At 43.1% G+C, this 72,089-nt stretch overlaps 1 protein-coding gene and 4 long non-coding RNA genes across 8 annotated transcripts; 2 read left to right on the top strand and 3 right to left on the bottom strand.

The window, feature by feature from the left end:
- Nucleotides 1-14,381: 14,381 nt before the first annotated feature.
- On the bottom strand, nucleotides 14,382-15,023 carry LOC309711101. The gene is made up of 2 exons (XR_014277884.1): nucleotides 14,841-15,023; nucleotides 14,382-14,789 (listed from the first exon to the last, which is right to left on the bottom strand). It is a non-coding gene; the product is annotated as an uncharacterized lncRNA (long non-coding RNA).
- A 5,930-nt stretch (nucleotides 15,024-20,953) lies between these two features.
- Nucleotides 20,954-21,595, bottom strand: LOC309711102. The gene is made up of 2 exons (XR_014277885.1): nucleotides 21,413-21,595; nucleotides 20,954-21,361 (listed from the first exon to the last, which is right to left on the bottom strand). It is a non-coding gene; the product is annotated as an uncharacterized lncRNA (long non-coding RNA).
- A 3,578-nt stretch (nucleotides 21,596-25,173) lies between these two features.
- On the bottom strand, nucleotides 25,174-27,946 carry LOC309710578. Its single transcript, XR_014277744.1, has 7 exons — nucleotides 27,860-27,946; nucleotides 27,344-27,383; nucleotides 27,151-27,197; nucleotides 26,794-26,838; nucleotides 25,925-25,954; nucleotides 25,391-25,459; nucleotides 25,174-25,210 (listed from the first exon to the last, which is right to left on the bottom strand). It is a non-coding gene; the product is annotated as an uncharacterized lncRNA (long non-coding RNA).
- A 669-nt stretch (nucleotides 27,947-28,615) lies between these two features.
- Nucleotides 28,616-29,575, top strand: LOC309710579. Its single transcript, XR_014277745.1, has 2 exons — nucleotides 28,616-28,723; nucleotides 29,351-29,575. It is a non-coding gene; the product is annotated as an uncharacterized lncRNA (long non-coding RNA).
- Nucleotides 29,576-38,921: 9,346 nt separating this feature from the next.
- LOC309710654 (uncharacterized protein) lies at nucleotides 38,922-41,506 on the top strand. Of its 4 annotated transcripts, XM_082540318.1 has the most exons (3): nucleotides 38,922-41,116; nucleotides 41,383-41,408; nucleotides 41,471-41,506. In XM_082540318.1, the coding sequence occupies exon 1, from the start codon at nucleotides 39,045-39,047 to the stop codon at nucleotides 40,218-40,220; it is 1,176 nt and encodes a 391-aa protein (XP_082396444.1). In that variant the 5' UTR covers nucleotides 38,922-39,044; the 3' UTR covers nucleotides 40,221-41,116; nucleotides 41,383-41,408; nucleotides 41,471-41,506. The 4 variants fall into 4 exon arrangements, with proteins under 4 accessions (XP_082396444.1, XP_082396443.1, XP_082396442.1 ...); XM_082540317.1 differs by having other exon boundaries at nucleotides 38,922-41,408; XM_082540316.1 differs by having other exon boundaries at nucleotides 41,383-41,506.
- The last annotated feature ends 30,583 nt before the right edge of the window (nucleotides 41,507-72,089 follow it).

Below are 72,089 nucleotides of genomic sequence, written 5' to 3' on the forward strand. Positions count from 1 at the left end.
TGAAATGACCTTTACTAAAAAGCTCCACCTCAGGCTGCAGCCACACACTTTCTGAGGATAAAGTGTTGCTGGGGAGCTCAGGAGTCATTTATGAAACTTTCAGTAACTAAAACTTGTATCTCAGGGCAGAAGGATTTACAGAAGGCAACGAAATGTTCTCAGTTTATCAGAAGCTGGAGGACTGAGGCGTCTGTACACAAATGAAGTCTGTACTGCTGCATAAACGGGTACAGCCAAGGGCCGGAAGACATTCTCTAATTTCACTAAACACATTTTCTTTTTCCCTCTTTAAAAAACTCATAACGACATATTTACTCATTTATTTCGACTCATTTTGAGTCACACACAGAGAACCATGTGGATTCTTAACAGCATGCAGGGAACAGATGAACGATTGCTCCCGTCCTCCTGCGTTTGCAGCAGAAGCCGTCATCGTGCACAAACGAGCGAAAGTGAGCTGAATGGATGTAAGTCGTTTGTTCCTGTGAGGGAAATGAAATTCAGGCAGCTGCAGAGAAAACATCTGTATTTATTCCTGCATTTCTTACCTTTCTACAGCCAGACAAATTGCTCTACTTGATTTATTCTGAAGGCTTTTGTAACCTGTGGCGGTGCAATCAGGGAACAGTTCCCACAAATCCTACAACACTCGCTGAAAGGTCGTGTCCTGTAAGTAAGGTTTCTTCATACGGCACGTTTCAAAGAGGAAATGCACAAACTGCTTTATAATCCTGAGACACCACTATTAAAACAGCTGTGAGCTGGTCCCACTGGGAGGGGGCTAAAGCTGAACTGGGACTGCTCCTTGCTATCTAAATATGACAGGACGCTGGTGTAACTCTCAACCATCTCACACTCCTGTTTAATCCGTTTTCTGTTTGACGTTTATTCAGCTGTGTGAAAACTGTAACTTTAATCTGATTTAGGCCGCGGGGGTTTGAAAACGATGTCGGGGAGTTCGCTGCTCTCATCGGCTCAGATATTTGAAGTTTACACAGCTACTATATTCTGAAAATATGTTAAAGGTTTATGTTACGACAGAGTAATATTAAAACTAAGTCGCTGCCGCCATTGTTGGAAACTGGAATTGGCTGGGCCGCGCTATGAATTCTGGGATATAGTTTTTCAATTTTGTTGTCCGGGTGGAAAATCGGGAGAAATTCAGGAGAATGGTGGCCCTGGAAGATTTTCAGGAGGGGCACTGAAATTCAGGATTCTCCGGGAAAAATCGTTGGCATGATTCTGTCACAAATCGATAGCGCACTGGCTCGTGGTCTGCAGTCTGGTGACTGTTTGACTTGTTTATTATCTCACACGTGTGGACTCGATGGTTCCTCGTGGTTCGGTCCGCTCCCTAAGTTCTTTACTATTTCCTGATTTCCCTGTGCTATGTCTAGTTGTCCTGGTTTCTGTGAGTGATCTCGTTTCACCTCAGTGTCGATGCACCAGAGCTGCTAAAGGAAAACCACCGGCCACAACTGGCTGCAGTTGGTCCCCGCCTTCAAAGCTACATCACCAGTTCATATCAATGAGGAGAAATCACTCAAAGACGCGAACATGATTTATTGAAAAGTTATTAAATACAAACTGAACGCTTCATTTGCTTCGTTTGTCGTAAATAACGATTATGAAATAATACAGTGAAATAAAATAAGGTCTTTCTTAAACAGCTCATGTAAACCTTTGTTAGTCCCTTAAAGCTGCACTTCAGTCGCATATGAACCGAGTCACTGTGGCGGTGAACACCAGCAAGGATACAGGAGCTGCACTGCAGCATCACTCTGAGACAGGATGCTTCTCATTTTAAAGATTTTACTCAAATGTAAAGCAGCCGTGCATGTTTATGTGCATGTGGAAGGACGTATGATGATAGAAATAAAAACTCTGCGGCTCCACATAACTTCCTCATGTTCACATTTTTAGAAGCGAGGCTCTCTTCCAGCGTTAGGATGCAGACTGTAGCAGCACAGTGCGATTTCTTCACTGCATTGATGTCTTTTAAAGCTGATATGCAGAAGCCTCTTGATGCAGCATATATCAGCTCTTCTGCTCTGTCACTTCCACTCATACAGAACAACATAATTCACAAAGCCGTTCTTAATAACCTCCCGTGTTATTTATTGTCACTTCTGAGTCCCAGAAATATGGATTACTGTAGAGCGCAAGATCACAATAAAGCATTACCTTTGATATCCAGTACATGAATACAGAACCGCCAGCACTGCTGCCTTTCTTAAAGCGCTGCTTAGTCAGCATTGTTTTGTTTTTTTTTTTGGGGGGGGGGGGGGGGGGGGGGGGTTTGTTTGTTTTTTACCTTTTATTGCTTATTTTATTTATTTGTTTATTTTCACTTGCTGGATACGGGACAGACTTGAATGAGGAAAAGAAAAGGGAGAAAGGAAGAGGGGGAAAAAACAGCGGAGAAGAGGGACGGGGATAAAGGGCAAAAAAACAAAAACCAACTAAATAAGCAGACAAAATAAATAAATAAATAAATAAATAAAATAAAAAATCCATCTATCAATCACCTGGATCACCTGTTGAGAACATAATAAACAACATCACAATGATATATGGGAATATGACAGTAAATACTAAATATTAAACATTATTGTGCAGCACATAAGATCAACAGAACACAGTGTGCTTTGAGGTAGGAGCCAAAAAGGGTGTAGTTTGTGGGTGTGATCACCCGTGTGTACACCTGTGAGCATGGACGCGCTTGTTTTTTTAAAAGGTTCCTTCATGTAATGATCTGCTAGAGGGTGTGGGGGGGCCACAGCCCCGTCCTCCAGGGCATGAAGCAGGTGTGGAGGAGATCAAAACTCCAGACATCCAGAGGCCCCCAGAACACAAGAGACCAAGGAAGACCAACAGAGGGGCAGCTGCGCCACTGTCCCAGAAAGAGCTGAGGAGAGTCCCAGATGAGGGCTCACTCAGCAGCCGCGGAGCAGAAGCCAGGGGGAGTTGCAGTGACGCGCCCGTGAGCTCCGCCGGCAGCCAGCTGTGCCTGAGTGACCGAGCCCCAGGCCGAGAGGCCGGGGGCACCCCACCTCCGAAGTGGCCCGAGCGAGCCCCAGGCTCCAGGCCCCGACAAGCAGCCACCAAGGAGTGAGCCGGTGTGTACCTGGACGCCCATCCCCGGACACAAAGAACCACCAACGCACCGATGTCTGAGGGAGTCCGCCACTGGCAGGGGAAGTGGTGGTAGGGGGAGATAGGCCTCCAAACCTTGGAGGGCCTGAGATGTCCCCAGAGAGGTGGCGCCTGACACCCAGCCTGACATATAGACACAGACATACAGGCACACACAGACACAAACATCCATTCCCACCCTCATGCTCTCATATGCACTTACTCCACACTCAACCAACGTGGAGACAGACATAAAGAGACGCTGTACACACGATCACACTCCCCAAGCGTACTCTAAGAACTGGGTCTAGGTTCCCCTCCAGGGGGAAACTGCACCCAGACCCAGGTGGTGTTACCCTTTTCCCTGCGGTGGGGAGAGGCAGACCGCCCCGACTCCGCAGCAGCAGGGAGGCCCCACACTCCAGACCGCAGTCGGACGGCCAACTCCTCCTAGCCCTCCCGCTCCAGCAGGTCGCAGAGAACGGGGGTGAGAGAAGACTCCAAACCTCCCTCCACCCGCTCATTGTAGTGTTGATGCATGTGTGTTCTAAGGTGCAATTAAAACCCAGGAGGGCATGGAGCTACCTGCCAGAGAGCAGGGCCCCCATACACCCACCCGCCCACAACCCCGGCAACACACCAACCAGGACCCAAGCCCCCGAGGCCCGGCCAGGGCCCCAGCCCAGAGCCGGAGCGCCCCCAGAACCTCACGCCCGTCCCGGACCCACCCAGGGGCAGCCAGGCTACCAGGTCAGTAACCCACGTCCGTCAGCACAGATCCTCCCCTAGCCCTGCTGCACACAGCCACGAGGAAACCGTCACCTAAGAGCCAACAGAGCCCTTAATAGGCCATGACCACTACCCCGGGTTGAGCCCCCCAAGGAAGATGCTCCTGGGGAACCCCCCGACGCCCTAAGCCTGTCCCTACTCCCACACCAATCACAACAGCGAAGGTGGGACCAAACTATGACCCCCACCCCCACTAGGTGATGGAGCTGATCAAAGGAGCCCAGAGCAATTGATCTGATGTGGTGGCAGAGGCTGTATCAAGACTAATGTAATCTAATAGATAGTCAGCATTGTTTTGTAATGGCTCCATCTGTAGAAGAACCTGTAACTTGCTGTAAGAATAGTTTAAATTCGACCCTTCATTGCACACAGACTTATGCTGTGCGCATCAGTATGAGAGTGGAAATCAAAGAAGTGTGACCTTTTCAGTAAAGGACTTAATGTGGTCAGTGACAGCAGCTGACCTGGAAACAGCAGAATCTGAAACGTGTCATCGTCATTGCACATGTCAAACTGTTCCCAGGTTTACATGCAAACATCACTTTGATGGGAACTTTCTGCTCCTACTTTAATATCCAGCATAACACTAATTTTTCTCTGCATTTTGAGAGGTCTCTGCAGCTGACAGGTGGATGGTGACACAGGCGGCTGTAGCTGCTAGCTGTCTGCTAGCTTCACCTGAACTGGACCTTTGGACTGGGTTTGTGCTGTTGGAGCCATTTTGAATGACATCATCGGATAAGTGATAGGTGGCGGATAATTTAATCAGTCTAAGCTCCAGTTTTAGTGATTTTAAATGCATAAGCAGATCTCTGTGTTTGTGTCATTCACTGTCACAGTCTGTGGATGCTAACCAGGCTAGCTGGTGTTGGCTAACAGCCCATGACTTTACCTTCTTGTCTGAATGTTTTCGCTTCTGGCAGCAAAACCCATTAAGGGGCAGCCAGAATGTTAAATCTATAGGTGATATCGATCTTATATATGTTTACTGTAAAGCTTATGGAACAAATACAATGAAATGTATAAAAATACTTTGCTCGAGCATGCTAACACTGAGCACAGATTAAACACAGGTTAGGAATTAGGATCCTGTTTTAATACCATGAATCCACCGCTGAAGGAAAAAGTGTAAAGCATGAAAAATGATCCTTTTAACCAACAAGTGTCACCGTCTGGTGACTGATTCCAAATATATTTCAGAAAAGCAGGACTGGAAATATGGGACACTGGGAAGTTTTTAGCTTTATGTTTATGTCATACATCTAAAACAGCAGCGAGTAAGAACTGTACTTTGAAGACTGTCCCAGTCAGTCGGGACGTGTTTGTCAAGAAGTGTCTTATTTTTCCAGTTATTGAGTTTGTGACGTTGTTCCAGTCAATGTCAGGAAGGCAGCAGAGATTTAGACTTTGTCTAAAGTTTAAAAAGGGAGAAATAAATTGTGTCTGTTCAGTTTAACTTCACAAATATGAAGATTAGCTGCTCCAAACCCCGGGATCAAAACACCAGACCTCCCAACAGCCAGGAAAACATCCACATCTGCCAGACCTCCCCTGGAGTTTATCCTCATGATAAATGCTGCTTTCAGGCTGCGGGAAGTTCAAAGCTGTGTTTGAAAAAGCTCTCTGTACAAGGGAGCGGCACCAGCACAGCCCTCCGTTTGTACGGGACATATTTCCACCAAACGCTGCTTACGGTCTCCCTTCATCGGGCGAAAGGTCAAACCTCACGCCATTTCCTTTCCAATATGACGTCTAACAGAATTATTACATGCGAGGAGCACAAGCTGCGAGAGCAATGTCAAAAAGATCAAACGGGGGCTGCAAAACCTGAGATGTCCTTTTACTGAAACACTATCTCATGATCCACCTGGGGCCACATTCTCAAACTTTCTGCAAATACTCTTAAAGCTAACCTAAAAAACTCAGGGAAGTAGTCCCAGTTTGAGTCTGGGAGCTCAAAGTAATGACTGAGATAAAAGTTTAATGCCGCTGAGAGAGAGCGGCCGGTGGAAAGTGTCGGGAAAGCTCTCACGGACAGCGAGGGCGACAGACTCTGATAAACAGAGTACAATCATTCTGTGCTGCTGACTTCAATTATCCACTTAGAGAAAATATCGGTTGAATTGACGACTAAGAAGCTGTTTGGGTTCAAGCATCAGCGGCGCCGCGGCCCTGATGCTTCTTACAGATTTGCACTGAGGAGGACTAATGAGGAGCTAAAGGAGGCGATAGAGGATGGTCTTCTCGGGGAGCTGAGCTGCAGCTTTTTTCACTGCAAAATGAAAAAGTCCATTGGCTTGATTTTTTTTCCAATTTTAGGAGAAACTTTGACTAGCTTTAAAACTTTTAAGAAAGCAACTTCAAAGAGAGGTAAAATCTGTCCTGGCTGAGCAGAGCAAATAAAAGACCAACAAATAAAAAAAGGCATCGATTCAGTCGGTGAAATTAAGTTTACCTGCTGAATTTTAACAGCGAGCTCAGCCTGTATCTGCAATGTAATTACACTCAGTCAGCAGCAAAGTCGAACACAGAGGCCGCCGGGCACGTCATCGCCGGGGTCTCTGTGGAACAAACGTCTGTTCTTCTTACAGAGATGGATCTGGTCCAGAGGCAGCCGGACTTATCGTTGGGCTGAAATAGGAGCACGAAGGTGAGGGATCAGTGCTGGCACACGTGCACGCCCCGTCTGCTGCTCAACGTGGCTTTATCGTTCTGTACCATCAAGGTTCTTGCAGCCAGGCTGCAGGATCTGCAGATCTGTGAGTCCACACTGTGCAGTGATGGTTTCTGTGTGACTTCAGTCAGTCACTGGGGAGGAGTTTTGGTCCTGTCTTCTTTGCAGTTTATTCATGTTTGTGTCACGCGGTGGAAAGGGACAAGTTATCCAGGGTTTTTTACTATGCATGTTTTGCTGTGTTTTAACCAGCCCAGTGCGAGCTCTCAGCCGCCGCTGATGAAGCGCATAATCAGAGAACTTTTACTCCTTTATGGCATTTTTGGACTTGTGTCCTCTTCTGCCTGCACTAATGTTCTTTCCATCGACACACTCGGCTTCACGTTTCAGGTTTTTTCAGCTTTGTCAGTCTTTCACTGAGTAACATATAAAACATTTCCAATGCAAATAAAAGCACATTTTTGCACAGTCACATTTACATTTGGTGCTTCTCCTGTCTGAAGTCCTCCTTTCCTCTTTCTCCTCCTCGTGGCATTTTCCATGAAGGGAACAAAATGTGAGTCTGTGTCTGCAGCAGGTGCCTCTCAGTGCCGCCTGCAGCTTAATTTTCCTTCAGTGTGGTTTTCCTGTTTGACTGAGAGTGCAAACGGCTGCCTGAGACACTTTCCTGATGGTAATTATGTCTTTTTCAGGTCTCGGCTTTGCAGTTTGATTTATGAGGTTCCGCTTAAATGAATCACAGCTAATTAAAACGCCAGGATTCGCTGAATATACTCAGGTAGCTCACACAAACATGATTTCACACGTCAAAAGGAATCAAATAAATATTTATCTCTTAAACAGCAAATAAATAAAAAACACATTGTTCTGATCCAGTAACTAATGCCTCATAAATCACTCAGTTTTTATTCTCAACACCGTCCAACGTCGTTAGTGACTAAGTGCTTAAAAGCTGAGGGCAGCTTGCATGGTTGATAGCTGCACACACACTATGAAGCTGTGCATGTGACTCTGAGTCAGAACAGCATCAGCCCTGCACACACACAGCGCTAACCTGTCTGAGCATGTTTACTGTCTGTTATCTGCACTCTCTGTGGGATAATCACAAGTTTCTCTGCTAGTCTGTGATAATTCACACGGATTAAAATGTTGACCTGATCAAGGTGTTAGACAGTGTCAGAGTTTTGCTGCATGAATGTTATTTCTCTCTCTTTGTGCTTTCATGTTTAATAAAACAGCAGCAGCATATCTCCATATTTATTCCCCTGTTGCCATCTTCTGCGCCTCTGCGTGTTCTTATCGGTGTGCTCTACACTGCAGAGGAGGAATGATCGCACAGCGCTGCAGCAGAGCAAACACACAAGAACAGAGCAGAACAAAGAGCACACACGTTTCAGCTGACGACTGAAAAAGCTCAACGTGCAAACGGCTCGTTTAAAATAAGCGGAAACATCGACGATGTCATCAGAACACTCTGTGTTAGTCACCACACTCGGTCTGGGACCAGCTGTTACTTTATATTCCTTGATTATTGTTATTCGTGATTTTGATTCTCGTTATTGTTTTCTGCCTATTGTAATCCAATTACTTTTTTCAAGTAACGAGTAATGTAAGGGATTACTTTCCCGTAAGCATGCTGGGTGACTGCGTTACTAAACCGTGATTTTGTTTGTGAGAGTGTCTCAACGTCATATGAGCGTGCGATGTCCGTGGTAACAGACGTGTCAGTAATGGTCGATCCGCACCGCCCACACGAACATCTGACATCTCTCAACCCCCGCCCACCCTTTCAGGCACCGCTGATCCCAACATGCAGACAGCGAGCCAGTTCCAGTGTCCGGTCTGCTCGGACTAGTTTTTTGTGTGTTTTTTCTGTTATTGTAACCAACGTTGTAGGATAGAGAGAAATGACATCATGGAGACATAGGCAAGAGACATGTCCACTTCCTGTTCGTGCAGAAGAAGCAGGAGAGGAATGATGGACACCAGCGATTCTTTGCCACCCTGCAGATCTGGGAGCGCCAGCCACTTTCCATCCCCGGGATCGATCCAGATCGATGGTCAGGAGTCGCCTAACTGCCACCGCCCACAGGGACATCTGAGCACCCTCCCTCTCAGCCCATAACCATCCTTTCAGGCACCACAGATCCCAACATGGAGATAGTGAGCCAGTTCCAGTGTCCTGTCTGCTTGGACTATGCCCTCCTCCCAGTCCTCCAGTGCCAGTCTGGACACCTGAGTAACCTTTTAATAAACACTTGTCATGAACACATTTGTGCTCTCGATGCCGTCCGAGGCTCACTTTTTGCCCAACGTGCTGAGGTAACCTGGGTTCCAACAGGAACCATGAAGAAGGCTGATTCTGTCCTCTTCCCCTGCATGTACGCTGCAGTGTCACCTTGCCTCAAACACACAAGACCAGGCACTAAGAGCTGTGTGAGTTTCAGCCATGTTGAACCCAGAACCTCTTGCGGGTGGCAGGGATCATTGAAAGGAGTCGTGCCTCACCTGATGCAGCAACACAAGTCCATCACCACACTGCAGGTTAGAAGTTACTCACAGAGCGTGCTCCTAAATGTGACAACAGGTGAGCTTTTGTTCTCACAGCTAACCTGCAGGGAATGAAAACTAACTCCTCCCCGCTCTGTCAAAGGAAGGAGGACGTGCACGGTGCATCCCCCAGGTGACCCGCTGCTGTCGGTGCGCCCTAGGCGGCTCCCATATCACACCTCCATCCATCCTGGTCTCCAAAGTAACCCATCCAGGGTTGTCCGTTTTTACTTATTTATTCATTAAATATGTTGTTTTTTAGTGTCACCTTAATTACCTATTTATTATAAATCAAAGAAATTAAATGTTTTTAAATATTTATGTATAAAACAAAATAAATGCAATCCAATTAAATTGAAGTCAATTAAATTTGTGCCGCATGACATTTTGGCTCTTAAAGAGTCTTCTTCAGGCTGTGGCACAAAAACATGTGAAAAAGGTGAAAAAAGGTGTAATAATAATGGAAATTAAATAAGGTATGTATTTTAGAAGTGCATTTGTTAACAGTTTTTCTTTTTTACTGTGGAAACAAATGATTTAATTGTCATGGTCCCCGCACCTCGCCAGCTGACAGCAGTCAGGCGCTTTGTTTTGTTTATTCTCCTCTCTCATCTGCTCTCTCTTTCTCTCTCGTCCTCTCCCACTCTCTCTTTCTCCTGCCGGGGCGGAGCTCAGTATGGGCTCCCGCTCCTGGCCCACGCACCTGGAGATGATCAGCACACCTGCCGCTGATTACGAGAATTGGAGTCCTACTTAAGATGGCGAGTCTGCTCTACTCGTCGCTGGATCGTTGAGCCATCAGCGTCAGTCGTCCTGCACTCTGCAAAGTTTGTTCGTGAGTACGTCTGAACCAGGAGACTAACTGTTTCTCTGTCTGTGTATAGATTTCCCATGGACCCGTTTCCCTGTGCACGGTGACTGAGCGTGAGCAAGAGTGATAGAGGAAAGAAGAGGAGCTGTGTGTGTTTGTGAGGGCTGTATGGAAATCTCCCCTCCATGGACTCCTGCCCCTTTCACTTCCGGACCCTGGAACCCCGGCCCCTTTTCCCCAGACACCGTTGTGTGTGTATATATATTTCACTGTGGAGAACACTGTAAATAAATTCACTTTTGATTTGAAGGAACTTGTGGTCTGCGCCTGAGTCTCTGAGCCTCTGAGTGTTAAATACAACACTGTTGAGTGTTAAATTAACACTTTTGACAGTGTTATATGTTTAAAAGTAACCTAGTCAGTTTTGAAGATTAACAAAGACTAACACTGAGCAGTGCTGATTTTCTAACACTGGAAAATAACTCAAAATGTTATATAAATATTCCAGAGCGGTTCATATGGCAGGGGAAAAAACCACGGATTAAGTACCAAACTATTCAGTTGGCTAAAGACAAAGGGGGGTTGGGGTTCCCATGTTTGAAAGATTATTATATTTCAGCTCAATTGAGGATATTAGTGTGTTGGTGTAATGTAGACTACCAAGCGAGATGGAAAGAAATAGAAATAGAAACAGTGGCCTTAAGAGATTTTCCAATTCAGGCAAGCTTAGGGGATGTGACACTCATTAAAAAACAAATTAATCAAGGAAACCAATGGATTAACCTGCCTTTAAAACTTTGGTTACAATTTCTTAATAAGAATGATTGGAATGAAGAGGTTAGGATTTTAAGATGGTGCGCTTTTGATTTTGATTTTTTACCCAATAAGTTAGCTGTAAGATATAAAAAATGGGCAGGACAAGGCTTAATGGCATATTGTATGTTTTACGATAAGGGAATTCTTAGGGACTTCCAATCAGTAAAAGATCAATACCAGTTAAGCAAAACAGATTTTTTTAGGTTTCTTCAAATTAGGCATCACCTACATAACTTTATACCTAAGAGAACAGATCTTTTCTCTTTACCTGTTTTGAGTATATTTTTCAAGGCTTACCAGGCAGATCCCGGCCTCAAAATAAGAACATTTTTAACCATTAACAATCAAAATGTACATAGCAAGCCGCATCAGACAGCTTCAGTCGAAATTGGATGTATAAGATGGAGTTAAGGCTCTGCAAGGACAGCCGATTTCTAAGTTTGCAATGATTGTAATAAGGTAAGGTAACTTTATTTATACCCATAGGGAAGGTAAATTTGCTTTACAGTAAAATCATAGCATTGTGCTTCCCTTCAAATATAAATCTCACTGTAGCACATATATAGTAATTTAACAATTGAATGATGCATTTCAGTGCACTGATGTATTTTAGACAAAGAAAAATTGTCATGTTTCGGCTGTGTACAGGCAGGAGAAGGACCCAAACGCAAAACTCACGACAAGAAAATTAAACTCAAAAAGCTGCTTTATTGCAGAATGGCATGGAAAACTAAACTAAACTGGGACATGGATAAACTGACACGCAAGGAAACACAGCCATGAGGGAGACTACGACCCTGACAAAGAGAAACACAGGGCTTAAATACACAGAGAGCACAGCTGGGAGTAATCAGGCTGGACGAGACAAGGGAAGCAAAACTAGAATCACTCACATGAGACATGGACCTTCAAAGTAAAACAGGAAACACACTGACTGAACTCTAGACATGCAAACTTAACAGCAACTGAGAAGACAGAACATAGGGACCTGAAACATGGGACAGAAAGCCACAGTAGACACAACGTGGACATAACAACGCCACAGGGACAGAGTAAAACAAAACACAGAACCTCTTAGAAAATAAAATAGGAAACATAATGAAACGCAGACATGCCTACATGAACTTGACAGCATAAAGGACATGAAACACATGAAGGGCAAGGGAGACTTAACAGGGGTTGGAAGACACAAGGGGAATCTAATAACAAAGAACTAGAAAAACTCATGAGCTTAATCATATAAACATCCAATAAGACATAAGTCTCCAATAACACCAGAAAAAGTCCCCAGGTTTGTCGTTAGTCGCTTTTTAGGAAAGAAATTCGCTAAGGGTCTCGCTAAATATAGCGACAAAGTTGCTAAGTTGGCAACTCCGACTCTCACTGTGACCCTTTTATCGCCTCAGTTTCTGCCAATTCCTCTTAGGTTTTTAACATTACTCCACACAAGTATTAGTTATAGTTATCCTATTGTGTAAATTGTTCTTTTGTGGTTTTAAGTGAAAAAATGTTTTTAAGCTAATGTGTTTTAATTATTTATATTTTAACCTGCATTTGTATTTAAATTTTTACATTAAAACAGTCGGGGGTTTAAAGCAAATGTTTTAATATTGTGCAATTAGGGTTTGAATTAGAAAATGGATTTGAAACTGTTTTTGACTTTACCGGTGTCCTGACTTTTTGTTTGTGATTCATTTTTAATAGTGTCCAATTAAGGTTAAAATTAGGGAAAGGTTTTTAAAATGTGTTTTTAAGAGTACCAATTTTTGCATGTGATTAATTGTTTGTCCAAATAACGTCTAATTAGGATTAGGACCTAAACTAGGCTGGGTTTAAGGTGAAATAATACAGAAAAAGTAAGGGTTTTTTTTCTTCCTTTCTTCATCCGTCCAGCTTGAGTTGCTCTGAATTCCAGCCACCCAAAGGGACCTGCAACCCGTGAAATATGGGCAATGAGCAAAGCACTCACTGATGAAAAGGTGGTAAAGCGCATCCAATCTGACTTCTTTGACCCTATGCGACCCATATCCGATCATGGTATGACAGTGTGAACGGCGCAAATCCGATATTTTAAAATTCCAACCTGTGTCACGTCCGTATGTGGTACTGAATCTGTTGTGTGTGACGTCTTCTTCTGCGCATGCGGCCGCTTTGAGCGTTCACACTAGAGAATCAGATCAGAATACTTTATTGATCCCTGGGGGAAATTATTTTTTGTTACAGTGCTCCATTTTAAACCAACATTAAGACAAGACAGACAATACGCTAACTAAGAATAGTACAATATATACATATATATACATACATACATACATAAGTCACTTATAATAAATAGTTGGAAAAGAAACATGTGTAGTTGTAGCTGTAAACAGTGTGTTAAGTGGATGCGTTGTACAGGGAGATGGCCACAGGCAGGAATGATTTCCTGTGTCGTTCAGTGGTGCTTTTCGGTAATCTCAGTCTCTCACTGAACGAGCTCCTGTGACTGACCAACATGTCATGGAGTGGGTGGGAGGTGTTATCCAACATTGTCTTTATCTTGGACAGCATCCGCCTCTCCGACACCACCTTGAGGGAGTCCAGCTCCATCCCCACAACATTGCTGGCCTTACGGATCAGTTTATTAAGTCTGTTGGCATCTGCGACCCTCAGCCTGCTCCCCCAGCATGCAACAGCATAGAGCGTGTTTGCATATAGCCCCAGATCTCCCTCGATCTGGGGCTCCACGCAAGATCTCATCCCGTGGGGTCAAAATGATCATGAGAACGGTGAGCAAAGATCCCAGAACCACACGGGGGGACCTGGTGAATGACCTGCAGAGAGCTGGGACCAAAGTAACAAAGGTCACCATCAGTAACACACTACAACGGCAGGGAATCAAATCCCGCAGTGCCAGACGTGTTCCGCTGCTGAAGCCAGTGCATGTCCAGGCCCGTCTGAAGTTTGCCAGAGAGCACATGGATGATACAGCAGAGGATTGGGAGAATGTCATGTGGTCAGATGAAACCAAAGTAGAACTTTTTGGTATAAACTCAACTCGTCGTGTTTGGAGGAAGAAGAATACTGAGTTGCATCCCAAGAACACCATACCTACTGTGAAGCATGGGGGTGGAAACATCATGCTATGGGGCTGTTTTTCTGCCAAGGGGACAGGACGACTGATCCGTGTTAAGGACAGAATGAATGGGGCCATGTATCGTGAGATTTTGAGCCAAAACCTCCTTCCATCAGTGAGAACTTTGAAGATGAAACGAGGCTGGGTCTTCCAACATGACAATGATCCAAAACACACCGCCCGGGCAACAAAGGAGTGGCTCCGTAAGAAGCATTTGAAAGTCCTGGAGTGGCCTAGCCAGTCTCCAGACCTCAACCCCATAGAAAATCTGTGGCGGGAGTTGAAAGTCCGTGTTGCTCGGCGACAGCCCCAAAACATCACTGCTCTCGAGAAGATCTGCATGGAGGAATGGGCCAAAATACCAGCTACTGTGTGTGCAAACCTGGTAAAGACCTATAGTAAACGTTTGACCTCTGTTATTGCTGTTAAGATTCAATATTGAGGAAGGGTACAAGAGGTGATCGAAGAATAACCACACCGATCCGGCCGGGTGAAGTCAAACGATGATTTTAATGAATACACGCGTGGGAAGACAACTCTGTACGCAGACAGGAAGTAGTCTTCGACTTAATCAAAGCATGAACAGATATTTTATAGCATCAGGGTTTGTTTACTGACGCCCCTTCATGCGTCACAGACACATTTTATACATAGATCAGATCAGCATCATCATGACTTTTCACCTAGAAAATCATCTTCTATTTTCATGGCTTGGTACTTTCCGTTCTTATCTTAAAATGAATTGTTCCTCTTTCTTGCCGAGACAACAAGAAACGGTTCCTCTTTTACCAAGACAATTTTGCAGTTACAGCCAAACATAACTAACCTCTTCCTCTAAATAAATCTAATTTAAAGTGTGTGTGTGTGTGTGTGTTGACCTCACATGCTCTTTGTGTCACCTCTTCACCTACTGTCTGTGTCTCGTCCTCAAATGCTCTTTCTCAATTCACCTGTTGCACTTCTGACCTTTTACCAGACCAGAAGCTCACTGAGACTATGTGTATGTCTTCTACTAAATAAATGTTTTAATCAAGAACCTCTACTAAAACCTTAATATAAAATGACCTGATATAAGTGTTTTGTAAGCATGTATTGCGATTCCTTCTATGGCTCCAAGTCACTTGCACAATAAATTGTCCGAACATCGCGCCGAACAAAGCTTCCGACCCCCAATTAATTGACCGAACTCCAACTCTTTAATAAGCACAGATATGCATTGTGTATAAAATAGTCATAGCTGCTTAAGGCCTTCTTAAAGCTATCTGTTACATTGTTAAAGCCTCGTCTTAGCCTGCTGCTCAAAATAACTTCCTGCTTTCACTTCTGCATACAACTTCCTGTCAGCCTGCAACTCAGTCTTTCTGAAAGAGACACTGTTTAAACCTTGGAATGCAATATCCATGCTGCAGATTATATTATTAATGCAATGACAATTATTTAACAATAGCAGTAAAATAATTTCCCTCCTCGACACTCCCCCTTTTGACCTCTGGAACACCAGAGGTCACAATACATTGTGTCCTCACGCAGACCCTTCTCTGGTGGTCTCGAACCTCGAGATCTCCAGGATCCTCGCCCCTCCTGTGGTCGCCGAGATCTTCTGCAAAGGAAACAAAACACCTTTTCTTGCATCTCCCTAACTTATCCTATCTGGGACTCTTTAATCAAAAGCATGATCCTAATTATGCTCTTAACTTATTGACTTGTATTTATGTATGTTCCTCATCACTTTAAACTCTTTAAGCCCTGCTTTCACGTCCAGTTGCTCGCTCTATTTTCCCTTATCTGATCATCAACATCCTGTGCACAAGTTGTCGCTGCTGCAAGTTAATCTACTCCAAAAGAAAACAACCACTTTAATCAATTAAGTTTAAGCATATAAGCAATTACTCCTGTATACATTTCATCATAGCTAAATGCTGCCTTGAAACAACTCCTATGTGTTAACACTAACTTCATTTTAAAACCTCACATTTCCTATGTTATCACCTGTTTTGGTATAGCCTTTTTATTTCATTTTGCTCCTTTTAATGTAACCATACCTCCTAATTCTAGTTTATCAGACCTAACCAAAATATATGCTTTCCTTCCTCTTTGGTCCTTCTTTAAGTTCAGTTAAAAGCTAAATGAATTTAAGGCCTTTTGCCTGGAATCAATACTGTCATGTGTGTTTCTTAACTCTGTGTCTGTAAGCGTGTGCAATCCTTCATGAACTCATATTATCCTCACAGTAGATTGGCTAATCATAGCGCTAGCCAAAGGCTCGTGACCCTCCAGAGACAAATTTGAGCCACAACTCCTTTAAAAGCACAAAATGCAATATGTATAAAAATCATTTCTATTTATAAGCTCCCCCTTTATCCTAAAAATACCTCCTATGTAATATCTGTATGTGTAAGCCTACATTATAACCACTTCTTCTAAAGATCAAAAATCAAAGCTGTTCTACCCCTTCAACCCTCACTAATTTTCCCTCTAAGATTTATTCACAGCTTTGAAAAACCGGCATTGTATCTTCTAAACAGGATTCATGGTCCTGGGCCATGTTGGCCCAGCATTCTTGGTTCCTTGTATTTTCGCTCCTTATTTAGGCCAGGTTTTCTGAGGTGTCCTGTTGTGGTGTTCCCTAAGTGTTTTTTCCCTTTGTGACTCTTACCCCCTTGTGCCCCTCTGTGTATTTATGAGCTCTCGTCTCTCTTTGTGTTTATTCCATGTTTCCCCTCGGTCTCCCTGCGTCTCGTTTCTGGTTTGTGTTATTAGCTTACCCAGTTTAGGTTGTTTTTTCCACCAGTGCTGTTTTGTGCCCACCGTTGTAAATAAATATTCACCTGCGCCAGAGCTGCCGCCTTTTGGGTCCTTTTCTACAACTCCACACGGCTTGCCTCGCAAACCGTGACAAGTTCACTTTTAATCTTTTAACCTTAACTTAAAAATAACAGTTTCAGTTTTACCATATCCAAATGATCAAAAACCCAAAAGGTCCTAAAATGATCCTAAATTATTAAACAATTAAATTATTAAACCCTAAACCCCCCTTTATCTTGATACATTTCATGTGTCAAGATACTATACCAAACCTAAAAATGCTCAGTTTTCCCCACTCATGATCCAATCTATGTCATAAAAATAAACTTAAAACAGAACAGTTATCAGTCATGTGTTTCTTCAAACAATGATAACTGAGTTACATCAAAAAATATTTCCCCTTTAGCATTTGGCATTCTCCCAACAATATACTATAATCCCATAATCTAACCCCACCTAATAAAACAAAACAGAAATTTTCTCTGGTAAAAACAAATTGTTTGTCCACATTAATTCATCCTCACTCACATACAGTCTCACATTCACTCACATGCAGTCACACCATGTATTTGCTAATGGTGGAGCTTCCCGCGTCAGATTCTCCACCCTCAGCAAAATGAGCTCCGTCATTTTTATTTTCCATAGGAAAATATTTCTTCATGCTTTTGGACTGGATTGACTCGCATAAAATCCTTTTTACAGGGACTTACGACCTTGATCAGTCCCCACAGGTAGCTCTCCTCAGCCAATTATAATCTGGGAAGCCCACCTTATATTTGCTCTTCCCGAGAATTTTCAGCGCCGTTATTCACTGTTGCAGGCCTGCTTAAAACAGAAATGAAAAATAGAGCTGATTGTTAGCTCATAAAAACAAAACAAAATCACCTGACAGGTTTTCTTTAAGTGCACTGTTACAAAATAATGGGCCCAATTTTTTAGACATGTCCATGTTTCCTAAAACTCCCCCTATTAAAAACAAAAACAACAACAACAACCTACCTGACAGAATCAACCCATCACCACAACAACCTTAAACACACAAATCTTGCCACCACATAATTTCACCTCCTCAATACACCAAAAGTCTCATTAAAACCACACAATTTGCAAACAAAAATCACCCCCTTATACTCTTAAATTCAACATAAGACCCCTTACGACATCATATAATCACTAAACTATAAATTCCCTACCCCAATCTGCACTTCTCGTCTCTGCTATGCTTCCTCTTCCTGAAAGTCACAGTCACACACACACTCCAGCTAATTTGCATACTGAATCATCTCTCAAGAAGCTGTAACAACAGAAACATATGTTTAAACATTCCCAACTCATTAAATCATTTTATTTCTTCCAACAGTGATCACTAGTGTTGATCACTCAGTACGAGAGCACTCCTAAGTCACTCTTTTTTAAAACTACTTTAATCCCTTTTTCGTTTTCATAACTCCCTTTGTCATATGGCTTATTCTATTCCTCAATTACAAACTCAAATGTATTTTATTAAACATTCACACCATTGTATCATTCATACAAAATAGCAAGCTGTTCTTCATTGCCTATGTTTGTGTTCTTAGCCAGGTTTAATCAGTGTCTATGCATTAAACTCCATGAGCTTGTCTTGTCTTTATAAGTTTAATGCATTTCCTGTTTGTGTGTGTGAATTTGCATATGGTGCTTTTACAGTGTGTCAGACTCCTTCATAATTTTGCCTTTAAACAGTCAATTTTCTCCTCCCCAAATTTACTAACCCAAATTCTGATATCCTACCTTAAATAGCAGCATTCCTTGTCCTCAGCCAGAAGGTAGGGCTCCACTTGCCACTTTCCACCTCCACCCTAGCCCAGCGGTCTTACCCGTCAGGTCCGAGAGTAATCGTGACTGTGCCTGCCTTAGGTTGTCCCAGGGTTTCGAGGTGGGATCTTACCCGTCATGGGCTATCCAGCCTTCCATACTCGCCTGATACGGGGCCCAAGTGGGCAGGGGAGGGAACACACTGGCTCTGGGAATTAAAGGAATGTAAGCTGCTTCCTTCATTGCATCTTATGTTAAACTATCTCTATAATAAGCTATCTCAATTCTGACTCCTTCCTAGAATAATTTCACATATGGCACTTTGTGTATGTGTGTTTTCTATTCATTAATGTAATTGTCAGTTATTTTCTCTCCCGGTCAGGGAACCACATTATTTTCTCTCTTCATTTTACCTTCTTTTGTTTGTTTGTGACGTTCTACTTTAGCTCTACTAAACCTTGATGTAAAAACAATACTCCCTTATTTCACGCACACACTCTGCCTTTTGCCTACACACACACTTCTCTCTCAGACTTCCTCTGTTCACACATCACCTTATATGGGCATGCAAACTTCCTGTCACCCACACCATTTCCTGTTACACACACACCGCACGCAGCTGCTCAGAGCAGCTCAAACTGCTTTGCTGTTTCTCCAGGCTAATCAAACTTATTTTGTATTTACAATCTACAAACCCTCTGTAATTCTACTAACTTTTGACCTAAAATGTAGCATCATTCACACAATGATTTCATAATCCTCTCACACACACCTTTTAAATAAACTAAACTCTTATAACATCACTCATGCCTCTCTCAAATTAAAAACACTTTCAAAGTTTAAAACGTCCTACTTTACATCACCCAAGAAATACCTCTCACACCTTTATTCATCATGTCAAAGCTTCTAGTCACCACATTCACACTTAAACTGTGACTAGAGTTAAGGAATATAACTCAACACACTTTCCTAAGAGTATTTTAGACATGCTTGTCATAATCAAAAAAGCAAGTAAAAAACAAACAAACAAAAATTGAAACCTCTATTAATTCTCACCGCACACACAAGAGATTGAAAAAATAAAACACACCAGCAACTAATGCTGGAGAAAAGTTACTACTGAAAGTGATGTGTTAGTCTTAAGTATATACAGTGCACTCAATATATTTATATATCTACATCCAAACTCAGTCAATTACTATACATCCACTACGGCAACTCAAAACTTTATTTATAGTCCTCTAATAAACATAAATGGCATTTGAAACACACACTCAACAATGTTTGCAGCAGTATTTGTAAAACCAACTGTGGCTTAAACAGTTCACTGCTTACTCATTTGCATTTTCACTCACACACACCGTCTAAAAATAGCAGCAGCATTGCCTCAGACTCCTTTCACACAGAGATCTCTTATTTTACAAAGACGTCTTATATTTACAACTACTGTCAGATCTGTCAGCTTTAGCGCCTACACAATTTAGACAAATTTAACATAACCACCCAGCGGATAAATTCCCTGAGTTTTTTGCGACCAATTAACCAGTATCAAGACTTTAACTGTTTCTGGCCTCATTTCTAAAATCCCTAACTCAATTTAAAAGCGTCAACCAACCCAAACTTTGAAGTGTTAAGTTAAAGTTACACGCCCGAAGACCAACTTCTCCTGTCCAAAAAAGCGCAGATACCGTTGCAAACGGTAAGGAGACTCTAACTCCTAGTTATTCTGGAGTGCCCCAAGCTCCACAGTGACCAACTGACTATCCCTCTTCGAGGACAATGCATAAGCGTCCTTTGCATTGGCAAGCGTTACCTCTGAGCACTGCGCTTCCTAGCAGACTCGAACTGCCGTTCTAGAATAATTTATAATACTTTGAAACAACAATCAACACCCGAAACAAGTGTATAACTGAAGCAGGTGCAACCTAGTGGTCAAATGGAGACTCCAACTCACAAAATGACCGCTCAGGTCCACTCTTATGACCAAATTTGGACTCTAACCAACACAATAACCAATTCCCTACCAAACTACTTGAGACTCTAACTCAATTTCTTTGGGACTTCAACCCAGTATTTAAACTTTTCTTATCAGACTCTTAACTACTTTCATTTCTTCTTAGCAGAACTCTAACTGCTTCAACTCATGAGATTTTCATCAAAATCAAAACAGACATCCACCAGTAACTTCAGTGAGTAGACTTAAATTTTATCATGTCCAATTTGGCACACTTTGGAAATAATTCAACAGGTAGTGCCTTACCTTTTGGATAAGCCGGCTTATGCCCACTCACTTAGACCACTGGAATTCATGTCTGCCCGTCAGACCACCCAAGACCCCGGATTTCTCCGTCCAAACCTCCAACTCTCCCTCCTCAATAACCGGACGAGCCCCCAAATGTTAAGATTCAATATTGAGGAAGGGTACAAGAGGTGATCGAAGAATAACCACACCGATCCGGCCGGGTGAAGTCAAACGATGATTTTAATGAATACACGCGTGGGAAGACAACTCTGTACGCAGACAGGAAGTAGTCTTCGACTTAATCAAAGCATGAACAGATATTTTATAGCATCAGGGTTTGTTTACTGACGCCCCTTCATGCGTCACAGACACATTTTATACATAGATCAGATCAGCATCATCATGACTTTTCACCTAGAAAATCATCTTCTATTTTCATGGCTTGGTACTTTCCGTTCTTATCTTAAAATGAATTGTTCCTCTTTCTTGCCGAGACAACAAGAAACGGTTCCTCTTTTACCAAGACAATTTTGCAGTTACAGCCAAACATAACTAACCTCTTCCTCTAAATAAATCTAATTTAAAGTGTGTGTGTGTGTGTGTGTTGACCTCACATGCTCTTTGTGTCACCTCTTCACCTACTGTCTGTGTCTCGTCCTCAAATGCTCTTTCTCAATTCACCTGTTGCACTTCTGACCTTTTACCAGACCAGAAGCTCACTGAGACTATGTGTATGTCTTCTACTAAATAAATGTTTTAATCAAGAACCTCTACTAAAACCTTAATATAAAATGACCTGATATAAGTGTTTTGTAAGCATGTATTGCGATTCCTTCTATGGCTCCAAGTCACTTGCACAATAAATTGTCCGAACATCGCGCCGAACAAAGCTTCCGACCCCCAATTAATTGACCGAACTCCAACTCTTTAATAAGCACAGATATGCATTGTGTATAAAATAGTCATAGCTGCTTAAGGCCTTCTTAAAGCTATCTGTTACATTGTTAAAGCCTCGTCTTAGCCTGCTGCTCAAAATAACTTCCTGCTTTCACTTCTGCATACAACTTCCTGTCAGCCTGCAACTCAGTCTTTCTGAAAGAGACACTGTTTAAACCTTGGAATGCAATATCCATGCTGCAGATTATATTATTAATGCAATGACAATTATTTAACAATAGCAGTAAAATAATTTCCCTCCTCGACATTGCCAACAAAGGTTATGTTACAAAGTATTGAGTTGTATTTTTGTTATTGACCAAATACTTATTTTCCACCCTGATTTACCAATAAATTCTTTACAAATCCTACCATGTGGATTCATGGATTTTTTTTTCACATTCTGTCTCTCACAGTTGAAGTGTACCTCTGGTGCAAATTACTGACCTCTGTCATCATTTTAAGTGGGGGAACTTGCACAATCGGTGGCTGACTAAATACTTTTTTGCCCCACTGTAACTGATGACAATAATCGTGGTCTGGGGGTAGCTCCTCCAGGGCAGACACCTCAGCAGATAGCTGTTCCCACCAGTGTGCACCACTGACTGCCTCCAAACCAGTCTCCCCCTCATCTTGGGCATCATCCTCGGGCTCCTCATCTGGGGCCACAGTGTCACCAGCACCGATGCAGATGTTATGCAGAACGGCACATGCTGTTATGACCTGCAGCAGATGTTTTGTCTTGTAAGTACAGTGTACATGCCAGATTATACACTACAGTTGCCATTATGATTCAACAAACAACAATGATGATTGTATTAGAGTGACGTACATGTGGCACGAACGTGTGGTGCACCTCCAGTGCTTGCAGGAAGATGACACGGAACCTCATCGTCATCATTCCAAAAGCACACTCTATGACAGAGCGAGCCCTGGGATGATGTGCGTTGAAGCGCTGGGCTCCCACACCGTGGACTGGCCTCTTGTAGGGGGTGATGAGGGGGAGTGGATGTTGGAGACATGGGTACCCTCCATCTGCAAGGATAAAATGCCCTGGGGGAGGGTAACGGGCCTGTCGGTACAGTGGGCTGTGGCGGAGGACCCTGGAGTCATGCACTGACCCCGGCCAGCCCACATGTGTATCGACAAAGCGGCCCTGATGGTCACATACCGCCTGCAGGATTATAGACGGGAACAACTTCCTGTTCCTGTTGCACTGACCATCAGGGCCGCTGGGGGGCTTGATGCAGACATGGCAGCAGTCAATTGCACCAGGATCTTTCACAAAGGCCCTGTGTCCTGCCAGCTGTGCATACTCATTGGACATGGCATCTAGATCTTCTGGGGTCCAAGAGAGGTGGATGACCTGATGGCGAGTGGCCACCACCTCCTCTGTGACCCTGTGCACATGTGGTGAACAGTGGAATGGGGTATTGCAAACACCCTGGACACTACCCTGTAGGCTGCTCCACTTGCCAGCCAGAAAAGGAACACAAGGGCCTCGATCGGGGCACCCCAACCATGTCTCCGATACTGGTTAAGTAGATTCATCAGCGGTGTCACGGACTCCCTGCTGAGGCGAAAATCAGTGTGTAATGAACTTCCAATGTTGTCTTTGAAATTTTGAAGACGGGGGCCGGGTCTGCAACCCATAGCTCCCATCATTGGTACGTCGAGATGGCGATAAATGTCACGATATTCTGTGCGACAGATTTGGGACCCGATATGCAGGCGATAATCTCAAAGAAACAACAAGTTTCATTGCTCAAACAGAGAAAACACGAAACAAAGCTGGACTGGGAGCAGACATGCAAAACTTGGAGAATAAAGGATGTGAGGAAAATTGAGGGCTTAAATGCACACCTGAGGTAAATGGGGAGAAACAAAGGTGAACAGAATCCGACTAATGAGAAGACAGAACATGGGAACAGAAACACAGACCTGACGCAAAGGCAGAAAAGGTCTGACCTCACACAGGAGATGCTCGGGACGAAACACAGAGACGAGAATAATAAAATAATGTTGAGTGAATTATGACGGTAAAACCGAATCAGTCAGGCTGGACTTTTTTATGAGAAAATGTCAAAGGTAAGTAGCACTCAGAGGTGTGGTTAGCTCTCCAAGTCTTTTCCAAACACATACAGAGTCGGTTTCTTTTAATATCAAGTGAATAAAGAGAAACCCATACGGTAAAAAAATATATTTTGAAATATATTTTGAAATATATTTCAAAATATACAAAAATTGGCCAAAAAATATATGCGCTAAAATACATTTCAAAATATATAAATATATTTTGAAATGTATTTTAGCGCATATATTTTTTGGCCAATTTTTGTATATTTTGAAATGTATTTCAAAATATATTTTTTGAAATACATTTCAAAATATATAAATATATTTTGAAATGTATTTTAGCGCATATATTTTTTGGCCAATTTTTGTATATTTTGAAATATATTTCAAAATATAATTGAAAATTAATTAAAAATCTTTCAAAAATATATTTTACCCTTCATATATTTCAGTCGAAGAAAACACATTCACATGTAACAACTGAAAATCTTTATTTGATATCTAAAACAAACACAGCATATAAATCAAGCTAGGAACATACATTATACAACTTTATTTTCATAACATTCTTAAAAATTGTAAAATTTTTAAAAAATAAAAATTATATATATATATATATATATATATATATATATATATATATATATATATATATACACACACACACACACACACACACACACACACACATATATATATATACATACATTTTACTATACAAAATGCAACTGCAACAAACACTTATAAGTAACGATACTGTGAATTTGATGTGAACTGCTATTAACACAATAAAAATGTGATCACTCAAAGATGTTTACTGATCAATAACAAGCAGAGGAATACACACACACATATATATATATATATATATAGATATAGATATAGATATATATATGTGGGTGTGTACGAACATAAAACATATTTAAAATGTAACTTTTTTTTTCTTTTCCAACAGTCTGAGTTCCCCCAGCTTTGAATTGACTGCAATCCCCAAAGCCCCTCTGGATACATTGGGGAACCTCTTCCTTACCGCCACTGTAACAAACAAAAGTCACAGTTCTAGTACTTTTATCAGAGTTAAAATAAAAACATGATTTAAATTAGCTAGCTTCATTTAGCAAACAGATATTTCCGTTTATAGAGATACAGATATATTTTCCACATAATTTTACCTTTTTTTCCCCCCTCGATGGAAAGTCTATCCAGTTCACATTACAGTAATACTAACACCCCTTTTGGTCATCTATCCTTACTCTCCATCATTCAATCTGTTGACCTTCTTTGTCTGAGTCCAACCACTTCAATGCTTCATCACCTATCTGTGCAATTTTTATTGTTGCAAAGTGAGTTACTTGTGCAGTATGCAATTTTAGATACACAGTCTTCACTTACTATATATGGCTGTCATGGTTTCTTTATCAAGGGCAATTCTTCGCTCTGCGCCGATGTCTGTTTTGCTGTGTCCTCCTATAAAAAGCATTAACATTTGAGTGTCTGGCTAGTTAAATTTCCAAAAATCTGATCTTTGTTCATCTAAACATTTGAACTACAATATTATGCTTTTTGGTAAAGAAACTGGTGACAGAGAAGTAGGCTTTTTAAAGTACTATTAGCTAACCATTTGAACTGACTTTCAAAGCTGATTACCTTTTAAATTGCTGTGGATCAAAACCTCCAGTGGGAAGGCGGCCATTAGAAGAACACGCACCATTGAACCTGAAAATAACAAAAACAAACAAAAAACAGAACAATATATAGATACTGTTTATATAGGGTAATAAATCTCTTCTGAAGCAATATAGTTCATTTTGGGTGAAAAACAAAACATTCCTCTAAAATATATATACTGACATCAGCAATCAACATCATGATTGTAATTATTTCCTTTTTAGTACATCTACTGCTGTTTGCATGTGTCAAGCACTACGACTGTATCTATGCATATAAATTCACCATATATATCCAGCAAAAATGTTTTGTTATAGTCAAAAGGAAAACAAACAAAGGCATTCAATCAGAGGTGAGAAATTAATTGGGAATATGAATTATAGGTGAACTATTCTTTACCTACTAGCAATCAAGCTTCTTTAACCAAGAAGCTTGAAATATTTGAATGTAAAATAAAATAAATAAATAAATAATAATAAAAATAACATGATGTAATTAAAATGCACAACTTACATTAAGGAAATCTGCATTTGTATCCACAGGCTAAAAGTAAAACAGTAAATGTGTTAGTGATAGTACAGGTATTTAAAAAAAAAAAAAAAAGAGGCAGTAACTGTGACGCTTCTAGTGGGATGCTAAATGCAGAGATTTATATTTACAGTATAATACTGCATGTACGGGTAACTGAGTTGTGAACTGTAACTGAATATTAGAGAATCTCAGAGAAATTAAATGTATTTATTTTTTGAATTTATCAATCATAAAACCGTCTGTTTTGAAGGCCTGTTACGATAGCGACTTTTTGTTGGTCGGTATATTGCCCCATAAACAATTGCGACAAGTTATGTCATTGTCATTTTAAGACCATTTTATGTCTTTGAATGTATAATCATAATATAACACCATAATAATGCAAGATCTACACACTTTCAATTGACAAACCAACATCTAATTCTTAAAGTATTTAGATCATTGAAATTAGGAATCAAAATATTAGATACCTTAAAAACTTGAATAAATAGTAAATTTTCTAACAAATAGAAAACAATGTTATTTAATGTTATTGTTATGTTATCATTATATTTTATTTTTGTAAATATAATGGCGGATAAATTACATCATCAACAATTATTGAGGTCATGTACATGTATTGTGTGTTAAGTCGATATATCGATTATTGTGATAGGCCTACTGTTTTGGTATCATAACGAGCTTGTCAAACATGCATGACCACTAAACAATGTCTAAGCAGTAGTATTGGTCTGAATGACAACAAACATAACTAGTGTTTTGGAAAATCTGTTAGAAAACAGTTATTTCAATAATTATGATTAGCATGTGACACAGACACCGCATAAAAAACTACAACAACAAATACTTACTTTAGGAGGATGGGGGAGGGCAGCATGAGGTTGAGACTTTGACATCTGTAAAAAACAAATTCATGTATTACAAACAAGTCACTTAAAAATACATTAATGTGGCAGACTGTTCCCTGTTCAGATGCAGTGTATAAGTACAATCAGGGCTGTCACAACAATGGGGTGGGGCCAAGTGGCTGCAACCCTAGGTACAATGTGCAGGTATATATAATTACATATAATATATGTGAATAAAGCAAGAATCTGTTTAGGTTAGTCACTGTGCTGACTGATGCTTGCTAGGTTTATATGATTGCAAACTGCACAAAAACAACAACAGCAACAACATTAATGACAATGACAAACAAAATTACTTACATTTATGTAAATCTCACATTAGGAAGATCTGCATTCGATTTCATGGGCTGAAATAAATAGGCAGAAACATTACTGCTAAAAAAATAAAAAAACAAAAACTCTAAAAAGCCTAAAAATGACTTAAAAAGCAAGGAAATGTGGAACATTGTAATTAGCGAACATTAATAAAGCATAACTGTTCTTTGTTTCTAACCTTGGTAAGTACTCTGTAGCCAGAAGGAGAGGTAGGATTTCTGTGAAAGCCAAATTAAATGTGAATAGGCTTTGATAGTTATTGAGAAGGCAGAATAATAAGAAAAGGCAAAAGTACGTCACAATATAATTAATTAAGTTACATATTTTGATTACCAAATTATGGAAGCGTGGAGCTGCCACCCAGGCAAAAGAAAAATAGAGCTGTATCACGTTATGACGTGAAATGTTTATTGTTCTAACATTATGCTTTTCATGTTTGTATAATATAATATCACGTTATTATAATATACATAATTGTCACGTTCGCACAATATTGTACGGACGTGATAATTATGTACATTTTTCGTACAATGTTGTTCAAACATGTTGTTCAAACATGATAGTATATTGTTAGAACGATAAACTTTTCACGTTATAACGTGATATACTTATATTTCTCTTTTGCCTGGGTGGCAGCTCTACGCTTCCGTTCCAAATACACGAGAATAAAGTAATATTATATGGGAAAAGGCACCTGCTAGCTTGATGATGGAGGCTTCTTAGACTGGCCACCCGCCTTGGCTTCTTGTCGCCACTCCACGAAATAAAGGTCCGTTTCCTCCATGCCGGCTAATTATTCATCCTCATTAAAATCTCGTATATGTTCAGTTGGCAGAATTGAGAATTTTACATCTTCCAACCACTTAATTAACGCGAACATAATCGGCTTGTTTCTTCCCGTCTCCTGTATCCGGCCGTTCCTCTCGCTGTCAGATTTCGCGCCTCAGAGACGTCGTTATTTTTCAAAAAAAAAAAAGAAGAAAGAAAGAAAGAAAGAAAGAAACAGCAACAACTACTAAAGAGAGTTTTTGCACGTTCATTGCACATTTGTGGGAATGTTTAAATATTTAATTTTTATTAATTACTTTTCATTATATCTTTATTTTTTAAACCACCGTGGCAATGCGCATGCGCATACACTCCTGCACGCAAAGGGCTTTGGAGTTGACGTAATGTCGCAATGCATTGTGGGAGCGCAGCACCATCTTGGCAGGTCACGAATCAAAACAAGATTGCTACGAACCATTCTGAAACGTAGCTCAAAAGAAAATGACGGTATAGAGACAGATTCTGTCCAGATGCAAAGAGACGGTACTTGATTGTTGAAATGTGGACCCGTATGAAATATAGCCGTGGAGTAGAAACCCTGAAGACCAAACCGCTATTGACTTAGCATGATCTACTCTCATACCTTGTCTGTGGAGTCAGAGCATACACGGCGCACCAATTTCGCAATTATAAATCTCTGGAGGCGCACATCCAATTCACCAAGGACTGGGTACAAGATTTGGCTATTTTTAAGCCTCCACGTTGTGAGTACGCCGTCATTCAAGCAAAGGTAAGTCAGCTTGAGTACTGCGAGTAAAATGCGTTTGATTCCCCCCAGCATTCAAATTAGTGCTAGCAAAAATTCATTCGTGAGGGGGAAATTACAGTGAGAACATGTAGAGGCTCTGTTAGAGGGATAACATAGTGAGTTCAGTGCATTGATGTGACATTGTCCTGAAGGATTTAGTTATTCTTTATGGTTAAAGAAATTGCCCTAATTAATTCATATTTATTATAAATAATCCTAATTACACATCTTGCTTCCTTGTTTGTGTCCTGTGTCACTAAAAATACATTCTGTTTTAGTTTTATACATTGATTAATGACCTGCAGAATCTGCTTGTCATATTAGGTGTCCATAGTTGTCACTTAAAGTCGAACTTTATGTTTTCTCCCTCTTGAAAGTGATTACATCCTTGCATTACATACTTTAGATTCATTTTTTGCTGATAGGTTTCTAAAAAGAAACATGCAGATTTAGAATATAACATGCAGCGTTCTATAGATGGATACATAAAAACACTTTATTTGTTACATTTATGATAAATGGATTTGAAAGTAAATAAAACACATTTGTGTCGGACTTGGCTTATTAAAGTTCTTGTCTTTAAATGAACTTTGTCTGTGTGTGTTTTAGGTCCTGCACTCTTAAAGACTGAATTGCAGCATTGCAGCCACAGGTCATTGTGAGCATCACAGGGAAGGTTGAAGCCGCCCACTGCAGCTGTATGGCTAGAGTCGTGGAGACTTGCAGCCATGTCACTGCTCTTCTGTTTAATGTAGAAGCAACAGTGAGGATCTGTGGCACAAGGACTGTTACAGATGAACCTGCATACTGGGTTTTGCTGGGTAATATGACCAAGATACAGCCAGAGGTTGGCCATAAGATAGACTTCTCCTCTTCAGCTGCCCAAAAAAAAGGTTCTTGATCAAAACATAAACAGACCATTCGTTGTGACAGGTAAAAGAAGCCATCCTCAAAAAAGAAAGGTTCCACCTGCTACTGTGGAGGAGTTGGATCAACTGATGGGACAATATTTTTCCAAGCATAGTTCTGTTCTGAATAACCCATAATGTTTTAATTTAGGGGGCCATGTAAATACTTTGCATTTACTGAATATGTACTTACTAAATACCACTGTTCAAAAGTTGAATAAAGAAACAAAGAAATGTTTGCCTATTTTTAATTAAAAGCACTTTGTCGAACATCACATCAGTTACAATGTAGAAAAAATGTTATGTATAGTTTACAAATGACAAAATGTTCACATAAAATCATGACAGCATTTGTATAATATCACCCACTACTAGCATTCTGTAATTTACTGTCTCTTTTGAAAACTTATCACTACATAAACAGCACAAGACTTAAAAGTATTTAACAAGAGCATTTTTCCCTGGTTTTACTACCACACTGGGGCACATGTTCACCAAAACGCAGCAAACCTTTGCCATCTTATCCAGGAAGGTCACCTTTTTACCCTCACATGGAAGAAGTAATCTGATTGGCATGGTGGTATGTAGCATGTAGTTTGAAGCAGGGATTTCGTAGTGCCCCATGTGTAGTGTTGGAACCCAGTCAGGATTTGTTTCATTCATTTCATAGGCTGGTTTGTTGCAATAATGCCAAATAATTAGCAACTCTATAAATAGAAGGTAGTTCTGCATGTTTGTTCTAAGTTTGTGCTATTGAAAATAAAATTAACAGGCTATAAATAATAATATGAACTTATTTAGAACTTACCTGAATGAAAATACTGGAGCACACCAACAGATATCTGTGGCTGGTAGAGAACTGAATATCAGCTCGTCTCGCAGCTGCTATCCAGGCTAGACGCCTTCTTTTGGTAACATCCAACACATAAGCTCCCTCATGATGTTTCCAGGTGAGGAAACAATGAAAAGAGAGCCTGTTTTCAAGCTTATTCCTTTGTCGGTAGTGCAATCTAACATTACAACCGACCACACAGCAAGCATTTGTTTGGCCTGCTAATATGGCGCCTTGACCAAAAATCCTGGCTACGCCCCATCCCGTAAGATCACGCTCCAGAGCCCTATTAACGTACGGATCTAGAAAGAAGACGCTGCATTTTTAACTCTGAGGGAGATGGAGAATGAGCCTATTTCCAAAACAGTGGAGTGTGTTCCTTTAAGTACTAAATTGTATATATTGTCAAAAACTAAAGTGTACATAGCAGTTGTTGTATCTTGTTTACTGTATCACTGACAGATAATTTCAAAGTCAATGAACGCTACATTATAGTGAGATATTGTGTAATGTGAAATACTGTAAGCAAATGAATAAACAACCTAATTCGTGATAGACCTTTGACTCTGTTTTGTTTGAATCCAACTGTTTTTTGCAGATGTGCATAAAACATGTTACTTTTAGTATTGTTATCATTATCATCATTATTGCACTAAATATATTTTAAATAAAGGATACTTTGATATACATTCTACTGTAAGGTTGGAAATGTATTTTCTTCACCCTAAAATATGTTTTGAAATGTATTTTGGTTTGAAAGAAATATATTTTCAATTTCAAAAATATATTTTTTTGGAGCATCACAAATACAAAATATATTTACCATATATTTGAAATATATTTTGGCCAGGAAAAATGTATTTTTTTACCGTATGGGAACCTGCGTGTCGCACACATGAGCTAATCAGTTTGGATGCTTGATTTAAATTTTCTCCTCCCTGTATTTAACTCCTTGATAAAGGAACTGCAGAAGTGCAAATGCAGCAGGCTCAGAGTTCCCACCTCTTACATACAATCTTCTCTTTGAAAACACCAACAGATTGGCATTAGTGAATGTGGCCCATCCTGGTCAGACGCTGAAGCTCCTCAGCTGGTGTTTGATGTGAGGTAGGACTTTGCTCGGAGCCCCTCGCAAATGACGAGTGACTCACGCTATCTTTAAGGAAAAGCCCAGACAGGAAACTGGTTTTTATTGCTCGTTTCAGTGATCTGAAGCTAATCCGTAACTACCGTCCTTAGCTCGGTCCTGAGACCTAGCTAGCTAACATGAGCACTCGGCTGTCGGGGTTCGTTTAGCTAATCTGTGCAGGTGAATGAATCAGCACCACCCAGTGACAGCAGACAGATCATCCAACATGTTCACATGTTAACTGCAAAATGAACTGATGAAAACAGTGCAAAGGTTAAAGTACCACATGTGCTGCAGTGAAAGCTGCAGCTTTATTGATAAAGTTAAAGACAAAAAAAACAAAAGGATTAATCACCCCTGTAACTGTGTCACTATATATCAGCATTAACAGGACCTCAGTTTGGTGTTTCACAAAGCTGCTGATCTCAGACCTGCACAGCTTCCGTTTTAAACACTTGATGTACTCAGCTGCATGAAGAGCATATGAGATTTTCTCTGACAGAATTAAATAAAACCTGATGAAGGTCAAAGGTCGTCACTTGTATGTTGAACTACAAACTTGTGATCTGGAGTTCTTTCACAGTTTTTTGCAGATAGTGTTATTTACCATAAAGTGATGCAGAGTTATTAATACCAGAGAGGATCATATATTTTTAAATATATAACTTTCTACAGGACTGAATATAATATCTTTATGTAAAAGTCCGGAGCCTCTGGGGAGTATCTGAGTATTTATAACATTACACAAAGCAAAGGTCCCCATCACAGTGTTGATGAAATGCTGGGTTTATCCATCTTCTGGGGCGGGCCTACGGAGGAGTGCTGAAGATTTCGCTGTGAGGGAGCTGCTGGTGAAGATCATGAGTCCTGCTTGATCAATGCGATGAGCTTCAGTCTTCCTGGTGTTTCTTAAATGAAGCCTCTCTCAGTGGGTCAACAGAACATCTGGCACAGGACAGCTGTGATGAAAGAAAGGGAAGAAGTTTCTCCAAACCTCTGGACCCAGAAACCCAGCTTGGTCCTGATGGTCTCCCTCACTAGTTTCTCTCCAGGGTGAATGTAGCTGTTCATATAATATGGACTCTATTATTAAATGAAAAGAACAAATTAGACTACACTACTGAAACCACATGCTGATGTTTTTAAAGTCTCCATGTTAAGAGGCTGTAGAGGGCTCTGAAGATTTAAACAGTTTTAGATCCATTACACTCACAGTCTTATGTTAAAATCTCAAAGGACAGTGTTATATTTTTGATATTAACAGTAACTCTGGGCCTCTGTGGAGTGTGCAGCTCATCGCTGTCTAAACATGGATAACAAACCCTAAGAAGTGCCGAATGCTTCAATAACACAGACTATTAGAGTAGCAGGTGTGTAGCATCGCTAACTAGCTAGCAACAAGCCTCCAACACAGTGCGTATGCTAGCGGCTAATCTAGCAAACGAATTAACAACAGAGCGATTTTAGAACCATAAGATGATAAGCTGTGTGTCTTTTTTATAGCAGTGACATGGTTGTATTTACCTTAATTAAACGAGTCGTCAGTCGCGATAAACCAGCAAAAAACTGGAGTCGCCGGGCTACGTAAAAAGTGTAGGGGGGCGTGTTTGCGGTCACGTCCAGCGGGTGTGTGGGCGGGAGCGTTACACAGTCGCTCCACCTCAGGTCACTACTGCGCAGATGTAACGGGTGTATTAAAAAATAATTTATATTTCACCAAAGATCCATCCTGCAGTGTTATCTCGCTTTGTCAGTATTGGTTATGTATATGTGTTTATTTATATATGTTTATTTTCTGTATTTATATTTTGGGAGCTTTTATTTTGTTTGTGTGACCTTTGACTTCCCATGAAGTCACTTCCTGTAGCTGCGCGCTATTTTCCTCAGTCGCCTAGAGGCCCCGCTGAGGAGAGGTGAGCGTACGCTAGTGTTCTCAGTTACAGAGCAAATAAACACAGTTAAAGTAACTAAAAGTAATTCAAACACTGCTCGTTCCCTTTGTGCATTTTGTCTCATAGTTCTGTTAGATGTTTTAGTGTGAATTATTGTTTCTCTGTCGAGTACAGCACTTTATTGTAACATGCTAGTTAGCATGTCTCAGATGAGAGCATAGGAGCATGCACGTGGCTTCTCATGTGGTCCGCTATCCTTCTCTCTCCCTTGAAGGTGTTCATGCAGAAGTCCAGTAAAGTGAAGTTGCTGTACTGTTTTGTTTTTATTTTAAACAGTTCTGGGAGAATAAATCCACCCAGCTGGCAAAGTGAGAGCTGACTCCTCTGGTCATTCGCACAACACAACGCAGAGAACTAACGGCAATAAGAGTTTAAGGCCAGACCGGCTACAGTGGTGCCGTGACCCGGATCCACACCACTTCAGACTTGCTCATCGTGGTTCGTGGAGACGCGATCAACATCAGTTTGGTCACCAGAGGTTGCTGTAATGGACAATTTAATGTAAGCTCTGAACACAAATCCCAAGCGTTCGAGGAAACACTTGCACCTTTTTTTTTGGACTGTTGTTTACAAGGTAAATTTAATTCTGCTGTTTGCATTGTACATATGTTATAACAATGGATGATGAAAAAGTTTCAAGTGACGGGTTCAGCTTTGCCATGGGAAGAGGGAGGGTAATTGAGGGGTTGCCTAGTACACCTGTTCGTAGTGCAGGCTCCCCAGCTTTCTGTTCCACTCGCATACTTGGTTGCACATCTTCCAGTAGTGGTAAAGGTAACTCATTCTCAGACCCTTCAGCTACAGCAGACCCAGCATTAAATGACCTGATAACACATATAGCTCAACAGGTGGGGCAGACCATTAGGGATCAGTTGAAAAAGGAATGTGGGGAAAGGGATGACGGGGCCGCACAAGCTCAGAGCAGTGTAAGCCAGCCACCCAGCGAGCCCACTTACCTTAACCTGACTGGGGCAAAGCTAGTCCTGCAGTCAGATGTGAGAGAGCCTCCAGTCTTCAGAGGAGATGGGTCGGATAAACATACAATCTGTGAGTGGGAGGAGCTGATGAGAATGTATGTCAAGAAGCGAGCAACACCCCTTCAGGAACAGTACCAAGAAATAATGTTCAAGTTGATGGGCAAAGCTAAGGACATTGTAAGAATAACTCTGAGAAGCACCCCATCGTTAAAACCTTGTGAGAATCCAAATGTTATATATGACATACTGAGGCAACATTTCAGTGACATGACATATTCGTGTATGCCTATGGCCGATTTCTACAGCACAGTTCCAGTGCCAGGAGAAACTCCTGTAGAATATTGGGTCAGACTGAATAAGGCAGTTGATGCAGCAGAGGAAAGCCTGAAGAGACTCGGACGGCACATGGAGGATCCCTGCCAGGAGGCAGGCATGATGTTTGTGAAGTACTGCCCTGATCCCACCCTTGCTGCTGTTTTCAAGTTCAAGGCACCAGATAAGTGGACAGCCAGTGAGATTCAGGAGCAGGTGAATCGGTACCAGCTTGAGATGAAAGAGCGTATGCTCCCCAGGTCTAAGTGTCTCACACCAGTTAAAGCTAACATCCAGACCCCTGCAGCTGATGGTCTAGCGACATCAATGCACCCGGGAGAAACACAGGTGCAGGCGGGATCAAATGAGACAGTAAAGTCCCCTTGTAATGACAGTTGCCTGAAATTACTAATCAGCCTTTTTGACCATGCTTTATCGCAGAATAACCAGGTTGCAGACAAGCAGCTTCCTCCAGGTCAGGCCCGACCCAGATGTTGTAGAGTATGCCAGTCCCCTGAACATTCTACCCTTGTGCATTGTAGGCAGAAACACCTATGCCTTGCATGCTTTGAGCCAAACCATATTAAGAGAAACTGCCCTCGTCGCTCACCGATTCAAAGGCGCCCTGCCTCCCAACCTAATGACACCCAGCCTTTAAACTAGCTGGCCCGCATTTGGTGAGGGGATGTGTGGGCACAGATGTTGAAACCCTCGGCAGTGATGATGTTGAAAAGCATTACATTAAAGCATGTGCAGCCGCACCAGATGGTGTTAAGGTGGTAGTACAAAACACACAGAGAGTTGGCCCGTTTGACAAACTGTTTTACACTCCCGTCAGCATTAATAACAGACACCACATGCAGGGTATGCTTGACTCTGGTTCCATGGCGTGCACACTCAGTGAGCAAGCAGAACAGAGTATGCTGAGTGAGAATACACTGCCAGAACCCACTCCCCTGCCTCAAGAAATAGTGCTAGTAGGCTGTGGTGGCACACTTACCAAGCCCAAGTGCATGTATGAAGTTGAAATGAAACTGTATGGAGAGACCTGTATTGTTCCCATCCTTGTAGTGCCAGGTCAACGTGATGATATAATCATTGGCACAAATGTCATCCGGTTTCTCATGCACCAGTTGAAAATAACCAATGACTATTGGCGCCTCGTGTCAGGTGGCGGTTGTCCCCCAGAGTGTGAGCAGTTTCTTGACCTCATGGCTAATTCATCCCGATGGAGAGGTGAAGAACTCCCAGACAAGATCGGCACAGTCAAGCTTCAGCAGTCAGTCACCTTGTTAGCAAGACAAGAGCATCTAGTCTGGGGCAAGCTGCCGAGTAATGTTTCTATGTCACCAGGGAGCACAGTGATTGTTGAAGCCACTTCATCAAAGTCCATGCCACGTAACATCATGGTTGGCCGCATCATAACGCCATTGTGGGGTGATAGGTGGGTTCCCATGAAGGTCACTAACCTGTTGGATAAACCAGTCACCCTGAAAAGAAACAGTAAGTTGGCTGACGTGTCCCCTTGTGTTGCTGTTGAGGATTTTGAAGTTTTCCAGGGCACCTGTCGACCCCAGAAATCTGTGCAGGAGGAAGAGAAGGATGATGCCCACCTCACTGATCTTAAACAGAGACTAAAACAGGTTGGGCTCAGCGAAATTGATATTGACCTGTGCCATGTTGGTCAAGGGGGGAAGGAGAAACTGGTTAAAATGCTTGAGAAGTACAATGACATTTTCTCCAAGCATGCACATGACTGTGGCAAGGCCGAAGGCTTTGTACACCGCATCAGGCTCACTGATGAGAGGCCATTCCGCCTTCCTTACCGCCGAGTCCCTCCAGCACATTATCAAAAGCTGCGGCAAGTTTTGTCTGAAATGGAAGAACAGGAAATCATCAGAAGGTCCGTGAGCGAGTATGCCTCTCCACTGGTGTTAGTGTGGAAAAAGGATGGTAGTTTGAGAATCTGCACTGATTTCAGATGGCTGAATGCAAGGACCCTCAAAGATGCACACCCACTGCCACACCAGTCTGACTGCCTTGCTGCATTGGGTGGAAATACCTACTTCAGCACCATGGATCTGACCTCGGGATTTTATAACATCCATATGGCAGAGGAAGACAAGAAATACACAGCATTTACAACCCCAATGGGATTGTTCGAGTACAACAGAATGCCCCAAGGACTCTGTAACAGCCCCGCCTCATTCATGCGAATGATGCTCAGTATTTTTGGGGATCTGAACTTCAGTAGTCTGCTGTGCTATCTCGACGATCTGCTTGTATTTGCTCGGACTGAAGAGGAGGCCTTGGAGCGGCTAGAGACTGTGTTTCAGCGCTTGCGCATCCATAACCTCAAACTAAGTCCTAAGAAATGCCACTTAATGAGGTCATCAGTCAAGTTTTTAGGCCACATTATAGATGGCAATGGAGTGGCTGTGGACCCAGCAAAGGTCGAGGTCATAGCAAAGATGACAAAGGCTGAATTGATGGAGGATGATGGCTGCACCCCGTCAGTTAAGAGGATTAAGTCATTCCTGGGGATGATATTCTACTATCAGCATTTCATCCCTAGCTGCTCCACTATGGCCAAGCCTTTGTTTGCCCTCACTGCTGGACAGAAGAGGAGAGGGAGAGTTAAAACAGGCACCAATGCTGGTGTATACAGAAAACTGAAGCCCTCTGACTGGACAGATGAATGTGACGCAGCTCTGTCTAATCTGAAAGAGAAGTTGTTGAATTGTGTAGTCCTTACACATCCAGACTTTTCTTTGCCTTTGATATTGTCCATTGATGCTTCATTAGATGGGCTCGGTGCTGTATTGTCACAAATACCAGCTGGACAGCAGAAAGCTCGTCCAATTGCTTTTGCAAGTAAGACCCTGAGCAATTCACAGAAAAAGTACCCAGCCCACAGGCTAGAGTTTTTGGCATTGAAATGGAGTGTGTGTGAGAAGTTCAGTCACTGGCTAAGAGGTCATCCGTTTACAGTGTGGACAGATAACAACCCTCTCACCTACATCATGACAAAACCAAGGCTTGATGCTTGTGAGCAGCGTTGGGTGTCCAAGCTTGCTCCTTACACATTTGATCTGAAGCACATACCTGGTACCAAGAATGTCGTAGCTGATGCTCTCAGCAGAGACCCCTTTGCAACAACAGTCAGCCATAGGCTGATCACAGAGCAGTACAGTCACCTCCTTGCTGAATCTGAGAGTGTCAGTTCTGAGGGAATACAAAATGCATTCCGGCTGAAGGTCCAAGGTCAACACGTGGACACACCACCTTTCCACACCACAGGACTGCAGACGCCCTCGTCTCAGCCTGGGTGTGATGCTATGGATGTTAAGGCAATCCTGGATTTTCACAGTGAGTGGGATCTGGCTGCTGAAACAAGGGCTGTGGAACTGTTCCAGTCTGTTCAGGACCTAGTGTGGCCAGGACAGGAGTCATTTCCTGTGTCCACACTAGAGGAACTCCAGCATAGCCAGGAACTTGATCCCAGTATTTCAAAGATCTTACCATTTGTCACAAGGAGAAGGCGACCTTCCAGGCGTGAAAGGGCAGGATTTGATGTGAAAGCCATGGTGTTATTTAAACAGTGGGAAAGGCTTAGGGTCCAAAATGGAGTCCTCTATCGGATCACAAAGGACCCCCTGAGTAAACAAAGGAGACATCAGTTTGTTTTGCCTGACAGTCTCAGAGCAAAGGCACTGAATGGTGTCCATGATATTGCAGGACATCAGGGGCAAGCGAAGACTTTATATCTGGCAAGACAACGGTTCTTTTGGCCGAAGATGGAGTCTGATATAAAAGAGTATGTCAAATGCTGTCAAAGATGCATCCTGGCCAAAACACCAGAACCCTCTGCTCGAGCCCCACTTGAGAGCATCAGAACCTCCGCCCCTATGGAGCTGGTGTGTTTGGATTTTTGGAGTGCGGAGGATAGTAAGCAACGCTCAGTAGATGTTCTTGTCCTTACAGATCATTTCACTAAGCTAGCCCATGCCTTCCCTTGCACAAACCAGACTGCAAAGCAGGTGGCTAAGAAACTATGGGACTATGTTTTCTGTGTGTATGGGTTTCCTGAGCGGATTCACTCCGATCAGGGGGCAAATTTTGAAAGTGAGCTCTTGGCAGAACTGCTCAAGTTTTCAGGGGTCTCCAAATCCCATACTACGGCATACCATCCCATGGGCAATGGAGGGACTGAGAGGTTCAATAGGACACTTGGCAACATGCTTAGGTCCTTGCCCCTCAGAGAAAAGAACAAGTGGCCTCAACAAATACAGAGTCTGACATTTGCATATAATGCAACTGTACATGAGACCACAGGTTTTGCCCCATTTCAGATCATGTTTGGCCGCATCCCGAGGCTCCCCGTTGATGTGATGTTTAAACAGGTGCTCTGTGATCCTGTAGTTGTGGATCAAAAAAATTATGTGAAAAGACTCATGTCACATCTTCATGAGGCAGCTAAGATTGCCCAGACTCATGCCATCAAGGAACAAGACAAACAGGCAAAAGGATATAACAGAAAAGTAAAGGGCACGTATCTGAACATAGGAGACAGAGTACTCATTGCCAATAAGGGTGAAAGAGGAAAGAAGAAACTTGCTGACAAGTGGGATGCAACAGTGTACACAGTCAGAGACAGAAATCTGCAGACTCACACATACAAGTTGGAAGATGACAGAGGCAACATAAAGGTGGTACATCGCAACCTGGTTTTAAATATCAGCTTCCTGCCAGTAGTGACCGCTGAACTGTGTGACACTGGATCAGAGGGAGGGTCATGTGCGTCAGACCAGTTAGATTCCTTGGATGAGGAGACTGCAGAGGACAGGACCAGTGCTTGGATCAACTCAGATGATGATGAGAGTCAGGAGATCCTGAGTGAGGGACTCTCAGGATTGGGCAAGACAAGTCAACAAGCTCCAGAGGTGGTTGCAGGGGATTCAACCCAGTGTTCCCTGGTAGGAGAGGACTACCCAGACAGAGACACAGACTTGGACAGTTTGGTAGCAGAACCTGACTTGGACCTCCCGTCTGTGTTAGACACACTTTCAGAAACTGCACTCACTCACTCACATCCATCAGACACAGATCGTGATGCACACACCAAGCCCCTATCAGTAGTCCCTGTGCATGTCGCTGACACGCAGATGCCTCCAACAGATGTATGTCATGATGTGGGTCCACAAGGACAGCCACGGGCAGGCCCGGACAATGTTGTCATGACGCGAGCCGGCCGAGTTAGTAAAAGAGTTAATCGACTCATTGAGTCCATGGTTCAAAAGCCTTTTGGCTTTAAGCGTTTGGCAAATTCAGTTAGCAGAAGGTCTCAGTCTCTTCTTACGCTGTTTTAAGTAAACCCAGGTGTCTAGAGATCTTTCTGTATTTTGATTCTAGGGGACAGTATCATTATGGCACAATTAAATACATAGTGTGTTTTTAAGGTATTGATGTGTGTGGATGGCTGGGAATGTGTGTGGTGTAAATGGCATCACACTGATCTAAGAAAGGCTGAGGCCTGATCACCCTCATGCTCTTTCTGGACCTATCTGGTAGGTGGCTTATACAGCTGATACTAGAGCTTATAGCTCGGAGGTTTAAACCCGTGCCCAGGAGCCATAAATTCTGTAGATTTGTCCCTGTGTTCCAATTAGATTGTTCACCTGACTGTTCTGGATTTTGGTGAAATCTAGGAGGGGAGGATGTAACGGGTGTATTAAAAAATAATTTATATTTCACCAAAGATCCATCCTGCAGTGTTATCTCGCTTTGTCAGTATTGGTTATGTATATGTGTTTATTTATATATGTTTATTTTCTGTATTTATATTTTGGGAGCTTTTATTTTGTTTGTGTGACCTTTGACTTCCCATGAAGTCACTTCCTGTAGCTGCACGCTATTTTCCTCAGTCGCCTAGAGGCCCCGCTGAGGAGAGGTGAGCGTACGCTAGTGTTCTCAGTTACAGAGCAAATAAACACAGTTAAAGTAACTAAAAGTAATTCAAACACTGCTCGTTCCCTTTGTGCATTTTGTCTCATAGTTCTGTTAGATGTTTTAGTGTGAATTATTGTTTCTCTGTCGAGTACAGCACTTTATTGTAACATGCTAGTTAGCATGTCTCAGATGAGAGCATAGGAGCATGCACGTGGCTTCTCATGTGGTCCGCTATCCTTCTCTCTCCCTTGAAGGTGTTCATGCAGAAGTCCAGTAAAGTGAAGTTGCTGTACTGTTTTGTTTTTATTTTAAACAGGTATGTGAGCTCCCTCTTTTATTTTTGTGTCATGTGAACTGGTTATATCTTCTGTTTGTTTGTGATTCATGTTCACTGTTTCAACTTACTGTAAATATGTAAAATTGCCACTGGTAAATGAAGTCTCCCTAAAGTATAATTTTGTTGATGAGGTAATTGTCACTATATGTTCACGATGCAGTGCATTTTTGTTTGTTATATATGAATATAAATACATTTTAGCAGTATTATTTGGTAATTGGATTTGTTGTAATGTTGCACCTCAGTCGCCTAGAGGCCCCGCTGAGGAGAGGTGTTCATGCAGAAGTCCAGTAAAGTGAAGTTGCTGTACTGTTTTGTTTTTATTTTAAACAGTTCTGGGAGAATAAATCCACCCAGCTGGCAAAGTGAGAGCTGACTCCTCTGGTCATTCGCACAACACAACGCAGAGAACTAACGGCAATAAGAGTTTAAGGCCAGACCGGCTACACAGACTCTGGCTCCAAAAATGCAAGATGGCAGCCTCCACAAGCGGGATATTTTGGCTTCATTTTTGCACAATAGGAGGAGGCGGGGTGGCATCGTCCATGTTTTCTACAGTCATTGGTCCCACCCCTGATTCCTGAACACAGATACAGGAAGCTCCGCACTTCATCCCAGCTGCTTCACACTCGGCTACGAACCGCCGCAGTGCATCTGCAAACAGTGGCGGTGACCGTCCAGCCTTTGGCTGTTGTCCACAAATTATGAGCAGAATAAACAAAGATTGGTGGGTCGAACGCCCAGACCAAATGTGACCGACTGAGCAGCCCGCAACAACGCGCCAGATATCCCATGGTTCTGAAGGGCACATGGGTGGTTGGGAAAACTGCCACAAAGCTTTGAATATCTTTGAGAGGACGTGCTCCACAGTCACGGTGAGGGGGGTGAGGAGGTCGTGATGTAAAAACTTTGCTCACACAAACAAAGAAAGTGTCAGAGTGCTTTAGTTGTAATTAGAGAACACGGTTACTGGAGCGATCCCTGCAGCGCTGTCAGAAAGCTCTTCTTCATGAGCAGCCGTGCAGGACCTGCTCCGTGATTAGGAATCACGTCGTGCAGTAATACACGTGCAGCACTCGCACACTTAAAAGACTCTGCTCACCCCTCTGGAATCTGTGTTTGGCACATTTTAGCACAGAAACAGAATTTAATTAGTGTTTGTCACCAGCACCAACTCCTCCCTGCTGTATCTCCACCTACCACAGAAAACTCCCACCGGCCTCCTGTCTGTCTCCGCTTTGTTATTTTGGGTCACAGTGCACATTAAGCACAGCAGGACTCTGTTCACATGCTGCACTGCAGAGAAAGACCCGGCGGGTCGGGAAGGCTTGGTGCTCAGTGATTACAGGAACTGTGACATCAGCCACATTCATCCATTCGCACGCCTCGAGGGGTTTGATCAGCGGTTGGGGAGAGCACAGAAAGACGGAGAACAACTCATTAGCACATTATTATTCAGTCGTAGTATTTATTTAGAGAGTTGTTACCTACCCAGCTTATATCCAGTGAAACAGCCGCTTTAATCCATCTATAATTTACTCATTTACTACACAACGAGACGCTTACTAGAAAGTGAAAACACAAAGCAAAACCACAGAGAAAGAAAGTTTATTCTTAGCCACCGTCAGCGTAGTTTAAGGTGGATTTGTAGCTGTGTGTGAAATTGTTCTCAGCAGCTTCAAAATGTACACATGTAGGCGATCGTGGCTCAAGAGTTGGGAGGTCGCCTTGTAATCGGAAGGTTGCCGGTTCGAGCCCCAGCTTGGACAGTCTCGGTCGTTGTGTCCTTGGGCAAGACACTTCACCCGTTGCCTGCTGGTGGTGGTCAGAGGGCCCGGTGGCGCCAGTGTCCGGCACCCTCGCCTCTGTCAGTGCGCCCCAGGGTGGTTGTGGCTACAATGTAGCTGCCATGTGGACTAGTAAAGCGCTATACAAATACAGGCCATTCACCATTTCGTATAGCGGAGCAGCTATAGCTGAACCCTCAGTCTGCACTAACGAGCTCCTCATCTGTGACGTGTCTCTTTGCAATAAGGGTCTCGACTGAGCCGGCTGCTTTCTGGTCATTTTGCAGTTAAATTGCCGTCTTGCTGTAATCCCGAATGTAAACAATTTATGAGAATTTCTGTGTATGTAGATGGCTACGAATGTGAGACTTTAGAGCTGATTTCTATATTAACGCTAACAGGTGTCATGGTGTTGCCAGCTCAATGCCTTTCAACTGCAAACTGGTTTCATTTCCATCCTGAAGCAACAAATTTGCTCTGATGCTGCTCTATAATCAGCACAACTGATGCAACAATCTGCCAAGTAATAGTGAGCCAGGGTTTAAATGCAGCCGGAGAGCTGCCTGGTGACACCTGGCCCCGGTTGGAGAGGCAATCAAGGAAACTGTGGGTGGGATGGTGACGATGGAGCTGGTTCTACATCAGAGTTTTATAATCTGCGTTTATCCTCCTCATCAGAGGGTTCCTATTAGAAGCTAAACAAAGATCTGGAGCCTAAAATCTCAGCCTGAGGCACCACATTTGATTTCTAATGCTGTGCTAAAGTGTCGTAATTAGTTGATGCAAATGTCTGTGACTCCTGCCAAGACACAGCAGACGTATGTGCTCGATGCATGTGACCGAGGGAACGCGGTGAAGCAAATATTCTGCAAAGAGGTCGGAGACACGTGACAAAATTATTTCTGTTTCTCTGTCGCACAGGAGCAACTTTACAATGATGGTAAATGAACTGTGACGTTTTTTCACCCAATATAAGCACTCAAAGTGTTTCTTATCCGGTTGTTCAGTCTGACGTCACTAGCCGTGTCTGGACCTAAACTCCGCTGCAGGTCCATATATCAAACGATCACTGTGACATTACTGAGAGTTGAAAAACTGTCTAAAGTCTTTCATCTTTAATAAAATGATCAGCGTTCTGCTCTACCAGGTGTAACAACTGAGTTTAACATCCAGGCATCCATGAAAACGGAATTTATGACATTTAACGGAGTTAGAAGTTAGTGGGGAGTTAGCTCGCTAGCTTCTATCTAAATACAATATAGCATGTCCTGACTGCGGGGTTTTGGAAACAAATTAAAACGTACAGCTCTGCTATCACTTCCAGCATAAATGAAGACAGAAAACTAAACAGCAGTGACGTTTGTAGGGTTACTGAAGTTGGGCTAGCTGGTATATAATGATGTGCTACGTGACCGCTAGCGACACAGCTATGTTAGCATAATATAAACAAGCTAACTTTTTTTCCACTCGATAAAAGTTAACGTGAGTGTTCTCGGTGGTCAGGAACAAATGTAATCGCATGGCAGGATGCTGTAAAAGGACCAAACTTCAGCCAGGTAGGGATGGGTATCGTTTAGGTTTTATCCGATACCGGTGCCGAATCGGTACTTTTGAGACGGTGACGGTGCTCAAACGGTGCTCAAACCGGTGCTTAAAGAATGGAGAACACAAAATTGGTCCAAAAACCACTTATGTTCAGCTGTTTTTTGTAAAAAGATAACAATGTTAGCCTTTTCTGCAGCTATGGGGCATATATGGTATCACTCTTGGCTGGAAGCAGTGCTTAAACAATGGAAAACACAAACTTTGTCCAAAAACCTCTCATGTTTAACTGTTTCCCACTTTTTCTTTGGTCATTTTAGCCTTTTTGGCCAGGGTGAAGGGAGTATCTGCCATCAAACAAGAAGACAGCAGCATGTAGCTATGATGATGTTTGCTAGTTCACCTTACATGCATTAATGTAATAACGTGGTTAGCCTACTCAACGTAAATTACACACGAACAACATTAAGCTACTCACGCAGAGAAGAACGGCTGCTGCTGCATCATCATCCTCATCATTTCTGCTACACTGGCAGGGCTAGGGGCCAGGACTCTCCTCTTCGTGTTTTTGGGGGATGTTGCATAACAGGCAACCCACCCGCAGTAGATGTGCTCGGTGTGAGGTCTCGCAGCAAGCTATCAAATACGGCGCATTTCTCGGCTTTTAAAAAAAACGCTATGCGTCGCCAGGTGTTTCATCGGATTTGAGGTGTTGCCTCCTTTGACAGTATCACAGTATCAGCTTAAAGCACTTGTTGCTGCTGAGTTTGCATATTTTGCTGTGAAGTACAGCCAGACTTTTGACCGCTTCGCCTTGGACATTTTTAATCTGTAGCTCTGCATAAAAGAACATACGTACCTGGACCCGCCTACTATCCTCGGAAACGTAAAATGATTGGCTAGAATCTAAAGTGTATCACAGCTCAGGAAAAAAAAGCACCGAAATAAAGCACCGAAATGTGCGCTGCTTTTCGGTCTGGTTACTACCGTTTATGTCAGAACCGGTGCCATCATGGCACCGGACACCAGTACCCATCCCTACAGCCAGGAGAACAACTGAGATAATCCATCCACAATGTGAGGTTAGTCATTCATATACTGCGGAATTAGGATTCGTCACGTCATCACTTAAAGACCGGATTACTACCACCCTCACTCACCCATTCACTGAGCGCGTTTTTTCATGCCTAAGCACCTATAACCTAACATCTGAACCCGGCCCTCCATGAGCCTGGTTCTGCTGGAGGTTTCTTCCTATTAAAAGTACGTTTTTCTTTCCCACTGTCGCCAAAGTGCTTGTTCATAGGAGGGCATCGGATTGTTGGGGTTTCTCTGTGTTATTCTAGGGTCTTTACCTTACAGTATTAAGCACTTAAGGCTTAATAATCAGGTGACAGAATCACAAAAAGTGATTTTGTCATAGTGGGGAAGCTGACTGCGTGTGTCACGGTCCGGGGTCGGTTCGACCCAGCATTGTGAGATTATTATGTTTTGGTTTATTTTTTGAATGATCGTTTTGTTCCTCTTGTGCTTTGTCGATTATTATTAGAATCCCAGAATCTTTCTGTTTCTTCGTGGTCAGGATTTGTTGTCTCATGTATTGTTTGAGTTTCATGTATTTTTTTCTGTCTGCCTCTCTGTGTCGAGTCCGTGTCTTTGAGTAGTGATTCATGTTTCCTGTTTTATTGTGAAAGTCTTTGTCTTATGTTAGTGTGTGCAGCTTTGCTCCGCCTGTCTCGTCAGCCCTGATCTCTCCCAGCTGTGTCTCCCTCCTGTTGCCCATTCCCTCATTACTGTGTATATAAGCCCTGTGTTTTCCCGTGCTCGGTGTCGCGTCGTACCCTCAGAATTATGCCTGTGTGTTTCAGTTGTCAGTGTTCAGTTCATGTTTTTGTTTATCACCAGCAATAAAGCTAAGGTTTTCAGTTTCAACTCAGTCTCAGAGTCCTGCGTTTGGATCCTCACCTCCGCCTGCCCGCACACAGAGCCCTGACAGAGTAAGAAGGTGTGAAGTGAAGACACACCAAAACTAGACTTGATTTTAACAAAGGGCGAGCAGTTTATTGAAGGCTGGTAAAACCGTACAAAAAAAAAAACAGGCAAACGGTGAAACTGAGCGACAACCTAAACTGGGTGAGCTAAACATAACAAACCTAGAACATGAAGATAAATGTGGAGATCTGACGTGGAAAACCTGAAACACAAATCCTTGGCGTGAATTCATGGACCTGGAAACACAGCATGACATAACAGGACGAACGGACAAGTCTGTGAAAACTCACAGACTAAATACAGGCAGGAAGTGATCAGGGGAAGTGGAAACACAGGGGGAAACAGCTGATATGAATGATGAACATAATGGCTGTGTCCCAATTAAGAGACTGCACGCTTGAAGTACGCGCACTACGGTGCGTACTATAAGTACGAGAAGTGCGGAAGTGAGAGGCTTGTGAAATGGGACGGTATACGCTTCGTCGCGCTGTTCAGGTTGCCTAGCAACCATAATACTAACCGCGAGACACGTTACATACAGCTTTGTGTGACAGAAAAAAGGAGAAAAATGTTTTGTTGGTCATTCATTTTTGTCATGACATCACTTTGATTAGTTGAGTATCTGAGGCTGAAACCACGGGACTGTAAACATGATTGTTGGGCTTCATTTCTGTGCTGAACAGTCATTTAAGATTAGCTAGTAAATAACAATTAGCTGATGTTGGTCATGAGACTAAAGTCATCTCACTGTGGTAATGTAAATATAATATGGCCAATATTATAGTATTGTCAGATTATTATGATTGATATAGATATATATATATATATATATATATATATATATATATATATATATATATATATATATATATATATATGAGAGAGACCTCTATCTGACTTTCAGCTTGTTGTGTTTGTGGATATATGACTGACTTTAATTATTAAACATTCGCACATAAATAAGTGACGTCATATTCAGTACTTTAGTTCACTCTTCGGCCGCTCCATCTTATTAGGGAAATGCCATATACATAAATGTAAATTTCAAAACTCAACCCCATCATTTAATTTGTTTCTGATTGAAACTGAATATTACTTAAACTCTCTTAAATTAACTTCCAATAAAAAAGGTTTATCATTGATTGAAATTCATTCAGAAATGTTTAAGGAATGAGCTGTCACAACTTTCAAATACAAAGTTGTTATGAAGTCTGTCACATTCCCCCCTTTTTTTTATCCTTTATTTATTTATTTATCCTTCTTATTTCATTGTGCTGTATATTGTTACTCTTATTTGCCTTGTATGTCTACTGTACAAACTGAACTGGAATGACTGACTGTTCACTTTATCATTTCAATAAAGTTTGGAAGAAAAAAAAACTCTTCGGCCGCTCCCTTTTGCCGTATTTTGCGGCAAAATTATCCACATCCACCGCCGCGCTATGAATTGTGGGATATATGGGACCACGAAGCGTGCACCGGACCACGCTTGATATTTGGGGAAATCGACCGCGCATTTGGAGTATGCATTTGAAGCACACTTTGAATTGGGACAGCCGTCGTCGCGTGGCGGTGACGTAATCGCACTTAAAATGCGTACTTCAAGCGTGCGGTCTCTTAATTGGGACACAGCCAATGACACCAGACCTCTTCAAAATAAAACAGGAAACATAATGATACGCAGACATGAAACATGACAGATTAAGAAACACAGACTTAACATGATGAACCAATGAGGAACACGCACACTATAAATACATACGGAGGGAAAAGGGGAGCTGAGACACGGACAGAACTAAGGACAAACAGAACATGACAGTTGGGGCGGACACGGAGGCGAAAACACAAGGGCAATCTAATGAACTATAATGGTAACCTGGGCAAAATAGAGCTTCAGATAAGTAAATGAACTAAAACATAAACATCAAACTATAAGAAAGCATAAAGGTCTGGCTGAAACGACCCAGGACTGGGAGAGGATTGTGCTTATATACATCAAATTGAACTGAAAATGAACAACGATGAATTAACCGTACGTTAAAGTTTCACTGGATGTGACACACTGGATCTGTTGGAAAGGTTCTGAAATATTTGGACGTGATTTTCAGAATAACTGCTTGCTGTGAACCATGCAGTGTTCCTTTTTTCATCTCTTACTTTCTGGTTTGTTATTATTTAAAAGTATAATGTTGAAAAAATGAAGTTCAGGGAGGTGAGCTTCAGAGCTCTTCAGCACAGGCGGGAGAAGCAGTCAGACACCCAGGAGGCTTCACAGCAGCCTCTGTTGGGAAACACACATACAAAAGGCTGAATGGAGCTGCCAGACTGCATCCTCTGTGCTGACGGGCCAGAAAAAGAACTCGACAACAGCTCAAAGGCCACGACGGCGCTGAAGAGGCTGCACGTCAGCGAGCGGCCCTTTACCTTTCAAGCACAGCAGGAGATGTTCAATAGGCCTGGATAATCCAGAAAGCTACACAACATGAGGAGGATCAGTTACAAATACAAGTCTAACTTTTTACCTCTTTTTATAAATAACTACATTGTTACATGTTTAAATAGACACTAAGTATCATGAACACATCTTTCAGGATTTCCTGCGTTAACCCTCTGGGCTCCAGGGTGTAACACGCTAACTGCAACACGTCACTACTTCCAGGTCTACTTGGTTGTAATGGAGGCGGAGTCAAGTGGATCCGCTCTCCCTGCCCGGCGAATGCTCTTGATGCAGACGAAACAGTAGATGCCTCGGCACAACGCCGGCGCCTCCATCGACCCCGCTGACACTCACCTTCATTCATGCACCTGTGCTGAAATGTCAGATACCCATGGTGTTGACTCGAATCACAGGTGACAACAAGAAATATGGGCTAAACCTTTTTTAATGAGGGGGCGGGGACGACATCATGCACTATATTGAGTTTCAGAATTGATTCCTTATTGTAGTGGGCTCAAAGTGTTAATGCTAGCTTATTTTAATAAACAACACTGGCTGGCAAGAGGTTTTCACATGACATGTGATGCTTCACTAAATGATGCTATGAGTGGCTCCTACTGTAATCACAGATATTATCAGATGATGGTGATGACTGCTACTGTTTATTATTATTATATGTGTTCATCACGGTGGTCATGTAGTGCAGACTGGAAAACACTTTTTCACTTGCAAACGAAATCGACACAGTAAAGTTTTGTGAAACCTAAAGTCTGAAGAGAAAACCAGGGTTTGCTGCACAAAACACTATTCTGGGCGTAATGTGAGTCCTCTAACAGCAGCTTGGAGAGGTTTGGAGCAGAGGCGAGGGGAACAGAAATGACTCCAGCATGGCTGCAGTAATGGCCGGGAGCTGATGACGCACTGAGAGTGCTCGTCCGAGGGCAGAGGTTTGAGATGGGCGTGTTTTGGTTCGATGAGGCTGAGCCCTGCAGCTGTTATAATCCCACACAAATAACAAATAACTGCAGGAGAGGATTTACAGCACAGCACATCAGAGCTGCTTAACACGAGCAGAAACCTGAGAGGTTTGGGAGGAAAGTCTCTGCTGACCTACATGTGCATCTCAAACAGCTCCAGCAAACTTAAAGGGTTAATGCACACACTTGAAATTTGGGGGAAGAACTGAGACGTCTACTTTTTTATTTCAAGAGATTGAGTGAGAAACCCTCCCAGGAAAAATAATCAGTGTGAAAAGAACAGACAGCTGTTGCTTTTACCGACTGCTGGGCCATCAGAGATGCAAAGTGGAGGCTGGCTGATCGTTCACACAGACTGCTGATGAATTCTGGACAGTGGAGCTCCGTGGAGCTGCTGTCAGGCTGACTGATCAGCAGCTGCTGGTCTAAACATGAAGGAGTGTCTGGGTGCATCGGGGTAATAACCCGCACCTGCTTGCAGTTTAGTTCCACTTCAGCCAAGATGACAGAAGGAGAGGTCTGTGGTTCAGGGTCTCTGTTCTCCGTTTGTCATTCCTGGGATGAAGCCGAGTTGTCGGCTCCACTTCAAAAGTTTCCAAACTGCCTGACGGGACCCGCGAGCGTCTTAGTGACAGTCACGATCCGAGCTAGGGAAAGCGTTCACACCTCCAGCTTGTTTCCTCTGGTCCCAGTCAGCTGACGAGTTTGTAAACTTGGTTTGTTTTCACACAGAGGAAAGTCACAAAAAATCACATGACAATGTAAAAATGATCGGCTGTCAAGTGGCCCGTTCCGTTTCCATCGAATGTGAACAGCTGATCTCAGGGCTGGACCTACCATTATGGGCTAAACCGTCACGGTTCTGGGTCAGGTCGACCCAGCATGCTGAGTTTATTATGTTTTGGTTTATTCTTGAATGATCGTTTTGTTACTTTTGTGATTTGTTGGTTATTATTTGAATTCTATGTTTCTGTTTATTCATGTTTAAGGATTTGTTCTTCGGTTGTGTCTCACATTTAGTGTAGTTCAGGTTCCATGTGTTATATTCTGTCTGTCTCTCAGTGTCGAGTCTGCGTCCTTGTGTAGTGTTTTCTTGTTTCCTGTTTTATTGTGAAAGTCTATGGGCCTTTCTCAATATGCGTACTTGCGTTCTCGTGTACTCGTGATACGTCACCAGTCGGAGACCAAGTACTGTTCCAATTCGAAGTACGCATCAAGCCGAGAACGCGAAAAAGTCCCGGATGTGTTCTCGCTCCGCCCGTTTTATCGAGCATGCATCGGTGGTGACTTGTGTGGACTTGGTACAGCTAAATATCCCAGAATGCATTTCGTCCAAAACTCAAACGAGGCAATGGCGGACGAGCGCGGCTAAAAACTTTTAAATATTCCTCTTTCTGGGTCACAAAATAAACTTTTAAGTTCTTTTCAAGCGAGAATGTAGCTGTGTAAACTTCAAACATCTGCTCGATTTATCAAGATAGCATAAATTTCCAAACGCGCTCCGACGTTTTCGGAGACGTCTGTGACCCGCCAGCTCCATAGCAGACAGCGAGGTCGAGGATTATTACAGCCGGCGAGAACAGCGGACTGTTGTATTGAGTGTCCACTAAAATAAAAACAAAAGCGTTCTAACATCTCACCTCCTTGTTTTTATTAAGGTATGTACACGTATGTACATGTACACTATTTTTATTAATAGAGATTTCACTACTGAGGTTAAACATGATATATAAGTCACTTCTAAATGTTAATGTTTGGTTTATTTCAGTGTTTTATTTGTTCCTGAGTAAACCGGTCTGGCTGTGATTAAAGTTAAGCTTCATAACATATTACAGTTAAATTAAGAGGGGACGGCAGTAAAAACTCCGGACCTGTGACATCAAGTACGCGGGCGTTCCAATTGTACACATCGCGAGTCCGTGCTCACGTTCTCGGCGAGTACGTACTGTAAAAAGTCAGCACAAATCCACCTGCTGACCTCCACCACTTGCTAATGTTACTGAATCTGTGGAAGCTCCGCCAGTTATTTATACACATCTGTCAACATCTGGCCAATTCCCCACCTGCCATTGTTTATACCGTTACAAAAAACAAACACAAAACAAAACATCAGCCCATAAAAATGAAAAATGCCCGGTGGGCCGATGGCCAGTCCAGCTATGGCTGATCTCTGAAGACGGTAAAATCTGCGTTTTTATCAAACTTGGTGCTTTCTGTCCTTCATCAAAAATTCAGTTTCACTTTCCACCAAATGTTTGATGCGAGTTTATTCGACCTGCTGAAACAACACAGTCAGAGCTGGCATGAAGTCCATCGTGTGGACTCACCTCTCCTTGGCCTCGTGAGGTGATAGGAGGTGGGAGGTAACTCTCTGGGTGCTGAGCCGTACCTGTGCTCACTCTGCTGGTCTCTCTGGTGTCAGTGGCTCCTGCACCGAGTTTGTCTCACCTGTGTCTGGTTGTCAAACCGATCATGTCTGATAGTGTCCGTTTGACATGACACCATCATGTCACCATCGTGACATCATCTCCAGCTGCAGGTTTGTCGGCCGCATCCATGATGAGAATCTCCCATCCCAGCACGAAGGTGCTCTGAGATCTGCGACCGTGGAGGCGTCTGAGACGTGGAACGCCAGGTCGTCTTCGTCGTGTATACATACCTAAATGCACTGATTACTGTCATGTGATTGGCTGATTAGATATTTGGGTTGAACTAAGGACGTGGCTGGCGAGGTGCAAACTCGGGCTGGAAAATCAAATCTGATATTCTTTCACTGTATTTCTTTTTCTGTTTTTCTGATCATCTCCCACGACCTCCCTCCACCATGTCCTTGGTTCCCCTCCGTGCCACCACACGGGGCATACATCCTGGGAACCTGCGTCCCTGAGAATGTGTTCAGTTTGGTCCAAATGAGATGTGCAAATTTTGTCCAAGTGAAAACCGATTAAAGTTTTTCCAAGAGAGTGATGGATTCAGGAAACTGGCACGGGACGCGGAAAATTTGGTTCAGACAGTGAAGTTTAGCTTCTCTGAATCGATAAAGCACAGCGTATTGGCTGGAGTGATATTACATAACAAAGTATTTGTATGAAACCATGGTAGAAACTGGACTGAGTTCAGATGCCAGGTGGTTTGAGTTTCCTGCCTCCAACATTCAGCCTAATTGGACCGCTGCTTTTAAAGTTTTAGAGACTCGGGGGTAATCTTTCAGACGGAACATTTCAGTTTAAAATTCAGCTCTAATTTGCTGTCTTAAAGTGCTCCTCAGACAGACCCATCACCGACTGACACACAGCATCACAGGAATATCTGGAAGGATGGAAACGGGTCAAGGAAATGGACAATAAAGGAGACAGAGCAGCAGTATCAAAATAAAGCGAGGGAGCGGAGAGAGCTTAGAGGAAAAAGAGGCATCAAACAGGAGATATTTGATTAAGATGACGAAAACTGTAAGAAAGGGGGGAGATGAAATGAGGACAGGAGGTTTGCAGACGAGGAGGATCTGTGAGCTTGATGAGTATTTCTAATCTTATTCAAACTGTTTTCCAGCAGTTCTGACGCCCACTCTGCCAACACGATTACTGACATCAAAGCGACACCTGCAGCTTCTCTCCGAGAGCCACACGTGTGACATCTTTGTGCACACAGGTAGAAAGATGCCCACGCCTTCATTCTCTACCATGTACAAGGTGTGTTTGTGTGTGTTTAAACACTAAATACAGTGGAACCCCGACTTACGATTACCCCGTTTCATAAATAATTCAAGTTACAAAGGCACTGAACGGCAATACTTCTGCCCGTGTTACGGCAAAATGCCCGAGTAACGAAATCCGCTGGCTCTGATTGGCTGAGCCTACAATGCCCACAATGCCTTCTGAATCATGTGACAACCCCTTGGCTTCCGTACTTGCGCTTCGCTGTCCACTTGAACGGCGTATTGTTGTTCTAGTTAGCAATTAGCCTATAGCCTATCGTTCAGCATCACCTCACTCAAAACGTGCAATGGGTGCTTCGACTTACGAAAGACCCTCTGGAACGGATTAATTTCCTCTGTAGTTGTTTGTGTTTTTAAATAAATGACACAGAAGGAACATCTGGGATGAATCTGGGCTCGTTCTGGTGATTACAGCTCAGCTTTGTCAGAACTGCTGGAAAAACTAAAAGTCGGTCTGTGGAGAAATGAGACTTGGACCATGTTTACTCCAAACTCTCATCTGTATGTGGAAAAGCAAACAAAGCAAAATATTCACAGAAACTGAGGAAAGGAAGCTCATCTAGAATCAAGAATAAAAAGCAAAGAACAAGTTTGGAACATCGATTATGTATAAATATGGACATACTAGGGGTGGGCGGTATAAACGGTATACGATAGAAACGATATAAATTTGGCCAACGATAGAGATTTTGACTATACCGCTCTACCGCGATAGCGCATGTTGATGATGTCATCAAGCTGTGCCTGTTTTGGTCAAAAGAATTGCAGCGGCTAAAAACAGCACCATCTGCAAATTATGCCAGGCGACAGTAATAGCAAAGAGATGAAGCAATTTTGGAATATGGGGAAAACCAAAAACTGCGCTTCCTCTACTTCTGTAACATTGATTCATTAACCCTTTAAGACCGACCATAGAACCAAGTCTGCCAGAGCTTATATTATATTTTTACATGCTGTGGAGCCATTTCTGGGAGCATTTCAAGCTTCATAGCTTATCAAAGTCGTACTAAAACATTTTTTAATAGATTTCTGTGCGCCGTTTGCCACATAAAATCAGTTCGAGGTCAGTAAGCACAACCAGAATTCATACATAAGGCGTACTGATAATTTTTGAGAAAATTAAAGGAGAAAATTAAGTGCGCCTTATACTGTGTAAAACAAGGGTGTAGATTTGGTTTTGGCGTTGGTGGGGACGGATGATTCAACCACCGAACCCTGCCCTGTTTCTGTTTTTGTCCTTTTTGTTTTTGCTTCTTAATAAAAAGAGGAGAAATATACTTGCCTACATATCCTATTCTACGTGCTTATAAACCATTTAAAATCACAATTCATAGTTTTATATGTGAATTATATAATGTTAAGTTACTATTAAACAAATGACTGACTAAGTATTTCAGGCTTTAGTTTACTTCAGCCATGGTAGAGAATGAAGCCATATCAGGTATCATACAAAAATAAAAATGGCTTCAAATACAGTCGTGACAATAAAAGAATATGACTTTAAGGACTTAACAGCATTACTTCAGTTACACCAACATCTCTGACACATTAGCACTAAGGCAACACTGAGTGACCTGCTGGTTTTTGTCCATAAAACTACTCGTCTAAGATGACCACAAAGTAAAAGATCTCTCAGCAAAATTCTGCAACATTTTAGGCACAGTTGCCCCGATCAACTCAGTGAGCTGGGATCTTTTATTCTAAACATGAGCTACTGTTACAGCAACAGACACGGACTACATGTCCCACACAACAACTCAATGTGGACTATGTGAAGCAGCCAAACACGTGCCTGCTCCTCTCGTTAACTGAGATAAACTGCTGGCATGTTTGTTTTACATCTATACTGTCCAGTCTGTCCTAGTGGACACACAGCAGCATTGTTTAAATTTGAATCATTGTTGACCTTAGCCATGTTTTTAGTCTTCTGAGTGCACTGAAGCTTCTTTCATCCTCAGTACATGCATTTTATCCTCAGATTACAATTATTATTCTGTGCTTGATGTGCCTCACCTTTGGCCCTGGCTCCTCCCCTCTGACTGCACTAGGACATATTGCCACCTGATAAAATGACACATTGATTCGTGTCATATAAAAAGTGAGACATGTCAATTCAGATTCTTTGTCAAACATACACTAATGAATCAGTTTACATCAGCAGCCTAACAATTGTCATGATAATAAATACTAGTTAATCTATAGCACCAAACCATCAGTCAGTCACCTGTGACCTCGCCTCTTCACCTCTGAGCTACAACATGGCAGAGCTGCCTCTGTCACCTGATGAATAACAGTCAGACACTCCACATACATGCAGTCACACATGTGCTTCAAATACAGGCATGAACCAACAAGTCATCCTCCAATTCCACCTGTGATCTTGTGTCACCATTACTCTCTGAGCTTTGTGTTGGTTCTTCTGTCACCTGACCAAAATGACTCCAAGAACGCATCAACGAATCATCCAGGAAGTCACAGAAGAACCCAAAACAACATCTAACCACCTGCAGGCCTCACTTGGCTCAGTAAAGGTCAGAGGTCATCATTCTTCAGTTAAATCAGACTGAGATGCATCAGCGTGACCTTAATGCTGGAAAAACCTCCAATGTGTCTGAATTCAAACAATCCTGCAAACATGAGTGGACTCAGGTCAGGGACTGAGGTCACCCAGAGCGTAGCAGCTACACCATCCACCTGTCAGTCAAAGCGGCCACGCTCCTGCAAACCTAATAAGGTGAGTTATAACAATCTTCTTCCTCTGTACAGGTGTTGTGAAGGGGAGAATAGTTCTGTGGCTGTGAACATGTTTATTTCTGCTGCAAACAAGTCCCTGCTGGAGCCTCTGGTGGACACTAGAGGAACTGCAGTTTCTGCTGCACTTGGCTTCTTCTCTTGGCTCAGCTGTAAACATTTAAAGTGCCCACAGAACAGAGATGACTGCTCACCAAGTGTTTCCTGTGATCCCGCCTTCAGCCGAGCAGCTGGACGCTTGCAGAGACATTCACGATCCAGAGAGAATATTTGTTTGATCTAATCCACAGTCAGGACGTGTCTGTGTGACACTGGAGCCTCGCACCAGCATGTTTTTGAGGCCCAGCCAATCAGAAGAAAGTGTGGGATGCTAAAACAGCTTGTTTCGGTCTCAGAAAAACATAACAAGGGATTATTTTAAACCATGAATCATGCACAGCTACTCTAGGAGGGTAAAATAAAAGTATCAAGCTTGAAAGGACCAGAGTTGATCCACTTTAAAATAGGTGGTAAAAATACTCCTCGTATTTGGCATCCTGTTATATAACAGCTTTATTCTCATCTCAGCTAAAATAAAAAGAATAGCTCGTGTTGACATTTTAACCCCTGAATTAAAGACTTGATTATGTTTGGAAAAGTCGGTGCGACAGAGAAGAATGTGTGGCAAACTGAAGCGTGTGTCTGCAGGCACTAATCTCATTACAGACACACACTGACAAAGTGCTGTTGCTGCCATTAATCACACCCTGCATGTTTCGCTTGGTTTTTCATTCCCATATTTGCAGCTTCCAACATTTCTACTGCCTGGTTTGGTTCTCATTGTTCTTTTACACGTAACAGAGTTTAACAGCCACCATGGAGCCTGTCTCAGGTTTACAGTCCAGCAAAGGGAGTGCTCCCTGGTCATGTTTGGACAGTTTTTTATTTATTTGTGAAGTAAATGTCTCTGTGAAGGTTCTCAGTCATGCAGCTCTTCGTAGTCCAAGGAGCTCGTAAGGAAAAGCGTCTGGACTCCTTTAAGTTGCCTTGAAGACGTTTCATCTGAGAAGCTTCTTCAGTTCTATAAGCGACTGGTGGAAAGTCCCAGATGGACACGATCAGACCAAACAGCCACTTCGTAAACGCTCGACACAACATTCAAGAGCCACCTCTGTCCATCTGCATCTGTAGGTCAAAGGTCACTCTTTGAGGACACCAATGTTCACGTGTTGGACAGAGAAGACAGATGGTTTGAAAGAGGAGTGAAAGAAGCATCTTTCAGAGCAGAGGGCGGGGCTTACAGCACCAGCTGTCTGCCATCTATAATCCAGTTCTGAGATCCTTCCCAGACGCCTTAACGCCCACTCACATCCTGGGCCATCTGACCTCAGGAAATCACATGATAAGGTGGGGCCAGGTTTCACAGTGGGTTCACCTGAAACCCTGGCTGATTGTGACCCACACCTGTTTTCACACCTTGGCTCGTGTGATTAGGCAGAGGATCATTAGGGGGTCCATGACCCTCTTGGGGGGACACTCCCACAGGGATTAAATCTGGGACTCTCCACCAGTCGCTCTAAGAACTGAAGAAGCTGCTCAAGGAAAGTTAAAGAAGTCCTGACACTTTTGTTGCCAAGCTCCTTAGACTGTGAAATAAACAGCTGTCACAACAATAAAGGTGAAGTATAGGGTGAGTGATATCTTATAGTCCATGAACTCAGTCTGCTCACGAACTCTGAGATTTTGTATTTAAGGGACACGATTTTTGGACATTTTTCATCCAGCTTTTATTGACCAATCACGATGAGCCAAACAGACAGGTGGGATATGATGTAATCATGAAATCATCAAAGCAAGAATAGGTGTGAATGTATTTTGAGCTTTCTCTGATCCACACAAGCACACATACAGTATGTGAATGTGTGTGTGAATGGGTGGATAGTAAGGCGCTATACAAATACAGGCCATTTTACATACAGGCTCAGTTATGTGAATGCGCCCCACCTCAGCACGCTTCTGCACCAGTTTCAACCCTCAGTGATAATTACGTCACGTGAACACATACTATAACCTGCAGAACACGGAGCTTCAGTGTTTTTCTGTCCTCCTGTTTTTCCCAGTCACTCGGTCTGAGCATCTTATCTGTACCTGAACGCTCGACATGAAATTACTCCCTGCAGCCCAGGCGGGAATCAATAATTGATTACTGCAATTCAGCAGTGACACATCTGCTGCTCAAGCAGACACACAGAATGAACAAATGTGTCGGGACCACAGAGAGGAGCAGGTCTCTGCTCCCAGCTCCTATAACTTTTAACAGGTTCTATGAGTCTTTGGTTATTGATCCTCACCCGACCGATCGAACCTGGAACAATCCTCTTGCACTTTGTTGTGGCTCCAAACATGGCATGGTCACAATGTGCACAGACGTCCATCTCTTACATGTTGCCCATTGGAGCACCCTTGGCCCCCCCATCCCTGAGCCTGAGATTTAAAGTCAGCCTCATGCATGGGAGTAAAACCTGACTGTCCACACTGAAAACCGAAGACATTTAAGACGTGAGGGGGCTTTAATCCCCCAAAGCTGTATCCCATGTGGCTTCATTTACAGAGCCTGCGGCAGACTTTATACTGTGTCCTCCAGCTGCTGTGACACCTGCCGGAGCTGCAGACATAAACAAAGAAGCCAGGGCACCGCCAACCATCCAGGTATGAGGCCGGAGGGAAATGAGCCCAAACAAACAGGTATGTTTGTGTTTGCTTGTCCCTGCGTGTGACAGAGCGTGGACGATGGGTTTACAGGATGTGACAAGAGCCCAGATGCACAATCAGCAGGACGTGCTCTGAGGAACAATCAGCGCTGACCTGAAGAGGGCGGCCGGCGCTGGCGGGTCGATGGGAAGTATCTGAGCCAGACACGCGTGCAGGAGTAGCGGTCCTGCGAGTCTCACTGAACACGTCAGGCGTTCATGTTAAAGAACTGCAGGCTGGAAACGAACAGATGCACGCTAACTGCTGCGGAGAGCGAGACAAACAGCACGCGAGTAATCTCTGTCGGCTGCGTGGGTAGTCGTGCTGAAAAGCCTCGCAGCTCAATAATAATAAGCAGCTGTTATCGGCACGGCAATGAGGGTGACATTCGGAAGCGAGTCACTTGGTATCTTTGAGCTAATGAAGTGGAATACTTCACATTTAACAGGAATATATTAGTACGGCCTGCAGGGAAGTGGACTGGATTCAGAAGAACTTGTGAATACTGATGAGTCTCTGCTGAGATGTGCGTGCGCCTCATTTATCTTTAAAGGATGTGAATGTATTTGGCTGGTTATACGTTCAGAATGGAGGGCAGGGAGGCCACGGGTGAATCACACTGATCTAAATAAACTATGACGAATGATCGGTCACAACCACGTCCCTTATAGTCCTCGCACACCTCACAGGTTCCAGCTGGATCTCTGAACGCAGTCAAACTGAGTGAAATGAGTGGATCTCTTTGAATGGTCTGAATATGAAAAAGAGGAGCATCAGAGAACCTTTATCACCTCCTTAAAAGGATAAAGGATGGAGGGAGCTTCATGGATTCATGCATCCACAGCATGGCACCACCCAACCTTCCACGTGTGTGATAGAACGGTGCAGATCAGCTAAACGTGTGCTTTCCGTTGTTTTCAACACTTAAGTTGCACAGCTGTGAGCATCTGTGCAGCAGCTTTACAGAAAGTCTCCAAATCAACATTAGGAGCTAAATTAAAAGGATTAAAGCTTTGCTCCTGTTCATTTTCCCACCAATCAATTAGTCTTTACTTTGTCGGCTCAGACAGGCATGAAGAAGAAGTGCTTTCAGCAGAGATGAATCCCTGTGCTCGATTTGGCACAGACTTCACACCTGATGTCCTTCCTGGCACAACCCTCCCATTTATCCGGGCTGTGACCAAAGAGGAACTCATAGTAAATTATATATTAGCCTATAATCTGTGAAACATGCCAAACATATGGCTCATGAAAGATATCGAGTCATTTTGAAGACAGAATATTGCTGTCAGATCAGAGAGACGTTTGCATTCATCCAGGTAAAAACATCTCTCTGAGATTAAAAACATCCTTTACTGAAGCGATTTGGCCGAGAGGCAGCATAACTGTACTCTAATGATATTTAGGGCCAAACAGGCGTGCACACGCATAAGGATAGCTGCAGGACAGCCTCCACCCTGAAGATGGGTTTGTGTCTCCTCCCAGTCAGAAACTGGCCTTTTTATGTGTTAAGTGAATGTGATGGATGGAGGGGATTTACTGCTGTCACAGGAATCCTAAACTAAGGGGAGGAAAGGAGCTGGACCATCTGTCCAGCAGGAAAATATCATAGCCATAATTTATTTATATAGCACTTTAAAAATAACACAAGGCCAGCCAAAGTGCTGTACAGCAGAAATATAAAAAGAATAATCAAAGAATAATAAATACAATAAAATAACTGTCAGTTACCCACTGAGTCAAAGGCCAGTGAGTAAAAATGAGAAAAGCTAACAGGCAGAGGAAGAGCGTCCAAAGCGTCGGGGTCACAGTAGAGGACGCTCGCTCCAAGTTTCAGCCGTGATCGAGGGACTGAGAGCAACAACTGCTCAGCTGAGCGAGCGAGGGGGACACGGCGCCAGACCATTTCAGGATTTAAAAACCAGTAAAAGGATTTTAAAATACATCCTAAATTCAATTGGAAGCCAGTGTAAGGAGGCCAGAACCAGAGTCCTATGCTCAGATTTTCTTTTACCAGTTAAAAATATACAAACGTGTTATTTTATTTCATTTGATGAGCTCTGTATTTTTAAGTTTGGACCCTTGGAGCTGCTGAAACAACACGGTTAGAACACGTAGTTTCAGGTCAACATACAGCTGCTGTCCTGTAGCTTAATCAGTGTTTTCATTCAGTTTCAGCTCCTAACGTTCCTGTTGCTACAGGGAACACCTGGACCTTCCACATCTGCTGCTCCCTCAGCCTCTGGTACTTCTCTGCTCCATGCTGCGATTGTTGCATCTGTCACAACAGCTGCCCCTCTGCAGCTGTGTCAGGTGGTCAGCAGCTGCTCGTCTGTGTGGAACTAGTGGTGTCTCCCATCGGGACCTGGGTACTTGTAGTCTATACGAAGATGTTCTTGTTCGCTCTCAATTCAGTTCAACTCAATTTTATTTATACAGCACCAAATCCCAACAACAGTCGCCTCAAGGCGGTGGATCCTACAATAATACATACAGAGAAAAACCCAACAATCACACGACCCCCTATGAGCAAGCACCATCTCAGGTGGTCGTCTTCCTGATGTTTTCATGGATGCTCCGAGTTTCATTCTGAAAACTACAGCTCGCTTTGAAAGGAAAAAGAAAAGTTTAGTGCAAAAACAAAGAGATTGTCTTCATGCACGCTCAGTAATCCAAGTAAAGAAATCCCAAAACGCGTCTCACTCGGGGGACATTTCATCAGTTTCGCTCTACTCACTTTATACAGCATGCTTCATTCATAAAGCCACTCTTTCTAACATTCACAGATGAACACATTGGAGAGCAACTCGGGGTTCAGTATCTTGCCCAAGGGTGCAGCCAAAGATCGAACCGCCAACCTTCTGATTAGCAGGTCACCTGGTTTACCTGCTGAGCTACAGCCAAAGAGAGAGACTCGTGCAGAAAAGCCAGAATGTAATATCCTATATGAGGACATACTGACAGGAAGTTAGACCATAAATGCCCCATCAGTGTTCAAAGAATCATCTACCTGAAGCTGAGGTATTGATTATCTGTTCCCACATATTGGCCTGTTCGATTACAGCTGCAGAAAGGAACAGATTTCTTAATGAATGTTTGTTGCTCTCTTTGTCAGGATTAAACCATCACTCAGCTCACAGAAAGGAAAGGCGGCTTAAAAGAGGTCCAAGCAGAGATCCAGATACATCCACAAGTGCTGAACTCGTGTGACCCGTTTGCTTCTAAGTAACAGTATATGTGTCAGACACTGTGTAATACTCGTGATTTTAACTGGACCCTACAAAGCTTCACAGTGTTGACTTTACCAAACGTCTAATGGTGAGATGTGCAGTCATTGTTTAAATTCAACAATCTGAGCAATCAGATACTGAAGAGGCCGGAAATGTGGCGTCATCTCCAGAGGGAAGTAATACAAGGAATGATGGACCGAAAGCTTTCGATCAACCTGTTTCTCTCACTCAGGAAGTGATGTGGTAACAGCTGTGTTTACACGCCACATATTTAAATGCAACTGGGCTTTATTTGTCAAGAGCACATTAGCTCACTAAAAATGCTAACTAGCTAGTGTTGCTGGGTGCTAACATTTTCACAAGCTAACGTGAGATAGTGCGGCTACGTGCAGTGATGCTAGAATTACCCATGTTAGCACACTCAGAGGATCCGGGGCCGCTTTATGTGTCTTTAACCAATCAGAGAGTTTAACGAGCTCCTTATATCAACCCACATTTTTACTTTGCAATGTTTTGTCTCCACAGACTAAAAGGCTAAATGGAGAAGCTAGCCCAATCCATATTAGGAAACACAGAGAGGAAGTGGAACTGGAAAAATGTAATTTAAGACGACAAATAAGATTTCTTACTGACATCTCAAAAAAGATTTTTTAGTTCCCACTGTGATGACCGCTTTATTAAATGAAGTCGTTTAATCTCTCACTAAAGAGAAGACATGAAAAGTGGTTAAAGTGCAGCTTCTCACTTTCTGAATAAACTTCTGTGTTAAATCAAAACAGCTCCATGCATATTTACTTATTTACCTTAATTTAATCAGGAAGTCCCACTGAGAGGTAATCTGTATTCCAGCAGAGGCCTGACCAGGGTAGCAGCCAAAGTCAAAACATTGCCACGGCCTCTCGAGAACAAGACAAAAGGCTGCATCTGTCCTTCACTGCATGACGTTGAATTCAGGAGGTTTCAAAGTATTTTATCTGAACCTAAACTTGTTTTTCTATCTATGCAGTTTTTCGCAGGCCTGTTCAAACCTGGAGCGCCTTTAAAAGCAAAGTTTGGAGGAGCTGTTGCTTTTGTATCAGTCAGCACACCACCGTCATCCACGAAGCCCGGCACTGATGCAATCGTCAAATAATAAAACTGGTTTCTCTGCTTGTCAGCAGATAATTCCCTTTAAAACCCTTTCATGGATGAATCATGAGAACCTGAGTCAAGATTGTTTTTTCCTGAGTGTTTTTTATTCCCCTCTTACTGATGTACTCACGGATGTTTGTTGTCTCATCTGTTCCCGGCCTCCTTCCATTTAGCGTAAGCCTCAGGGTGCTGGAGTTGGGTGAAACCCTCCATGCGTGGTCACGAGGGTGTTTTGATATCAGTGGCTTCTATCTCCTCCTTTAGCTGGCTTATTATCCCAGCAGCGTTCCTGATCACATGCAGGGCGTAGCTGTTGATAGCCCGGATCTCGTTCTTCCTGTCCCTAACCATCGGGAACCCTCATGTTAGCTTTTATCGAGTGGAAAAAAGTTAGCGTTCATCCTCCAGCTTCACTGTGTTTATGCTATGCTAACATAGCTGTGTCGCTAGCGGTCACGTAGCACATTATTATATACCAGCTAGCCCAACTTCAGTAACCCTACAAACATCACTGCTGTTTAGTTTCCTGTCTTCACTTATGTTGGAAGTGACAGCAGAGCTGTACGTTTGAATCTTTGCTGTGGCGGTTAAGCTGCAGGACTTTTGGCTTCACAACCCTCTTTCATGGTTCGTGCATGTCAAAGCTCAGTTTGCTCTTTGTGGTGTTTCAGCCAACAACACAAAATACCATCATGTGGTGGCCTCGCTGGATCCTCTGTCTACCCGCCGTGTGGTGACCTTCCTCTGGGATCCCCCCCATACAAGGCACTGCTGCTACGGCGCTACTCCCTCTCTGATGCAGAGCGGGCCGAGAAACTCCTCTCTCTCTCGGGCCTGGGTGATGGTACCGTGCTCATGGAGAGCACGCTGTCCTTGCTAGGAACGGATGACGGTGGATTCCTCTTCACTCGTGTCTTTCTCAGACAGTTGCCGGTGTGAGCTCATCAACCCCCCGCTCCTGGCCTCGAAGGATTACCACTCACTCGCAGTAGAAGCAGATTGCATTCTCCTGGCTACCAGGAGCTTCGGCATCCAGGCGATAGTTCCCGACTCACTGACTATGGCGTTATTTTTGTGCCACTATTCTAAGCACACTTAAAAAAAAATTGGAGCACACGTAAAAAAAGTTTGCAGGTGCAACTGTTGTATTTTGAGGAGAAATCTATTTTGAGCGAAGAAAAGCTGAATTTGAGTGAACAAAATTCATTCCTGCGTGCAAAAAATGTATTTCCGTGTTTGCTATTATCCACACAAACACACACAACAGCAGCCCCTCTCGCTCAGTTTTTGCATTTGCGCTCGCTCACGATGTGTTGCTCGCGCTCTCAACATTTCTGCCCGTGCGTGCTCAACTCTTTCTCTACACCGTTATATTTGTGCCACAAAACCAGCCAATCACAGACTTGGATGCAAAAAAATCTGATTGGCTGTTCTGGTCTCCAATCAGCTCGAAATGACAAAATGCAATATCCCAGAATGCATTTCGTCCAAAACTCAAATGAGGCAGTGGCGGAGGAACACAGAGTGGCAGAGTTTAAAATATTACTCTTTCTGGGTCACAAAATAAACTTTTAAGATATTTTCATGCGAGAATGGTGCTGTGTAAACTTCAAATATCTACTCGATTCATCAAGACATCACATATTTGCATAAGTGCTCTAACGTTTTCGGAGATGCCTTGCCAAGTTAGCGACTTTGTTGCTATATTTAGCGAGTTTTCAGACCCCTTAGCTACTTTTTTTCTAAAAAAGCGACTAGCCACAAATCTGGTGACTTTTTCTGGTGTTATTGGAGACTTATTTATGACGACTTTTTGACGTGAAAGGGCGTATCGCTCATACTGTGAACAAGCAGCGGTGCTGCTGTGGTTACCTCACCCGTGCCAAAGCGCTCACGGGCGGAGGATAGTCCTCCCCTCGCTGCTATCAGGGCAGGAGACGTTCACACCTGTGCGTCCAAACTGCAAATGAATCGCGTATGAGTGAAGCCGCCGCTCCGGCACTGACTGTAATGAAGTCAGTTCTTTTACTGTAGTGCTGTTTTGTGGATCACAAGGTTTAAAACTACTTATAAACAGTCTCCACTTGGGGTCTTGCATGGTGTGATAGACCCCAGCCTCTATGGATCTGTGCCGCCATGATTAGTGCCTCTGTGCTGTCTTTCAGTCCAGCCACTGGTAGGTTATCAGGATATATATACATACATATATATTTGGGGTGCAACGATACTCATATCGGTATTGAACCGTTCAATACAGTGCTTTCGGTTCGGTACGCATATGTATGAGTAGTCGAACGCAGATTCACTGAGCGCAGCGCAAGCTAGCAAGACAGAAGCTAAGCTCTCGTTGCAACATGGCAACTGCTTCAACGCTACCCGAAATTGAACCTCCCCCACCCTGATTCAGATCTGGCGTTTGGAACTATTTTGGTTTTCATGTGACGTATGACCCTGAAGGTAAGCGAGTCATGGACTAAAGTAAAACAGTATGTTGGATGTGCCACGCAATGCTCAATTACATGGGTGGGAACTAGTGTGTTAGCGCAGTTAGCTCGTTAATGTGTCATCCAGCCCCACGCACGGGCGATCCGCGGTAGCTCGTTAACGGAGATTTGCCGCGTTATGGCGTTAACGTCATTTCAACGAGATTAACACTGACAGCACTAGTGGGAACACAACGAATATGACTGCACATTTACCCCGACATCATCCTAGTGCAAAGACAAGTGGAAGCAGACAAAAGCAACAAGCACGCATGCTACAAACTTTACCCGAGTCATTTAGACAGCCGTTAGCACAGGATTCTCCTTATGGGGACCTGATATGTTTAATATGCTGCTGAGAATATAGCCCAGAAGAAGCTATAGTATAGCTTTTATTTTGAAAGAGCCATTTCTCTGTAATAAACTCTCTTTTCCAAAGATGAGTGATTCCTCAATCAGAAAGATTTGTTTTATTATCACTTTGTTGTTTCAGCAACATTAAATTTAAAAACTGTACTTCTGAGTTAAAATATATATTTATACTTTTAATAAATGACATGTGTAAAGATGCCCCAGAGACAATCCAGCACATAACAGCAGGGTGCAAGATGCTAGCAGGCAAGGTATACATGGAACGCCATAACCAAGTGGCCGGCATAGTGTACAGGAACATCTGTGCCGAGTATAACCTGGAAGTCCCGAGGTCAAAATGGGAGATGCCCCCAAGGGTGGTGGAGAATGACCGAGCTAAGATCCTGTGGGACTTCCAGATACAGACGGACAAAATGGTGGTGGCTAACCAACCGGACATAGTGGTGGTAGACAAACAGAAGAAGACGGCCGTAGTGATCCATGTAGCGGTTCCGAATGACAGCAACATCAGGAAGAAGGAACACGAGAAGCTGGAGAAATACCAAGGGCTCAGAGAAGAGCTCGAGAGGATGTGGAGGGTGAAGGTAACGGTGGTCCCCGTGGTAATCGGAGCACTAGGTGCGGTGACTCCCAAGATAGGCGAGTGGCTCCAGCAGATCCCGGGAATAACATCGGAGATCTCTGTCCAGAAGAGCGCAGTCCTGGGAACAGCTAAGATACTGCAGGACCCTCAAGCTCCCAGGCCTCTGGTAGAGGACCCGAGCTTGAAGGATAAACCGCCCGCAGGGGCGTGCTGGGTGTTTTTTTTATATATATATATATATATATATATATATATATGACTGCTAACTATCCAACTGGCTAGCCTGCTAATGCACCTGCATGCTGTGGTCTCACAAATATACCATAGACTAAAGAGCATTAATACCATCTATTATCTAACCAGGGATAAATGGGTGTGTGAAGGGAGTCTAATGTTGGTGTGTTTCAGCACAAACTCAGGAGGAGACCGAAATAATGGCAGGCTTGTGAATATAACTGTCAGGGTCCTTTTTTCCTATTTCCTCTGTTCCTGTCAGTGTTATGAAATGGCTGTGTGCTGGCACTCTAACAGTCAGGAGGAGTTTGGGCAGTGCTCTGGCTCGCTGCTCAGCCCACGGGCAGGTCTGCCGTGTCTCCTGAGTGAGCTTGGACACCTTTTTTCTATTTGCTCGTCAGCTCTCTGGCTCTAAATGCCGAGTGAAACTTGCACTCTTTGCCAGGTTGCTGTCACCCTCAACAGCCTGCTGAGAATCAGGCCTTTCCCTCGTGAATTTCCAGTTTCCTGACCTTGCTCTCTTGTCCTCTGTCCTTGTTGTTTCCTGTTGTGTGGATGGATTTAGCATTAACTACAAATAAAGATTTCTCCAATTTGTTCTTTACCTGGATATTTCCTGTCTGAACCCAGATTCACCATCTTGTTCTGTGCTGGGATAAAACAGGAGTGAGACCTGCAGGTGTCTCTGAGGTTCACTGGTTCTCGTGTTTATCACGACGGGTCCACAGAGTTTAGTTCTTGCTGTCCTTAGCTGTGCTCCAAATGAAGGACTGACACGGTGCTACTAAACCAAACACGATACAGCTGTACTCACCGAGCTCATTAAACCTACTGATGTATATGGAAATATGTTGTTGCCATTTTTCCTTCAAATATCCTGAATTTTCTTCATTTTCATGAACACGTTTGTGTCCACTGATTCGTGTCCATGTAGACTTAAGTCTGATTTCAGGTCATGGAGATGTGATCATTTGCTCATCATTTCAGTTCAGTCCCATTTTTCTTTGATGTTACTGTTACGTGTTCATTTCATTGGCTGCTTTGTGGCTCACGCTTTGCCACCGGTCTGGTTGTTGCTGCTGAATAAAGGTGTGATATTGTTTAAAAAGAGGTCTGATGATCAGTGACGCAGCATCGTAGCTCTAACAGATGTAATATGTTGACTGGCACAGTTTGACTGCTGGGCTTTCCTTTGTGAGACCATTTCACTGTCCTTCCTGTTTGATACCTTTAAATATTTTTTTAACATTTGACCTTCCTCACTGAGTCCTGATGGATGTTTCACACCAGATATCCTCCTTTAAACGCCTTCTTTATTCCCCTGAGAGCAGCTCCACCTGAGAGCAGCTCCACCTGTCAGAGCAGCTCCACCTGAGAGCAGCTCCACCTGTCAGAGCAGCAGTGGGAGCGTTTGTCACCCCACAGAAAAGTTAAGCTCTGGTTAGGAACGTTCACAAAATGATAAATTATTCATCATAACGATTTCAATTAAAGAGGAGCGTTTCAATCAGCGCCACCTGCTGCGAGCCAGATGTTACTGTGCTTTTATTGTGAAGGCTGTTTCACAGACGTCATTTTTGTTGTTGTTGTCTTGAAAACGAGCCCGATGCAGTTCATTAGACATTCTGCTGCATCCTCTATGCGTAGTATTTAAAGCATGTTTTTCTCTCTCGAGCTGATTTAAGAGATACAGCCGAGACATTGAACTCACCTCCAGTGCTTACTGGGGAAAACAGATCAATTACTAAGTCATTTGTTTTGCGTTTTAAATCAGATCACATCAGCCTGTCCTTGTAAAGTCCTCTGAGCCTCATCGCGACGTGAAGCACTGAAGAAACGACTGGAAACGCCCCTGATAACGTACACGGAGAGATGTCCCATCAGCCGTTTGTTTAACATTCTGCGTAGAGCTGAGGAGAACAGAAAAGCATCAAGGACGATCTGGTCCTGCGAGCAGAATAATTGATCTGTTTTTAAATATTCATTAGAAGTTTGGGAAAATGTGACTGAGTGCATGTTCATGATTTTAGCCTGTTGGGTTTAAGGATCCAGAAGTGACCACATCTGGATCTTGGTGTGGAGCGCTAGCCTGCTTGCTTATCAGGCTGCATTCATCCTGAGCAACAACTAAAATCCTTACATTTCACTCACCAAACCGGAGCTGGGACTTGTGGGTCTGTTGGTGCAGTAACCTCACAGCAGAGATATTGTTGGTCAGATAAAGTCATTAAAAAGGCTCCAAGCAGCTATTGCCACCTGTGCCACCATCCACCTGTCAATCAAAGAGGCCACGCCCCTAATACATATAAACTTGAAGCCTTTTGTGAATGGGGGAAATGAAGCATAGAATGTATATTTTACATGCGGGCCTCACTGTATCTGCTGGCTTTGGCACGCTCACTTCATTTTTAGCCCCTCATGTTGCTGAACAGGTAACCTGGAGGAACTCGAGCCTGATCACGTCTAAACTACCTCAGCTACGTCCTTGAATGTGGAGAAGCAGCGTCTCTACTGTGAGCCACACCTGAGTGACTCATCTCATCGACCTGTCACAGAAGGAGAGCTCATGCTGATAAGTGAGGCTAACGATCGTTACAGAGGTTTTTACTTTTTTCTTTGAGCTGCTTTTTGTTTTAAACCCTAATATAAAAATTTAATATCCTCAGCCTTAACACCAGCCCTGTACTGTACACGCGACTGTGTTAGTTCCCACCCAGACAACACAGTCATTAAGTTCACAGATGATACCACCGTGTGGGGGCTCATCTCTGGGGGAGACGAGACAGCGTACAGAGCCGAGGTTCAGAGGCTGTTGGATTGGTGTGTAGACAGCAACCTGGACCCCAAAACCACCAAGACAACAGAGCTGGTACTCGACTTCAGAAGGAGGAAGTCCGAGCTGGAGCCCATCAGCATCAACGGGGAGTGCGTGGAAACGGTGTCCAGGTTCAAGTTCCTGGGTGTGCACATAGACACAGACCTCCTGGAGCTCAAACACCACTGCAGTTTTGAAGAAGGCCTAACAGCGTCTCCAAAAGATCATTGGACATCCTTTTCCCTCCCTGAAGGACCAGTACAGCACTCGCTGCCTCCAGAGGGCACGCAGCATCCTACAGGACTGCACACACCCAGGACACCGGCTGTTTGAGCTGCTGCCGTCTGGCAGGAGGTTCAGGCTGCTGAGGTCAAAGACAACCAACGTGGGACAGTTTTCCAATTTCATTGTGCTATTGTTCTATGTATGACTCTGCAATGGCAATAAAGAGTTATCTTATCTTATCCTAGCTTATCTTAGCTTATCTTTAAAAGTTTTGCTTGCTAGAAAGTCTCCCAGTGTCAACACAACTTTCACCATGAAAGGTTCTCTACATGAAGTTATTTCATGTCTTTCACATCACTGTAGAAGAATTTCAGCCCACTTTTCTTCGTAGAGTTGTTTGAAATCAGACACATTGGAGTTTTCCAGCATGTTTAAGTTCACTCTGAAGCATCTCAGTCTGACTTAAGTCCAGACTTTGACTCGGACACTCCTAAACCTTCATTTTGTGTCTGTGAGCCAATCAGAGGTGGACGTGCTGCTTTCGGATCATTGTCCTTCTGCCCGAGTGCTCTTGAGCTTCAGGGCACGGACTGATGGGCGGACATCCTCCTTCGGGGTTTTCAGGCCACAGTTCTGTCAGTTGCAGCGAGTCGTCTGTATGCTGGGATGTTTTTGCTCAGCAGTGGTTTTCTCCTTGGACTCTCCCACTGAGGCCATTTTCATTCTGTCTCATTGTTATCGTTGACCTCTGACCTTTGCTGATCTGAGTGAGGCCTGCAGGTCTGTAGATGTTGGGGGTGTCCAAATTCATGGGCTGCATCCTCCTGAGGACCTGGCCTTCGCGGTCTACGTGGGCCAGGTCCTCAGAAGGTCGGGTAGGCCGGAAGTAAACGGCTGTGAAATGTGACGGTCCAGCCTTCAGATCTGCGTCACCGCTGTCTCGGTGGAGTTTAATAAACCCGTCCGTCTGCTCCTTGCTATCTAAAATATAACAGGACACTGGCGTAAACTCTCGACCGTCTCACACTTCTGTTTGCCGTTTATTCAGCTGTGTGAAAACCACCTGGGGGATTAATAAAGTTTTATTTTGACTAATCTAACAACTTTAATCTGAGCTAAACCGATTTACTCACGAACAAATAAAACACTGAAAAATGTTGGAAACTGGAATTGGCTGAGCCGTGCTATGAATTCTGGGATGTGGCGGGCCACGAAGGATACACCCAACCCATCCTTCAAATCTGGGGAAACGGAGGACGCTAAGGATTCTAAGAATTGGGACAGCCTTCATCGCGTCGCTGTGATGTAATCGGCCTACAGATGTGGCCTCAGGAGGATGCGGCCCCTGAATTTGGACACCCCTGTTGTTCTGGGTTCTTCTGTGACCTCCTGGATGAGTCGTCGATGGACTCTTGGAGTAATATTGGTCGGCCGGTCGCTCCTGTGAAGGTTCAGCACTGTTCCAGGTTTTCTCCATGTGTGGATAACGACTCTCACTGCGGTTCATTGGAGTCCCAGAGCCTTAGAAATGTCTCTGTAACAGGTAGTTTTTCTAATAGGACAGGTAGGTTTGGACAGCTTCTTTGCTCTTATTAGGTCTAATATTAAAAGTTTGATCAGCATTTTTGAATTAATATGCAAATAACATAAACCATAGGGGTGGGGGAAAAATCGATTCTGTGTAGTATCGTGATATTTTGTTTGCTAATAATGTGTCGATACAGGGACAGCAGCATGTTGATCCTTTTTCTGAGCAAGAATCCTGACGCTGTCCAAATGTGTTTAACTTCTTTTATGGCAGCAATAAACATGACAGTTTGCTTATTTTAATTTAAGACATGTTTTATTTTAATTAAGTTTAAAACTTTTTTATTTAATGTAAAATTATATTTTGTTTTAATTTACTTTCTTCAGTTGCTGAAGGGGCTGCATAGTTTTCATATTGCAT

This window comes from Aulonocara stuartgranti (assembly GCF_965226115.1).
Source record: "Aulonocara stuartgranti genome assembly, chromosome: 7".
In the NCBI taxonomy this organism is placed as follows: Eukaryota; Metazoa; Chordata; class Actinopteri; order Cichliformes; family Cichlidae; genus Aulonocara; species Aulonocara stuartgranti.

Bases quoted from the DNA above. Each gene is read 5' to 3' on its own strand.
- LOC309710654 (XM_082540317.1), top strand. From the start codon at position 39,045: ATGGGCAATGGAGGGACTGAGAGGTTCAATAGGACACTTGGCAACATG.